Here is a 69,824-nt window from a genome sequence, read left to right as displayed (position 1 = left end):
ATATGGGGCTGGCGCCCTACTCCTTTGAGCCACAGACACCACCCTCCCCCCCATTTTTTTAAGAGACAGAGTCTCACTGTGTTACCCTCGGTAGAGTGCCATGGTGTCTCTGCTCACAGCAACCTCCAGCTCCTGGGCTTAGGCGATTCTCTTGCCTCAGCCTCCTGAGTAGCTGGGACTACAGGCGCCCGCCACAACGCCTGGCTATTTTTTGTTGCAGTTTGGCCAGGGCCAGGTTTGAACCCGCCACCCTTGGTAAATGAGGCCAGCGTCCTACTCACTGAGCCACAGGCGTCACCATGTCCAGCCGGCAGCCTTAATAAGGGATTTGTTCTGTGAAGTTTGGATTCATTTGAGGGGCCACACATGGGAATCTGGAGTGCCACGTGTGGCCCTGAAGCTGCAGGTTCTTCACCTTTTAGCCACGATCACACAGCAAGTAAGTGGAAATGTCTGGATTTGAACTTAGCTGTCTCTGGCTCCAGAGTCTGGGCTCTTTATCATGGCATAATAGTGTCCTGATGGTAGCTGCTTAGGGTATGCATGCAGAGGGGTGCATTGATGGATTCCAAATCCAGAGACTGCAAAGTCCTGACAGCAAACAAGTAGGCCTGTAAGTGCAGGATGTAAGAACATGAAGCTACCATTCTCCCACCCCCAGTTGTGTGTTTGGCAAGGTTGAGGTTGCTTGGCAAACAACCAGTAACTCTGCCACTGATTCTGTCATGATTTCTTGGGGGTAATCATGTTTGCAAGATGAAAAACTAAACTTGGAAAAGGAAAATCTGGCCTCAGGAGAAAATGAAAATAGAGAAATGAAGAACATTAGGAATAATCTGCAGGTCAGTATAAAGAGGGTAGAATTCCAATGGACAGACCTAACATATGGAGGTTATAAGGAGGCAAGTTGTAGCTCTACCTCATGAAAAATACCAATAATGATAATGACCTTAGTAGCTCAAATTTATTAGGCACCTAACCAAGCAATTTAATGTAGCAAATGACTTAATTCTCATAATCACACCAGGAAGTAGGTACTATTATTATTGCCATTTTATCAGTGAGGCACAGGACGCTAGTAGACAGCAGAGCTGATATTCAACAGAGCAACTTGGATCAGAGTCCATGCTCTCAATTGCCACGCTACTCTATTGCCCAGAAGGGGTTGCTCGTGGAGGTGGTAATAAGTTTGCTGTTTCTGGAGGCATGAAAGTAGACCATTCAGGGTGTGAGAAATGCTCAAATGTCATTGTTCCTGGGTAGGATAGAGCCTGGTGGACTAAAATTAAGTTTGTCTGGAGATTTATGGAGATAGAAATTGCCCACAAGAAACAGTGACTGGGAAGGAATCTCACCTGCCCTCCTAATCCATCCCCTTGAGAATAAGGGCTCACTGAGACTGATCAAATGAGTAAGAGGCCTGTGGGAGGTGGTGTGGCATGGGGGTTAAGGAAATGCACTCAGCCCGGCAAGGTGGCTCATACCTATACTTTAGGAGGCTGAGGCAGGAGGATTGCTTGAGGCCAGGAGCTCAAGACCAGCCTGGAGAACATAACAAGACCACATCTGCAAAAAATTAAAATATATTTTAAAAAGAAAAGAAAGACTCAAAACAGGGCTTGTTGTGGCAAGGAAATAACAAACCACATGGGAATAATTTACATCAAAGAGGTAGAGCTCCCCCAGGATGGAATGGAAGGCGAGAGCTGGGGCCTTTGTGTGATTTGGAAGTTCGGGGATATGGTGGCAGATGGAGGAAATGAGTGGCCAGGTTGAAGAGGGAGGTCTGAGTGGGGTGGGGCAGGAACAAAGAGAGCGACAGGGAGCTGGTCTGGCTGCTTGAAGAGGCCCCTCCAGGGTCGGGCCCTTTGCTTCTGCAGGAGCAGTTTTCTGCTGAAAGCTGGGCCTCCCCAGCCCCAGCAGACAGCATGTCACACCCGGGGCCTGCACCCTGCCACAGTGCTGCCCACTCATCCCAAACCAAGCTCCCAGCCCTGCCCTTGTCAACGTCACTGATGACCTCACATGCTCATCTGACGTGTCCTCTTAGCCATGTTTGGCACAACTGACCTTGCCCTCTGCCCAGCCCTCACTGGGGTCTGTGCTCACCCCTCCCTGTTTTCCTGCCTTTGCAATGGTCAGGGTGCTCCTCCATCCAGCATCTGAGAATTGAGCCCCCTCAAAGCTCTGCCCTAGCCCTACGCTTCAAATACTGTCGGCATATTGACAACTCACAAATACGTATGTTCACTCTTTGTGAACTTTCAATCTGGTTTCCTCAGCCATCTACTTGATGTCTACACATGATGTCACACAGCACACATCCCAAACAAAGCTCTGGACCAACCAACATCAGAACACGCTCCTCCCCCAGGCTTCCCCATCTCAGAGGAGGCCACCACCGTGCACTTGCAGCCCCAACCTGGGAGCCACCTTCACCCTTCCTCCCTCACTCCCACGGCAAGTCCTGACATTTCTACCTTCCAGTAGCTACGGACTCACCCCCATCTCTCTATCTCCACCACTGCCCTAAGTCGCCACCAGCTCTAACCACTTCCACTCCTAACTAGTCTCCTGTCTCCTGCCCCCTTAAATATGTGTGCCTCGTATCATTTCCAAACACAGACCAGACCTGGCACCTTGCTGTCCAACCCTCCCTGGTTTCCCATTGTTCTTGGAATAATGCCCAAGAGACTACTTGGCCTTTGTGATCTGCCATCTGTCTCTTCAGCAACACCTGAAAGCCCTTGTCCCCACCCTCAATGACAAACTGTGCTTCTTTCTGTTCCTCAGTGTGCTAATGCCTTCCTGTTTTTATGCATAACATCATCTTCTCCAACAACCCCTCGGCAGTGCCTTGGACTCACCCCTCTCTATATGTACTGTCTGGCCTCAATGGCTGACTTCTCTCTCTCTGTTTTATTTTAACCTGACCTTTTATGGTGGGAAGATGGACTTCTTTTTTTTTTGAGATACAGCCTCAAGCTGTCGCCCTGGGTGAGTGTCGTGGCATCACAGCTCACAGCAACCTCCAACTCCTGGGCTCAAGCGATTCTCCTGCCTCTGCCTCCCAAGTAGCTGGGACTATAGGCACCCACCACAATGCTCGGCTATTTTTTGGTTGCAGCCGTCATTGTTGTTTGGTGGGCCTGGGCTGGATTCGAACCCGCCAACTCATGTGTATGTGGCTGGCGCCTTAGCCGCTTGAGCCACAGGCACCGAGTCAGAAGATGGACTTCTGACTTCAACAGCCCCCATCAGGTTTTGCCCCTCCGGCTTGACACCACAACCTCCTTTTTAGTCTTCTTGTCCCCAGGTATGACCTGCCTCCAGTCCCAGAGTGCTGCCTGAGCCCTAAGACCAACCCCAGCCACTGGTAGCCTAGTCTCTGACTAATCTCTGACCCCACCAGAGACACTCTGCCTTCCCAGACATCTCTAAATGCCTGTGGGTCTTGGCTTCTATTCCTGGTCAGTGTCTTACCCATAATTGCTACTTAATAAATATTTGTGGAATCAATGGATCTTCCACATTCACAGACATCATGGGTCCAAAGGCCATGCTGCTCACACCGTTGCCAGATGGCACCTGCCTGGGAGGAGAGCAAGGAGTCCCAGGTCCTGAACTAGGTGCAGAGCACATGCCCTTGGGCCAATCATAATCCTCTCCAGGGCTCAACTGGCCCTCTGATAAGATGGAAATGATCAGAGCAGCTAGCCTCTTTCTCCCAAAGCACTGTAGCCCCATTCAGGGTCTTTCGTTTCAATCTCCCCCATCCAGCCTTCCCAGCAGTCACACGAGGCAGATCCTCAATGCAGCAGCCTAAGCTGTCCTTTTAAAGCACCAATCTGATAATGGCACCCCTCTACACAAAGCCTTCCTTCCCATAGCTCCTGATGTCACGGTAAAGCCAAAGTCCAGTCGGTGGTCACAGGATCTGGCTGCATGCCTCACTGACCATGTGTCCCTCACTCTCCTCGGACACTCCACTCCAACCATGCTGGCTGCCTTGAGGTTTTCAACCATGCCAGGCACATTCCCATGGGGACCTTGGCTCTGGCTGTTCCTTCGGCACAGACGTAGGCTTGGTTAACTACCTTGGCTCTTTCAAGCCTGTGCTCAAATCTCACCTTGTCAATGAGGCCCATCCCAACACCCTATAAAATACTACAATTGCCCCCCTCCCCTGTTTCTCCAGCAATAACTTCCCTTTTTTTTTCATAGCACTTAACTAGTCTTTATCCAAAGATATAATTTGCTGATTTGTGTCCTGACACCAGAATGTAAATTGCATATGGATAGGGATACCTGTCTGCTTTGTTCATCCACATATCCTGAGCACCGAGAACAGTGCCTGGCACAAAGTAGATGCTCAAGAGATAATTGCTGGATGAATGAGTGAGGGAGTGAATGAGAGTACACAGGACTGGGGTCCAGAGGGCGCCCTCCCTGCATAGAGCCCCCTGTCCAGCCCCTTGTTTATGGCCCAAGTTTACTGGCGTCCAAAGAGGCCCCACACAGAGGGGATGGGCCAGGCCACGTGGGCTGGTGGACAGATTGGGCGTGTGCTACCTGGCTGCTCCTTGGGGTGTCTCATCAGAGAGGTAGGGACCAAACAGGAGAATGGGGAAGGGGAGCTTCCAGGAGACTCCCCCAACCTGGCTTACCCAGGGTGAACTGGTAGGAACTCACACCTCCAAGCCTGAAACGCCCAGACCAAGAGAGGACAGGCATCTCAGGTAGTCGCTTAGACTAACTGCCCCCACTGGGTGAGACTCCCAAGATGGTCCAGAGAGGGAGGATGATTTTCCCTCTGACTCTGTTGAGCAGCTCCAAATCTGTATATACATATAGGATCCCAGATTCAGATTTAACAAGTTTTTGGAAAAAATATGTCACTGAACCATTTAATATTCACTGCACACTTTCCCTATGTGAGGCCTGTGTGTATTAATTCATTTGATCTTCCAACAACTCATGAGATGGATTCTATTCCTCATTTCACAGGTGAAGAAATTAAAGCACAGAGGAGTTAACTAACTTGCTTAAATCACACAGGAAGGCCGAGGGTGGTGGCTCATACCTGTAATCCTAGCACTCTAGGAGGATTGTTTTAGGTCAGGAGTTTGAGACCAGCCTGAGCAAGACCCCTGTCTGTACTAAAAGTAGGAAAATTAGCTGAGCATTGTGGCAGGTGCCTGTAGTTCCAGCTTCATGGGAGGCTGAGCCAGGAGGAACCCTGAACCCAGAAGTTCGAGGTTGCTGTGAGCTAGGCTGATGCCACTGCACTCCAGCCTGAGGCAACAGAGTAGACTTTGGTTTTGTTTTGTTTTTGCTTGTTTGTTTGTTTGAAACAGAGTCTCACTCTGTCACCCTGGATAGAGGGCTCTGGTTAGAGTGCTGTCACAGCTACATTGCCATCATAGTTACATGTTACAAGGGTAACAGCAGTGGGACCATAGTATCTTCTCAGCAGTTGGGACACTCTGTATAAAGGAAAATGGGTTGGTACACAGTTGCCTTAAAATTTTTTTCCAGCAACTTACTATGAAAAAAAAAAATGTTGGGCGGTGCCTATGGCTCAGTCGGTAAGGCGCCAGCCCCATGTACCGAGGGTGGCGGGTTCAAACCCGGCCCCGGCCAAACTGCAACCAACAATAGCCGGGCGTTGTGGCGGGCTCCTGTAGTCCCAGCTACTTGGGAGGCTGAGGCAAGAGAATCGCTTAAGCCCAGGAGTTGGAGGTTGCTGTGAGCTGTGTGAGGCCACGGCACTCTACCGAGGGCCATAAAGTGAGACTCTGTCTCTACAAAAAAAAAAAAAATGTTTTTAAGAGACAGTCTCACTTTATCGCCCTCACTAGAGTGCTGTGGCGTCACAGCTCACAGCAACCTCCAGCCCCTGGGCTTAGTCAATTCTCATGCCTCAGCTTCCCAAGTAGCTGGGACTACAGGTGTCCACCACAATGCCTGGCTATTTTTTTGTTGCAGTTTGGCTGGGGCCAGGTTTGAACCGCCACCCTTGGTAAATGGACCTAGTGCCCTACTCATTGAGCCACAGGCGCTGCTCAGTATGAAAAATTTTAAACATACAGAAAATTTGATCACTCATATATTCACCACTTAGATTCAACTATTGTTAATTTTCTCTCTCTTTTCTAAACAATTTGGAAATAAATTGCAAACATTGTGCCATGTCTCCTCCAAGTACTGTAGCCTTCATTTCCCCAAAACAAATTCTCCTAGCAAATTAGAATCCCATTGTCACACCTAAGAACAGCATTAATAATTCCCAAATATCATCTGATATTCAAATTTCTCCAGCTTCTAATAAGTATCTTTTATACACGTTTTTTCTTTTGGCCAGGCCTGGGTTTGAACCCTCTACCTCTGGCATATGGGGCCGATGCCTTACTCCTTTGAGCCACAGGCACCACCTATACATGTTTGTCAAGACTTACAAATTGCATTTGGTTTATTGTTTCTTTGACTTTGAAGTGTGTAGGTGTATCTTACAGGCTATCCCTGGATTTGTCTGATGATTTCTTCATGGTGTTTATTATTTAACTTCAGCCTTCCAAGTCGCTGAGACAACAGGCATGTACCACTATACCTGGTTAATTTTTCTATTTTTAGTAGAGACAGGGTCTTGCTCAGGCTGGTCTCAAACTCCTAAGCTCAAGCAGTCCACTCTTGTCGGCCTCCCAGAGTGCTAGGATTATAGGCGTTGAACCACCACACCCGGCCAGGATAAATAATTCTAATTGAGCCTGGTTGGTTGTCACGTGCCCCTTCAAATTGGTTCCTGGGTCCTTCTGACAAATCAGGGGAGTCTTTGAGACTTTCCTGGCTTTTGTTTTTTTTTGAGTCAGAGTCTCAGTATGTTGCCCTCAGTAGAGTGCCGTGGCGTTACAACTCAGAGCAACCTCAAACTCTTGGGCTTAAGCGATTCTCTTGCCCCAGCCTCCCAAGTAGCGGACAGTTACTTTGTTGTTGTTGTTGTTGTTGTTGTTGTCATTGTTGTTTAGCAGGCCTGGGCTGGGTTCGAACCCACCAGCCCCAGTGTATGTGGCTGGCACCCTAATCATGGAATTACGGACGTTAAGCCCCTGGCTTTCTTCTGGAAAGAAAAAAACAAAGATCTCAAACTCACCTGTATTTTCCCTTTAGAGCCCTGGAACCAGCCATTTGGGGGATGTGACCCCAGGCAGCCTGCCTCCAGCTCCTTTGACTTTATTACTAATGTCCTAATGCAGGGGCCAAATCCAGCTCTGGCGACTTTGCTGTGTGACCTTGGGCCAGTTCCCTTTCTTTCTCTGAGTCAGGTTTTCTCAGTATGAACAATGGGGAAGCTAGATTTCTCCTACTCCATCTCCCCACAAGGGTATGGCAGCCAAGCCCTCCTGTTTCTTGCCACTCTGCTTCCCTCCCCTTGCAGGCAAGAGTGGGAAGGACAGGCCTTCTCCACTGGGCCATGAGGCCTGTGTGACAGCTCTGGTACTGGTTCCCTTACCCCATGAGGAAAGATGGAGGAAGTCATCCCGAGAAAATCAATCTTTTTTTTTTTTTTTTGTGATTTTTGGCCGGGGCTGGGTTTGAACCCAGCACCTCTGGCATATGGGACCGGCGCCCTACTCCTTGAGCCACAGGTGCCACCAAGAAAATCAATCTTGAGACCCACCTTCCTAGAATCAGTCCCCACCTTCCTGTGGGCAAGAGCAAGATGATCTTGGGATTATACTCAGCCTTGCCCTACAGTTGCTTCATAGAAAAAGGCTTTGTTATTTATTTATTTATCAGATGGGGTCTCATTCTGCTGCCCAGGCTACAGTGCAGTGACACAATCATAGCTTATTATAGCCTTGAACTCCTGGCTCAAGCAATCCTCCCACTTCAGCCTCCTAAGTACCTTCGACTACAGCTGTGCCACCACAGTCACTGTGCCACCACAGTCACCTAATTTTTTAAAATTATTTTTTTGTGGAGATGGGGGTGTTGTTATGTTACCTAGACTGGTCTCAAACTCCTGGCCTCAAGCAATTCACTTTTCCCAACCTCCCAGTGTACTGGGATTACAGGCATGAACAACTGTACCCCTCTAGGGAAAAGGCTTTGGATTGGTATTTTATCAGAATCAGTTTAAAATCTATTGTATTTAATGCAGTTTTTAATTTTAAATTAGTTTTCCCTTGTATTGAAGTTATGAATCATAGTTTAAAGAATCAAATACCTGTACAAGGATTGCTGTGAAAAACAGCATATTCTCATCCTTCTCCCATACCACTTTGAAAAGTTTGCAGCTGATTCTTTTGGTACCTTCATATTTCTGAATAGCTCTCTAGTATTGTCACTTCTTGGTTTTTCCACTTCAGACATTATCAGTCGGCTTTTCATAGTGGAAGGTGAACATTTGGCTTTCTTTCCCCCTGCTCCCTGGGTTTCTTTTCCCGTCTTCTCGTCCTCCCATGGGTCTCCATCATGCCTGTGGTTAGGTCAGTATGCACTGTTGATCATCTTACAACAATATCAATGCTATTTGTAGGCTCGGCGCCTGTGGCTCAAGCGACTAAGGAGCCAGCCACATACACCTGAGCTGGCAGGTTCGAATCCAACCTGGCCGCCAAAACAACAATGACGGCTGCAACCAAAAAATAGCCGAGCATTGTGGCAGGCGCCTGTAGTCCCAGCTACTTGGGAGGTGGAGGCAGGAGAATCACTTGAGCCCAGGAGTTGGAGGTTGCTGTGAGCTGTGAGGCCACGGCACTCTACCCAGGGCGACAGCTTGAGGCTCTGTCTCAAAAAAAAAAAAAAGGGGTGGCGCCTGTGGCTCAAAGAAGTAGGGTGCTGGCCCCATATGCTGGAGGTAGTGGGTTCAAACCCAGCCCCAGCCAGAAACTGAAAAAAAAATGCTATTTGTAGCCAATCTGCATAGCATATTAGGTTTGCTATTTATTTTCTATATAACTTTTGTTTTTCCAAGGGTTAGTAATGGTCCTGGCTTTTTATTTGCTTAATTTTCTGTCAAATTATTATAATTCAACCTCATATTCTCTAAAATTGCCTGTTGGTACATTCAGATTTATCAGATAGTTATAATGTCAATTTCATCCTACTGAAAACAATGACTTCAAGAGTGTTTGGCCCTGATCCCATCTGAACCTGGTTCATTTCTGGGATTTTTTTTTTTTTTTGGAGACAGAGTCTCACTCTGTCACCCTCAGTAGAGTGCCATGGCATCAACCTAAGCTCACAGCAACTTCAAATTCCTGGGCTTGAGCAATCCTCTTGCCTTAGCCTCCTGAGTAGCTGGGACTATAGGTGCCCACTTCAATACCTGGCTGGTTTTTCTATTTTTAGTAGAGATGGAGCCTCACTCTTGCTCAGACTCATCTCCCAACTGCAGAGCTTGAGCAATACACCTTGGCCTCCCAGAGTGCTGGGATTATGGGATTTCTCTTTACTAGCATCCTGGGGCTTCCCATGCCTTATAATGAGTTAAATTTTAGTTTCCTGTATTCAGTATGTTCCTTTTTTCTTAGTGAACACCTTCATTTTGACAGACCATACTTTCTTGAAGCTTCCTGAGAAAGGGCACTATGAAAAAAAATTGTTTTGAGATACTGAATGCCTAAAGATATCTTGGTGGGTTCGGCGCCCGTAGCACAGGGTGGCAGGTTTGAACCCGGCCCAGGCCAGCTAAACAACAATGACAACTGCAACCAAAAAATAGCCAGGCTTTGTGGCGGGCACCTGTAGTCCCAGCTACTTGGGAGGCTGAGGCAAGAGAACCGTTTACGTCCAAGAGTTTGAGGTTGCTGTGAGCTATGATGCCACAGTACTCTACTGAGGGCGGCATAGAGAGACTCTGTCTCAAAAATAAATAAATAAATAAATAATATCTTGGTGATATGCTTATATTTATTTGATAATTTAGCTCAGTAAAAATTCTAGGGTGGAAATCATTTTTCCATAGACTTTTGAAGGCATTCTTCCATTATCTCCTGGTTTCTAGTGTTACTGCTTTTTTTTTCCTTTTTTCTTTTCTTTTCTTTTTTGAGACAGAGTCTCACTTTGTCACCCTCAGTAGAATACTATGGTGTCATAGCTCACAGCAACGTCCAGCTCTTGGGCTCAAGTGATTCTTTTGCCTCAGCCTCCCAAGTAGCTGAGACTACAGGCACCTGCCACAATGCCTGGCTAGTTTTTCTATATTTAGTAGAGACGGGGATCTTGCTCTTGCTCAGGCTGGTCTCAAACTGCTGAGCTCAAGCAATCCACCTGCCTCCACCTCCCAGAGTGCTAGGTTGCAGGTGGGAGCCACCACACCCGGCTCTGGCATTACTGTTAAGAAGTCTAAAGTGATTCTGATTCCTGATATTTTGTGTCTGTCTTGCTTTTTCCTTTCTGAACATCTGCAGAATCTTCTCTTTGTCTTTATTGCTCTGAAACTACAACGATGTGCCTTGCTGTGAAATTATTTTCATACCATGTCCTGGGCCTTTTTGGTTTGGAAACTTATGTCTTTGAGTTCTGGAAATTGTGTTGAATTATTTCACTGATGATTTCTTCCCCTCCATTTTCTCTGTTCTCTATTTCTGGAACTCTCATATTTGTGTCTGTTGGGGCTCTTGGACTGGTATTTAATTCTCTTATTCCCTGTGATTTTTTTTTTTTATTCATCTTTGTAGTCTACTTTCTGGAAGATTAAAAGAAAAACACTTTATCTCCTGTCGACTGATTGTTTAATACCTGCCCTTGCAATTTCAGCCTCTAAGAGCTGACTTTTCTTCTCTTACAGCACTTGTACCTGTCTAACATTCTCTTATTTGCTGGGTGCAGGCAGTGTTATTCTTTTTTTTTTTTTTGTAGAGACAGAGTCTCACTATACCGCCCTCGGGTAGAGTGCCGTGGCGTCACACGGCTCACAGCAACCTCCAACTCTTGGGCTTACGCGATTCTCTTGCCTCAGCCTCCCAAGCAGCTGGGACTACAGGCACCCGCCACAGTGCCCGCCACAACGCCCGGCTATTTCTTTGTTGCAGTTTGGCCGGGGCTGGGTTTGAACCCGCCACCCTCGGTATATGGGGCCGGCGCCTTACCGACTGAGCCACAGGCGCCGCCCAAGGCAGTGTTATTCTTTATCTCCCTGAGATTCATGATTGTTTGTTTCCTCTGTGGTGTCTTTTTCCATTTGGGTATTTGTTTTGTTTCACTCTTTTTTATGTTAAAGGCTTTAGATAGATGTCCCATAATTCTTTTTTTCCTTTTTTTTTTTAGAGACAGAGTCTTATTTTGTCACCCTCGGTAGAGTGCTGTAGCATCACAGCTCACAGCAACCTCCAGCTTTCAGGCTTAGGTGATTCTCTTGCCTCAGCCTCCTGAGTAGCTGGGACTACAGGCACCCGCCACAACGCCTGGCTATTTTTTGTTTGCAGTTCGAACCTGCTACCCTCGGCCACAGGCACTGCGCCCCCGCTTTTTTTTTTGGAGACAGAGTCTTACTCTATCACGTTCCATAGAGTGCTGTGGCATCATAGCTCACAGCAACCTCAAACTCTTGGGCTCAAGTGATCCTCTTGACTCAGCCTCGCAAGTAGCTGGGACTATGGGTACCTGCCACAACACCTGGCTATATTTAGAGATGGGGTTTCACTCTTGCTCAGGCTGGTCAGGAATTCCTGATCTCAGGCAAATCACCCACCATGTGTGCTAGGATTACAGGCAGGAGCCACCATGCCCAAAGTCCCATGATTCTTGATTATCTAGAAAACTGAGTAGAAGCTGTGACCCGTGAGTAGGGCTTATCCATCAAGGGTTATCTGGCTGCGTTGTTTCATCTGGAAACCCTTGATGTCAGAATACTGAGGTCTTTCCTCCTGGGATGATCACTGTTCCATAGAGAAGTGTTCTCCAGTCTGTTGCCTAGAGGGAGAAGGCCCGGCTAGGGAGAGGGGCCTGGGATCCTCAACTTCAGGTCGGGCTCACGTTCTTCTCTTGGAGAATATACATCCAGTTGTCTCTGGGGAGAGGGAAGATATGGGGGTCCAACTGCTTCATAAATAGATTTCCTAACAAATCTCTTTCCAGCCCACATTTACTCACCACCCAGATACCTGACACACAAATTCCTGAGTCACATAACTAGGTGGCGTCTCAGCTTTTCCAGCTGCATGTTTAGGATTTATCTCTTTTGGGTCTGCTAAGGAACTTATTGCTAATCTGCCTGCTTCCAGCTCTTAAAATTTGTTGTTTTCACTTCTCTTCTCTTCTCTTTGTTTTTATAGATTTACATTTTATTATTTATTTATTTGTTGAGACAAAGTTTCACTCTGTTGCTCTGGGTAGAATGCTATGGCATCATGGCTCACAGTAACTCAAACTCTTGGGCTCAAGAGGTCCTCTTGCCTCAGCAACCTGAGGAGCGGGGACTACAGGTGCCTGCCACAATGCTTGGCTGTTTTTTTTTTTTTTTCTATTTTTAGAAAAAAATAGAGAAAGAGTCTTGCTTAGGCTGGTCTCAAACTCCTGAGCTCAAGCAATCCACCTGCCTTGGCCTCAAAATCTTTTTTTTGTTTTGTTTTTCTGAGACAGAGTTTAACTTTGTCACCCTTGGTAGAGTGCGATGGCGTCATAGCTCACAGCAACCTCAAACTCTTGGGCTCAAGGAATTCTCTTGCCTCAGCCTCCCAAGTAGCTGGAACTATAGGCGCTGACCACAATGCTCAGCTATTTTTAGAGACAGGGTCTTGCTCTGGTTCTGGCTGGTTTTGAACCTGTGAGCTCAGGTAATCTACCCGCCTCAGCCTCCCATAGTGCTAGGATTACAGGTGTGAGCCACTGAGCCTGGCCCTCAAAATCTTTTTTTTTTTTTATCTAACATGTTATGTTATTTTTTATTTATGTAAGAATTTCTATCAGTGTTTGAACATTAATATTTAGAGAATTTGTACATTTTCACCTTCCAAGATTTAAAATGAGAACCTTTCTACAACACGTATATAGTCTCCCAGAAAGGGAGATTTTAAATCTTTTAAAAAATTGATATTGAGGCTGGGCATGGTGGCTTATGCCTGTAATCCTAGCACTCTGGGGGGCCGAGGTGGGTGGATTGCTTGAGCTCATAGGTTAGAGACCAGCCTGAGCCAGAGTGAGACCTCATCTCTAAAAATACTCTGGTGGGCCGAGGTGGGTGGATTGCTTGAGCTCACAGGTTAGAGACCAGCCTGAGCCAGAGTGAGACCTCATCTCTAAAAATATCCAGGCGTTGTGGCAGCCTCCTGTAGTCCCAGCTACTTGGGAGGCTGAGGCAAGAGAATTGCTTGAGCCCAGAGTTTGAGATTACTGTGAGCTATGATACCATAACACTCTACTGAGGGCGACAAAGCGAGACTCTGTCTCAATAAAATAATAAAATAAAATAAAAATTATCTGAGCATGGTGGCAGGTGCCTGTATTGATAGCTACTTGGGAGGCTGAAGAGGGAGGATCACTTGTGCTCAGGTATGAGGGTTACACTAAGCTATTATCACACCATTGTACTCCACTGGGGCAAGAGTGAGACTCTATCTTCTAAAAAAATATTGAGGTATAATTCATGTACCATAACATTCACCCTTTTAAAATTGTAATATTCAGCAGTTTTCTGTACATACACAAAATTTTGCAACCATCACCACTATTTAAACCACAGAATATTTTCATCCACCAAAAGGAAACTCTATACCCATTAGCAACCACTCTCCATCCCCTCCTCTCCCAGCTCCTGGCAAACACTAATCTACCTTCTCTGTCTGATAGAGAAGGATTTGCCTATTTTGCACTTTATTTATTTTTGAGACAGAGTCTCACTTTGTTTTCCTTGGTAGAGTGCCGTAGCATCACAGCTCACAGCAACCTCCAACTCTTGGGCTCAAGTGATTCTCTTGCCTCAGCCGCCTGAGTAGCTGGGACTACAGGTGCCTGCCAACAATGCCCGGCTAGTATTTCCATTTTTAGTAGAGACGGGGGTCTTACCCTTGCTCAGGCTGCTCTCCCAACTCCTGAGCTCAAGCAATCTGCCTGCCTCAGCCTCCCAGAGTGCTAGGATTACAGGCATGAGCCACCTTGCCTGGCCTCATATACGGAATTCTATAATATATGACCTGTGTGTCTAGCTAATTTCACTTAGCCAAATGTTTTAATGTTTATCCATGTCATGTGTACCTCATTTGTTTTCATTAAAAAGTCTTTAAGAAGGGAGGTGCCTGTGGGTAGGGCGCCAGCCCCATATACTGAGGGTGGCGGGTTCAAACCCAGCCCCAGCCAAACTGCAATAAAAAAAAAAAATAGTCAGGTGTTCTGGCAGGTGCCTATAGTCCCAGCTAGCGAAGGACTGAGGCAAGAGAATCGCCTAAGCCCAGGAGTTGGAGGTTGCTGTGAGCTGTGACGCCACAGCACCCCACCAAGGGTGATGAAGTGAGACTCTGTCTCTAAAAAAAAAAAAAAAAGTCTTTTTTTTTTTTAAACAACTTTTTATTTATTTATTTATTTATTTGCAGTTTTTGGCTGGGGCTGGGTTTGAACCTGTCACCTCCGGCATATGGGGCTGGCACCCTACTCCTTTGAGCCACAGGGACGCCCCCCAAAAAAAAGTCTTTAAAGAAAAAAACGGTTTTATTGAGCTATTCACTCCTTTTTGAGGCAGAGTAACAATCCACTATATGTACATTCCATATTTTGTTTACTCATTCCTCAGTTGATAGGTATTTGTGTTGTTTTTATTTTTTGGATATTATAAATAAAGGTGCTGTGGACATTCATTTGTGTGCAAGTTTTTGTGTGGATGTATGATTTCATTTGTCTACAGTATCCAGAAAATATCTTTTTTTTTTTCTTTTTTTAGAGACAGAGTCTCACTTTATCGCCCTTGGTAGAGTGCGGTGACGTCATAGCTCACAGCAAACGCCAACTCTTGGGCTTAGGTGATTCTCTTGCCTCAGCCTCCAGAGTAGCTGGGACTACAGGTACCTGCCACAACGCCCAGCTATTTTTTGTTTGCAATTTGGCTGGGGCTGGGTTCAAACCTGCCACCCTCGGTATATGGGGCTGGCGCCCTACCCACTGAACCACAGGTGCTGCCCCAGAAAATGTCGTTTTTTGTTTTTTTTTTTTAGAGACAGAGTCTCACTTTATGGCCCTCGGTAGAGTGCCGTGGCATCACACAGCTCACAGCAACCTCCAACTCCTGGGCTTAAGCGATTCTCTTGCCTCAGCCTCTCAAGTAGCTGGGACTACAGGCACCCGCCACAACACCCAGCTATTTTTTGATTGCAGTTCAGCCGGGGCTGGGTTTGAACCTGCCACCCTCCGTATATGGGGCCGGCGCCTTACCAACTGAGCCACAGGCGCCGCCCTCCAGAAAATGTCTTAATAGTAAGCAGTTGAACATCTTCTATGGTGCCAGCTCTGTGTTAAATGCTTATTTGTTTGTTTATTGATTTACTTATTTTTTAGAGACAGGTCTCACTTTGTTACCCAAGCTGGAATACAGTGGTGTGATCATAGCTCTCTGCAGCCTTGAACACTTCAAGTGATGCACCTCTTGCCTCCTGAAGTGGAACGATTACAGGCATGAGCCACTGCACCCAGCCCCTAAATGCTTATTGAATCCCAAAGCTTTGTGGGGTCAGTACTACTATTCTTACTTTATAAAGGAGAAACCAAATTCAGAATGATTAGGGAACTTGGTCAGGTCACACACCTAAGATGCTTCAGACTTGGGATTTGAACTCAGGTCTGATTGGATAGAAAGCCACATCCGTTCTTTTCTCTCCTTCCAAAATACATATACTATCTCCCTTATTTCTTTTTTGTTGTAGTTGTTACTTGTATTTTTTCCTGTTTAAAACTGTTAATAGATTTAGGGGATACAAGTTGAATCCCATTACTTATATACATTATATAGTGGTAGAGTCTGGGCTTTTGGTGGAACATTACCTGAGTAGTGTACCTGTTATCCCTAGTTACTTGTCATCCCTCACTCCTGCTGAACCTCCCCTCTTGTGAGTCTCCACCTGTGTGTTCTTATGTAGCCATTAGTCTAGCTTCTACTTATAATCCCTTGACTCATTAAATCTGAGGACAACAAAGTCTGTTTATTAGTGAAAACTTTGGTTTTTTTTTTTTAAAGTGTGAAATGAAGTTTATTGAGGAAGAAAAAGATAGGTTTACAGAAAAAGATACATTTGCCACAGACAATGAATAGTTCTCTTGTAACAAAAAGAATTTTTAGGCCACCTGAGATGCTCCAACCTCAGGTAAGCTGCCAGCAGATTGCAGCCACATTCACATTTTAACCCAGCCTTATGAGAAATAAAAGATTTGTTATTTTAAAAAAAGAAAAAATCGCTTCTTGGCCTTTTGACTAAGATCAAGTGTAAAAAAAGAAAAAAAGAATTTTTACCCCACTTATTTTACTGAGGTCTCACTCTGTTGCCCAGGCTGGAGTGTTGTGGCATCATCATAGTTCACTGCAACCTCAAACTCCTGGACTCAAGCAATCCTCCTGTCTCAGCCTCCCAAGTAGCTGGGACCTGCAGTCATGTGATAATATGACCAGCTAATTTTTGTGCTTTTTGTAGAAATGGGGGTCTCAATATGTTTCTCAGGCTGATCTCGAACCTCTGGCCTCAAGCAATCCTCCTGCCTTGGCCTCTCAAAGTGCTAGAAATACCCGTGTGATCCACTGCTCCAATGTAAAGTTCAAAATACACAAAATACGTGAAGTTAATAAAACAAATATGGCACATACAGGGAATTGGTAATTCTTTACACTCACATTTCTGACCCCAAATGTGTGGGTTATTTTCCAAACTAACAACTATTAATTCTCCAACTTTCTGGATACTGCTGAGCATCCTACAATTCAATTTGATTCCTTTCTGTATACCTGGGGTTAGTGTCAGACCCCAGAGGTTCAGGGCTCAGTCTCACAAGGCTACACCCATCTCTGATGCCAATTGCAAGTCCCAGGACTTCGGATCAAGTTGGGTACAAATCAGGGATTCCCACTCTCCCTTCTCATATTTGATATATTGGTAGAATGGGTCCCAGAACTCAGGGAAACACTTTATTTACTTTTTCTATTTATTGTTAAGGATAGAGATGAACAGCCAGGTGAAGAGGTGCCTAGGGCAAGGTATGGGAGAAGGGTCTGAGCACAGGAGCTTCTGTGTCTGTGAAGTTGGGATCTGTCACCATCCTGACACATAGATGTGCTCATTTACCTGAAAACTAATCCCTGTCATTGGGGGATTCATGCAGGCTCCATTACACAGACACGATTGATTAAATCATTGGTTATTGGCAATTGAACTCAATCTCCAGCCCTTCTCCCATCCCTAGAAGTTGGGGTGGGGTATGTTGGGGTGAAGGTCTGAAAGTCCCAACCCTCTTGTCACACAGAGGGTTCCACTGGCAACAGGCCCCATCCTGAAGCGATCTGGACACTTAGTACCAGTATCTCATTAACATACAAACTGATGTTCTTCTCACTCCAGATAGTCTATGGGTCTTAATAGTCAGGAACTAGGGGAAGAGATCAAATCTATTTCTTTTCTTGTTTTTTTTTAAGAAAAAGAAAAGAAATAGATTTCTTTTCAACTTATCACACTTGGTAGAGTGCTATGGCATCACAGCTCACAGCAACCTTCAACTCCTGGGCTTAGGTGATTCTCTTGTCTCAGCCTCCTGAGTAGCTGGGACTACAAGCCCCTGCCACAAAGCTCAGCTATTTTTTTTTGTTGCAGTTTGGCAGAGGCCAGGTTCGAACCTGACACCCTCAGTATATGGGGCTGGCGCCCTACTCACTGAGCCACAGGCGCCACCCAATCAAATCTATTCCTTATGTCACCATATATAAGCCACAGATATGAAGTAATAAAACCTTGCCAGCACAGTCAAATCTCCCCGCCCCAGCACCTTTTCCTAGACCTTCCTCTGTCCTCCCTGCAGAGGCCCCCATTCTGGTTCAAACCACATAGTTCAAGCATTAGAAGGCAGATGAGTAGAGTCTTTAAAAACATGGCCTCCGCTACCTTCTGGATGTGTGATTCTGGGCAAGTATATAGCCTCTCAAAGCCTCAGTGTTCCTATCTGTAAATGGAGATGATAAAATAAAACACCCTTCAAAGGGTAATTGTAAATATTACATGAAACAAAGCACATCAAATGTAAAATGTGCCATTTAATGGAGGGCTTAGTACGTGGTAGCAAGTTAGTGCCAGAGCCTTAAAACCATGGACTCTCAGAGTCTCACAATGCTAGAGTTAAAAGGAAGCAGAGGGAACCTAGCTCCAACTTCCTGCTCTGTTTTTGAGATGACACAAATAAGGCCAAGCTCAAATACACAGCCGCTACTCATCTATGGAGTAGGGGGGACAAACAAAGGCACTTTCTGCTTCAGTGTGATTTCCTATCTAGGGACTGGACACTTTGCCTGTTTCTTGAAACGTTTAGAGTCTTATGAATCCAAAGGTCTGCCCAGAAACAAGTGATGAGGGCCCTGGGCAGCCAATGGGACTGTGCCGGCCTTTCTACCTGCCTGCCTGGGGAGCTCCCCTTCCTTATCCTGCCCCATGAAAGGCTGCTTTGGCCAAGTGGGGTATTTCCAGCTTTGTGGTTTTCACTTCCACATCTACCAGGTGGGCGGAGTGTCCTCCTGTGGACAAATCAGATTCCTCCCCAGCACCAACTTCAAGAAGTAAGCCAGGGGTTTAGGGTCCCAGTTGCCCAGGCAGCAGCAGCAGCAGCAGCAAGAGCCACAGGGAGGACCAGAGGCCAGAGCCATGGAAGACCAGCGTGACCTCATCTCCAACCACGAGCAAACACCCATACTGAGCCAGCGGCCCAGAGCCCAGGAGAGGTATGTGTAAGCACCAAGAGGGAGCACAGATCCTGGACTGCACAGATTTGTGCAGGTGGCGGAAAGGAGGACTGACTGGGAGTCACAGAAGGGACGGTTCAGGTGCTGACTCTAACATGACTTTCTGGGTGATTTTGAGCTAGGCTCTGGCCCACTCTGGGCTTCAGTTCCCACTCCTGTAAAGACAGTTCGGTTCCTTCAGAGCAGGGGTTTGTAACCTTTGCATCAGGCCTTCTCCTTCTGAAAATCAGAAGAGAGGCCTGGATTCTCTTTCTAGGGTTTTATGAAATAACAGAAGCTGCACAGATATCCCCCTGTCCCTTAAGCCGAGCCATGAACCCTAGGGTTTGAACCCTTGGACCAGATTTTGAAAATATCCTAGATCCCAGTGGAGAACCAGTTTCTAACAGAGAGCAGTAGAAGCAGCTCTTCACAAAGGACTTCCCTCCTAGTGACCAAGTCCGGGTATAGGTGTTTCTATCAAGCAGGTGTCTATAGAGTAGATGGAAAATGTCTGCCATCGTGGAGGAGGTTGAGAGATGTTGAGGGGTGGGCAAGAAAGGAGGGACCGGTTCTGGCTAAGTTTCTGGAAGGGGCCCTGAGTTGATATGGGCCGTGTTCCTGTCCGTGCCCCTTTTCCTTGTAGCAAGAGGCCAGCACAACCATCCAGATCCAGAAGACCCTGGACCCCTTCTCCCAGTCCCAAATGCCTCACTTATGTGTTTCCCCCATAAAGGGGCTGGAATACAGCTTCTGTAAGATCTTCTCTAAGAAATACAGCTTACTCCTCCCAGTCTTTGAAAAGTAATTTGCGATCTGTAGGGACTTACAGCTATAGGTGACTCAGCTGTTGCCAGGCAGAAAGGGGTTTGGGAGAGACCCTCAGACACGTTATGAGGACCTGTGTTCTATGAAAGAGGTGACCAGATACAGGCTGTTAGAGCAGCAGCCTATGAAAATCCTGGGGGATCCCATGGCAAGGAGGGCAGACTCCCTTGTGAGGATTGGATTCTGGTCCAGGTTCTGCTACTGAGGGTGTGACCTTGGACAAATCACTGCCTCTCTCTGAGCCTCAGTAATAACAATAGCCATACTAGTTCCCATCCACTGTGTACCTGTTACTAGTCCTCAGTCGCTGTTAGTTGTTACTATGATTATTTGCCAGATACACAACTAAAGGTTAAACTCAATCTTAATCCTTACAGTCATCAAATGTCTCAGGTACTTTTATTATCTCTTTTTATAGAACAGAAAGTTGAGGCCCGTATTGGTAAGTGACTTACCCAAGTTACCACAGCTAGTGAGTACTGGGAGCAGAATTTGAACTCAGGACTAGTGTGATTTCAAAGTGAGAGCTCAGTACTCCACCTGGTTCCTTTTAAAGGTACAATTTGTGGAGAGTGGAGGAGGGATCCCTCTGAGCTCAGGCCACCCAGTGAATTGGAGACTCTGGTGGGCTAAGTGTTCGGAGAGGGTGTCCTCTTGTCAGATCCACGTCTCATTTTCATTTAATTCAGTTACTAATTCTGAAACTGGCCTAGCCCTGTGTGCTCAGACCATTCCAGACTGGAGCCTGTTTTGGAGCCTTTTGTGAACACTTCTGCCTAGCAACATCTGGGTCATAAGTCCTGCTAATTCTGGTTGGCTCCTGACTTTGACCAATTTTTTTTCTTCTTTTTTTAATATTCTAGACAGAGACAATGCAAAGGAGGAAATAAAGAAAGGGGTGACAGGAATTGGCACTGTACCAAAACTAGGAGGAAGACATTCAAGGTGCATGAACAGGAAGAAGCCAAGATGCTAAAGTTAACTATTAACTCCCCTGAGAATAGTACCAAAGGTTTTTCTTGTTTGTTTGTTTTTGAGACAGTCTCACTATGTCACCCTCAGTAGAGTACTGTAGTGTCCCAGCTCACAGCAACCTCAAACCCTTGGGCTTAAGCAATTTTCTTGCCTCAACCTCCCAAGTAGCTGGGACTATAGGCACCTGCCACAACACCCAGCTATTTTCTTGTTGTTGTAGTCGTCATTGTTGTTTGGCAGGCCTGGGCTGGGTTCAAAACTGCCAGTCCTGGTGTATGTGGCTGGCGCCCTAGCCGCTGAGTTACAGGCCCTGAGCATTTTTTTTTTTTTTTTAGAGTGCTAACAGTGCTAGGTATGGAGCCAAGAGCTCTACCTTCATTATCTTATCTAACATAATAGCTTTTGAAGTAGATGCTCTTACTTGTTTTACTCACACACAGGGTTAAGCTACTTGCCTGTGGTCCCATAGCTAAGGGAGTGCAGAGCCAGGATCCCAGCCCAGTTCAGTGGTTTCACCTTCAATATGAATTTCTAGATGCTTAGGTCTTCTGAGAAGCTGCGGTGCAGAGGGAAAGGGGTTTCCCCATGACCACATGGTGGGATGTAGAGCTGGGACTGGAATTGAGTATGGGTTGCAGAAGGCCTGAGCAGGCAGAGGTGAGACTGGATTGCTTGAACCCAGGTGAGATGGAAGACAGGGACTTTTCACCACCTTTACAGGCTTGGCTACCTGCTCCTTGGAAAATCCAAGAAGTAAAACTTGTTTTCCTTTCCTGTTTAGTCTCTTCCCTTTTCCCATAAATGTTTTTTTTTTTTCTTTTTTCTTTTTTCTTCCAGAATAACTCTCGCTTGGGCTGGACCTTAGCAGGAAAAGCACAGAGAGTGGGCAAGCAGGAAGCCAATGAAACTAAGCCATGTCTGTGATGTCATGTGTTACTAGGCAGAAGGGTCTCCTGGAGTTTTCCTAAGCTCTCCTGGTTGCTGGAGTAAGCAGGGTGCAGTAATCATTTAGACAATTTCCAATAGAGTCTATCTTAGTCTGTGTTATGCTGCTCTATAGAACAGAATGCCACAGACTGGGTAATTTATGAAAAACAGAAATTTAATTCTCATAGTTCTGGAGTCTATCAAGTCCATGATTAAGGCTCTGGAACCTGATGAGGGCTTTTTTGCTGTGTTCACACATGGTGGGAGATGGAAGGGCAAGAGAGAACCAACTCTTCCATCAACTCCCCTTCATGAGGAAGGAGCTCTCATGGCCCCACCACCTCTCAATAGCACCATCGTGGCAACACCTGAATTTTGGAGGGATACATTCGAACCATAACAGGGTCCTAATAACCCCTCTACTTAGGTAGGTGGAGGGAGAACAGGTCAGGAACTCTCAGGAATCTGGGGCAGGATCCTTACACTCCCATACTGTGTCATGCACATGTGACACCAAACTGCATCCCAGGCCCTCAGCTACAAGGGCTCTCTGAAGTCTGAGGGCCTGGCCACTCCTTACTGTGTAGACGGCAAGTGAGCATGAGAAATTCACACAGGTTCAGGCATCGATACTCCTGTGAAAATCCCCACACTGGGTGGCTGTTCCCATAGAGAACTTCTATAGTCACAGTGAGATCTTGCTCCAAAGAAGAAAACCACCAAATCCTAGAATCACTGAGGGGAGGGGTACCCATGTCAGAGGTGAGGGAATAGAAGCTCGGAGGTGAGGGAATAGAAGCGCAGAGACTGGCAGGGACTTGCTCAAAGACACATGGAGAGTCTGGAACAAAGGAGGTGCCCTGGAGGGAATGGTGCCTGGCCCAGCCTGATATGGTCCAGTGGTCCCCCAGCCTCACCCCCAAAATGTCGAGGCCCACTTCTCCTTTTTAGGTGGGCCACATGCTCTGTTGTCCTGGTCCTACTTCCTTCCTCTTTCTCCTTAAATCTGATTGTACTGAGGGGCTGGGCAAAAATCCCCTTCCCCTTACATGGTAACTACATATAAGTTTTTTGGGTCAATTAAAAAACAAAACAAGGCTAGTACATTGGCTCACACCTGTAGTCCTAGCACTCTGGGAGACCAAGGAAGGCAGGAGGATCACTGAGGCCAGGAGTTCAAGACCAGCCTGAGCAAGAGCAAGGAACCCCCCCCCCAAAAAAAAGAGCAAGACCCCATCTCTATTAAAAATAGAAAAATTAGCCAAGCATAGTGGCATGTGTCTGTGGTCCCCACTACTTAGGAGGCTAAGGTGGGAGGATTGCTTGAACCCAGGAATTTGAGGTTGGACTCAGCTATGATGAGGCCACTGTACCCCAGCCTGGGTGACAGAGCAAGACTCTGTCTCAAAACAAAAACAAAAAATTCCAAAACAACAAAACAAAACTCCTCCCCCTTGAGGTCAACCCTGGTCCCAGGTTCCTACAGCAAAGGGAACTGGGAAAGACCCTCCATCTCAATCCCTCATTGCATAGGCGGGGCACACCAAGGCCCAGGGAGGACAAGGAGCTTGTCTCTTGACTCTTCCCTGTATAACCAAGGCCAGGGTTTCTATTTGGGAGGACTTTAGGCACATCAGTGGTTGGAATAGGGGATGAGGGAATGATGTCAAGCTGCATTTCCATAGCCAGCTGATTATTTGTGCTTAAAGTGTGTTTGTAGGGGTGACCTTGAGGGCTGAAGGAGATGGCGGTACACTCTGCTACTCTCAGCCAGCCCTTGGGGCAGCCACATCTGGGGATCCTCCTCTAACCTTTCCTCCATTCCCCACCAGGCAGTGCAGCCGTGGAGCCCTGTACACAGGCCTTTCTGTCCTGGTGGCTCTGCTTCTGGCTGGCCAGGCCACCACTGCCTACTTCCTGTACCAGCAGCAGGGCCGGCTGGACAAGCTGACAGTCACCTCGCAGAATCTGCAGCTGGAAAGCCTGCGCATGAAGCTCCCCAAGTGTGCGTGCTCCACCTCTGCCCTGACATCCCTGTCCTCAGTGTCCCTCACCTGAGAGAACCTATTCCTGTACCCACCTTGGCCCACTGACCCTTCCCTCTAGTCTGGAATCCCGGTCCCCAATCTGGGACTAGGATCTCAGCTCCTGGACCTGGGACCCTTCTCCCTGGGCACCAGGACCATACTCAGGCTGTGCTCACTGTCCCCACAGCTCCTAAGCCTATGAGCAAGATGCGTATGGCCACCCCTTTGATGATGCAGGCGCTGCCCATGGAAGGCCTGGCCCAGGGGGTAAGGACAGCCTGGGTGGTGGGAGGGGAAACATCCTCTAGCCTGCTTGGAGGACAAATGCCAAGGGGAGGGAAGAATAGCTGACCCAGGAAGAGGCAGCTGGGGACGGGTCCTGACTGTGGGGGCAGAGGGGAGCCGTAGGGCCCACTTCAGTCAGGAGAGGGCACTGCAGGGAGTGAAGAGCCTCTTGGGGCCAGCCCTGGGATGAAGGCTCAGCCCTCTACAGTTTACAATGTGCTTCTCATTTCCCATAGCATCTTACCAGTTCCTGCCTATCCCCGAAGCCCTTGATATCACATATCGACAATGTGTCGGTTCACAAAACTATTTGCTGTTGACGAAACCCTGGGCATGAAAGCTTATGCCAGTTTGAGCAGTGAGGACGTTGAGGCAGAAAGGTTAAGGGACTTGCTCGAGCTCTCATGTTTGGAGTTGCCAGAGACAAGTCCATTGAGTGCCTGGGACTTCAAACACTTACCCAGACGCCAGCTGAGGGCTCCCACTCCACCCACCCTCTTCCAACGCCAGTGGTGGGTAAACTTCTATTCTTCCTCCCACAGTCCATCCAGAATGCTACCAAATATGGCAACATGACGCAGGACCACGTGATGCACCTGCTCCTGGTAAGTGCAGGAGAGCCAGCAAGTGGCCCTGCACACCCACAGGGCCCTGGCAAGGCGAGCTCCTAGGCCTCCACCATGCCTGGTTCACTGTGACTTTCAACATGTGCTCTCTGGATTACTGAAGCAATGCAAAGGTGGCCCTTAGATGTTGTATATAGTTCAGCCTCCCTCCATTTTTGGGATGGAGAAACTGAGTCCAAAAGCATGGAAGTGCCTTACGCAAGACACCCCGTTTTCCTTCCTAAATTTCTACTGAATGTTTACTCTGTGCTAGGCACTGTGCAGGGCGCAGAACCCATACTCCTGAAGCCACAGAGATCTCAGTGTGGGAGACAAACAAGTGACTAGGTGACAAAGAAGGTGCAGGGAACTTTGTGAGGAAAGAGGCAGAGGACCCAATCTAGCTTGGAACAGTCAAGGCAGTCTTCTTGGAGGAGTGAGGCTTGAAAGATGAGTAGGTATCTGCAAGGAACAGAAGACTTGGGGTTACTAGTAGAGCTAGCCTGGAACTTGGACTCCTGTAACTATACAGCTGAGCCACCCTTATTCCTCCCTTACCCTTCCCTCATGGTGGAGGTCCAGGGTCCAGGGTCCAGCGTCCAGGCTTGGTGCAGCTCGGGTCCACTTCTCAGAATGAAAGAACAGGGGAATGAATGTAGGCTATACATTTCACCTTGCCTGCCAGGGACCTCTTTTTAACCATCCTTCCTGCCCTGCCACCCTGCAGAAGGCTGACCCCCTGAAGGTGTACCCCCAGATGAAGGGGAGCTTCCCAGAGAACCTGAAACACCTCAAGAGCACCATGGAGAGTCTGGACTGGAAGGTCAGCAGGCTTCCCTGCACTGGAACCCACTCTCTCCTTCAACAATTTGGGCATGGCTGGGAGGAGGTGGGCTGAGGAAGCCATTTTCAGGGCGGGGACTTGGTGGTGGCTACAGAGCCTGATCTCTCACCTCGGTCCCTGATAGGTCTTTGAGAGCTGGATGCACCAGTGGCTCTTGTTTGAAATGAGCAAGAACTCTGTGGAGGAAAAGCCCACTGAGGCTCCACCAAAAGGTACAGGGAGTGGGAGCTTTGGGGCTTCTGGGAGCTCCCTCAGCGCTCTCCTGGAGCTGCAGAGACTGGGGCCTTCTGCACTCCCTGACCCAGCACTGTGGGAACCTCCCCTCCTCCCTCCACTCTCACTTCTGTCCTGCCTTCCTGTTCCTTCTTGGTCTGGCTGCCTCCCAGGCCCCATCTTTTCTGTGGTCTGCTCTTTATGCCTAAGGGCCACCCTTCCTGAGTGGAGCATGGCACAAGGAGGTCTGGAACAAACAGCCTGAAACGCACCAGGCAGGCATCCTTGTGATTGCCTTTCCCAGCACTACCCTCCACAACTCCAGGCAGTAGGGGCAGAGGTCACACAGCAGTGAGTGCCAGGCGAGAGAGAATGAAGAATGTGTACCAGGATTTTTGAGCCCTAAACTGCATGCTCCCCCCTTTTTTACATGCTGCTGTGGTCTAACGTAAAGTGCTGTTTTCATTCTAGTGCTGTCTCTAACTTGCTGTGCCACTCTAGACAAGTCTTTCCTCAGTGTCCTCTGAAGTGGAAGGTCAATGGGTCCAGAGTCCCATTGCCCTGGGCCTTGATTTCTCCCCAAGATTCAGAGAAGTCACCTCACATTGCTATTTCCATCAGCTCCCATCTCAAGCTTAAATCCCCTCTACAGCACTCTAATAAATGGTAACCCCATTCCTACTTGGGAAGTTCCAGTAACTGGAAACTTAGACTTACCAACGTGTCAAGGTGTCTAGGGTTTTCCTCCAGAAATCAGAATCGTAGGTAAAATTCAAGCTTAAAATGGCTTTGAGTATCAAAATAAATTATCAAGTTCTGGAGTGAATCAGACACATTGCCGTTCACTTCCTCTTTGGAAGGACCTTGTTGGGTTTAGCCTCAGGTTTCCCTGCTGTGCAATGGAGAGAGGGAGTAGAGCTACTTGAGCTGAAGGCATTAGAACCACAGCAGTGGTGTGGGGGTCTCTGACTCTGCTGAGACTGCGGTCTAGAGCCTATTTGATCATTGTGTCTCCATCATGCCTGTCGCTTCAGTATTGACCAAGTGCCAGGAAGAGGTCAGCCGCGTCCCTGCCATCCACCCAGGCACATTCCGTCCCAAGTGCGATGAGAACGGCAACTATATGCCGCTCCAGTGCCATGGGAGCATTGGCTACTGCTGGTGTGTCTTCCCCAACGGCACCGAGGTCCCCCACACCAGGAGCCGTGGGCAGCATAACTGCAGTGGTAAGCAGTGGCCCCTGTGCCGGTGAGAGTTGAAGGACCAGCTAGGAAGGTTGAGAGGAAAGAGGTTCCCCCAGAGCAGCTCCCAGGGGGCAGCCAGTCAGTCATGCATCCAGCCCTTTATCCATCCATCCCCCCATACATTCCTCTTTTGTCCATCTATCATCTCTCCTCTCACACCCACGCTGGTCTATTTCCTTTGTTCTTTTATCCATCTTTCATCTACGATCTTCATTTATCCATGCACCCTCCTCCTGCATCCAGGAGTCCTACAAATCCACTCGTCTCCTTTCATCACCTGCCTTGGCCTCGCTCACCCAAGCTCCCAACCACACCACTGCACTGCAGCTTGCAGGGGCCCTTTTTCTTCAGCTTGTTTTCCCAGGCAGTAAGCTTGGGGTTGGTTTGGGGGAAAACTGCCCTCAGACATCTTGGGCGGAGCAGGCTGCTCTGCGAGGAATGAAAGGATTTGCTGCTCCTTTGCAGAGCCTCAGGATTTGGAGGACCCGTCTTCTGGGCTGGGCTTTACCAAGCAGGAGCCAGGCATAGGTAAGGGCCCTGCAGAGAGAGGGGGGTCTGGTCACCAGCAGCCCATACCCAGTGGGGCTAGCTCCCTCATGGGCAGAAGAGGGAAAATGACCCTGGGCCATTCTCTGATATCCGGGCGATGACCATTTCATAGATGAGGAACAAGGTTATGCATGTGGAGGGGTTACACAAATCCACGATGGTCAACAGGGCAGTGGAGGGTCCAGTCCTAGACTGCTCTGTGCACCCAGGATGCTAGGAAGGGGAGGGACAATAACGGGTGAGCCCAGCCTCAACTTGCTGCTTCTCTCTCCACAGTCATCATGTGAGAACGGGGGTAGCCTGCAGCACCCAGCCAGCCCGGCATGGCCACCGCTTTCCTACCACTCTGCTCCCCAAACCCAGCCCCTCTCCTACCTCCTACCCTGCACCCCATTCCACGAGACTCTGATGCCTGGCTCTTCAGTCTTCTTTGGACATGACAAATCAAGTCAGAACAGCACAGCACCTGTCAACTGGGAGGCAATCCCTGACGTGGACCAAAAACTAGGTGGAGCCCCATTTCTGATATCACAGCAGCCTCCCACATGGGGCTCTGAGATCCAGGCCCTTGAATGAGGTGGAAAGGCACAGGGAGGACAACCCTATCCGCAGCCCCAATTTGGATACATTTGCTGCTCATCTCTCCCCTCCGGCCTCGGCTTTTCCAAGCCTACTTAGCTGGGGGATGAGCCATCCTTTCCCCTCTCCCCAGCAAGAACTCAGCGTCTATCCACGACCCTCCTCTCTGCTAATCCTAGTGCCTTCTGCTCAGCCAAGCTTGTCATCGCCCTCAGGGCCACCACTCATGTAAGAATAAAAGGTAGTAAGTAGAACACTCTAGCTCCTGGCTCTTCTGTTGGTATCTGGTTGTTTATCCTCATCCACTTATGGGTGGGAGAAGGCAGCCCAAAGAGCCCAGAGATGCTGTGAGGCTGCAGTCTTTAGAGACAGGAACATCTGGGTGCATGTTTTTTTTTTGTTTGTTTTGAGACAGAGTCTCACTTTGTCACCTTTGGTAGAGTGCTGTGGCATCACAGCTCACAGCAATTCTCAATTCTTGGGCTCAAGCGATTCTCTTGCCTCAGCCTCCTGAATAGCTGGGACTATAGGCACCCGCCACAATGCCCAGCTATTTTTAGAGATGGGGTCTTCTCTTGTTCAGGCTGGTCTTGAACCTGTGACCTCAGGTAATCTATCCGCCTAAGCCTTCCAGAGTGCTGGGATTACAGGCGTAAGCTACCACACCTGGCCAGGGTGCATGTTTAACACACACAAATACTCTTTACTTGCAAAAAGAAACAGGCCCTTGCCTAGGCTTTTTAAAGCACACGCTTCTCTTGGTCAAGCTTTCACTTTTCCATGTCCCCAATTTCATTTCTATACTAAGAACAGTGTGAGTGCAATGACAGATGGCAACTGATGCAGCGCCCCGGTCAGGGAATGGACAGGAAGTGGGGGACTGTGGAGAACTGGGTGCTCATGTGTGCCTGAGGAGCCAGCTGCTCTCCAGCTCTCACTGGCTGCTGCCATGATGAAGCGCAGGCCCCCTATTCTCAGATCTGTTGAGCTTTGAAGAGGAGCCAGAAAGTAAAAACTTCAGTAAAGTTGTTCCGTTTTTAAGTTTAAAGACTTGGCATGGTTCAATGAGGACAGCATTCTCCAGCCTGTTCTAAATCAACAGGCTACTGGGGGAGGGCCAGGTGCCTAAGTCCCTGGGCCAAGGATGCAGCTGGGTGCCACTGAGTCACCAAGACCTCCAGCCCAGCGTTCTGCACTGCCTGTGGCTGTCTCTAACAAGAGGCTAAAAGTGTTGGAGAAATCTCTAGGACCTCTGGTACTCCACACTACTCTGGGCCCAAGAAGTGGGCCTTTGTATTTCCAGGTTGGAACAGCAAGAGACATCCTTTGCTACCCGCCCCCATCCACACCCATGCCATTGCCAGGTCCTGTGGACATCACCTGACATGTCTTTCCAGGTCATCCACTTCTTGCCTTTGCTCCCATCATTACCTGGACATGAGGACAACTCACTCCTCCCTGGCTTTCCTGCTCCTGCAGCTTCCTTCCCCTATATTCCTCAAGAATCTGCCACCCAAAGTAGTTATTCCAAAAGGTGGCTCCTAATGTCCCCTTTGGCTATTTATTAGGGATTTGGTGGACCAACCATGACCCTTTTTTTAGCTCAGCGGCCACTTCTTCCACGATGCCTTCCCCAGCAATGCAGCCCCCTGGGTGCTTCCTTGAGTCTTTTTCTGGCAAACTGCCCATCCCACCTGCCATAGTATCCCAGAGCCTTGAAACGCCGTCAAGGAGGAAGGCTGGGTGTCGGCCACATTGTCCCTTCCAAATGTAAGCCATCAATGCGTTTGCCTAGGAACATTGGAAACCAGCACTTTTCCTGCAAGTCTTTATTTTTTGAGTTCTTAAAAAACAAAACAAAACCCAGCCAAACAAAACAAATGAAAAACAACAACACAACTGAAAAAATTGACAGGAGGAGGACAAAGCCTCAGGATGAGCTGAGACCATGTGGCATGAGACGAGCTGCAGGCTGGGCCTAGCTGGGTCTGCAGAGACTTTCTTGGGTGGAAAGTCCTAAGGCCTTGGACATCAATTTGAGTTTGTTGGGGGAGAGGCAGGTTATATAAAAAATATATATATATACTGTACACATCTATATGAAGCATCCTATGTTGGGGGCGGGCAGGGCAAGGTCATGGGAGCTGGGCCACATCTTCCTGGGACCAGTCTCTCTAAAGGCTCACTGGCTTGGCCAGCATGGGGACCTTGCAGCCACCCATCATCTTCTACGGAAGGAGAAGTTAAAAATTCAGTTCCAACCCATGGTGGGCAAAAGTAGTCCGAGGTCAGAGGCATAGGGTGGTCACCACTCGGCTCAGAGATCCCTGAGGGAAGGAAAACACATCCAGATGTGAGATCTTTTGAACTTTTTCTCCATCTAGAAAAGTAAAACCTGGCTCTTCCAAAGCAGGGGAGGGGAATTAACCTACCACAGTGGACATTTTTTAGCACCTGGCACGTTCTGGGACTTGGGCTGAGTGCTTTAGTGTTTAGGGTCACAAAGACCTCACCACTAGCCTATGAGGCAGGTTCTGTGTGAGCCCTCATTTACAGAAGCCTAGGTGACATGGGTCAACACAGTCAGGTAGAGCAGTTAACTCTGTCACCACCATCTGGGAGGGCCTTTCCTCTACAGGGAGACAGTTCTATTATGATGGCTTATTCTAAGCAAGCCATCTTCCCTCCAAGATGAAATGCCCCCAAGTTACAAGACAGGCATAAGGGACAGACCAAGCCATACCCAATTTCACCTACAAATATGCTCCATTCCCAAGCCCTGCCTCGGGCATGCACAGCGCTTTCACCAAGGGCACTTGGTGTTGGCCACTGCCATCATAGTGCTGGATCCTTCTGACGTACTGCCAGCTTTAGGCATCACTACACTGGCCCCACAGAAGTGAAACCCCCTTCCTACCTATGAGGTCTGGCTGGCTCTCGAGGACCACAGTGGGTGTCAGAGCTACCCTCCCGCCTAGTGCTCAGGGATGGTCAGGAAGCATACCTGCGCCTTGTGCCCGTGACCCTCACACACTCTGCTCTGCTGTCTTCTTCTGTGAGGAGAAAAGTGTGAGAGGCTCTGGGACCTGCAGCTTCTTCCCACCCACTGCTGTCCCTACCTCCTGAGGATTGGTGGCTCTTCTGGAACAGACACTGGGTCTGCAGAGACCTCAGAGGGCAAGGGTAGTGCTGTACGTGGCCTCCAGGAAGGAGCACAGGCCTTTGCAGTAACAGATATTTGGCTTTCCTCAACATAGCTAAGGCCTTGCTGTGTCTAAGATGCTGGCCCTGGGGCTTTATAGCCCTTGCTCAGGGCATCAGGCTTTGACACCCATGATATAATGGTGTAAAAGGGCTTCTTCAGGGGGGAGACCTGCAAGCTGAGATACCACGCACAGCCCAGGTAATGTTTTCCCTCACCTGGAAACCTGCAAAAGCCTCCCTATCCCTGGGAGTGTCTTCTTCCTTCATCCCCCCTCCCCAACATCCTTCTACTTCAGAGACAAGACCCTTCCATGGCTTCCATGTGTTTAGGAGGGGACATGCCCTCCTAGCCTCTTTCTTAGTATGTCACGACCTACAACGTTCCCCACAAGACCCAGAGAATGGAAGGGGAGCAGACGCCAGGTCTGGTATGTGGCAAGGGCTAACATTCACCCTGGGGATTCAAGATGGGTCCCCTTTCTAGCCTGAGATACCCTCAGGAACTCTACCTTTTTCTTCTTTTTCTTCTGAAATGGTAATTCAGGGTCTTTGGTTGAGTTCTTTTTTGCTTTCTTCTTCTTTTCCTTTTTTTCCTTGTCCTTTTTTTCTGAGGGAAGAAAGTAAGTTTCCTGAGCTATAGATGGTGAACAAGAGCATTGGGGTCAGCGTTGGGAGGCAAACAGGGTCCGGGCTCCAGCTCTGCTCATGCCTTGGGGAGCCATCAGCAATGGTGCCCACTCACTAAGCCTAGCATGCATGCCCCTTGGTGGCCAGCCTCATGACTTCTGTCCCAGCCATGGACCATCTGGACTAGCATCATTTTTTCTTTTTAAAACAGGATCCCATCTGTTGCCTGGGCTATAGTGCAATGGTATGATAATAGCTTACTGCAGCCTTGATCTCCTAAGCTCAAGTGATCCTCCCACGTCAGCCTCCCCATTGGCTGATACTACAAGCATATGCCACCATGCCTAGACAATTTTTAATTTTTTTTGGTATATATATTATTCGTATCTATCAAAGTTCGAGGCTGATTTCAAACTCTTGGCATTCTGCCTCTGCCTCCCAAAGTGCTGGGATTACAGGTATGAGCCACTGTGCCTGACCTGGACTACTCATTTTTCTTTATATTAATTCGCTTTTAAAAATGCCCACACGTTTATTTTAAAAGGACACAACCTGGCCCTACTGTAAAAGGAAATCCAGTACACAAGCACCAAAGGGCTGCATGTCCTGCTCTAGGTGCCTGGCTCGCACTCTGATGAGCTGCTTCCATAGGTAACCACGCAGTCTCCTTCATCTCTTCACCACCACCAGGGTAGTGCTCAAGAGTGCTGCTTACATTTGCATCTGGCTCCACCTAGTAAAACTCTGTGACCCTAAGTACCTCTCCTCTGAGCCATGGGTTTCCTCCATAGAAAATAAGAATGAAATATCCCTTACTGGACAGGGCTAGCATGAGAATTAAACGAGGGCCTGCTACGTGCACAGTGCAGCCCAGAGCTCATTAAGGGCCACTAATACTACTGAGGGAAAAGTGGAATCTAGAGAGAAGGGGCGGGGCATGGGACAAAGATTCAGGCATTCTTGTTCCTGGCCCTTTCTGTTCCCAGGGAGCTGGCTGGAGATGCAGGATCCTCCAAGATCTGTTGACTTGGGCTGGTGGAAAGAGGACACGATTCCCTGTCCTTGCTCAGGATACAGCCTGAGCATGGGCCTTCCAAAAGCCTGAAGCTGAAAATGTGACTGCTGGATACTGTTGAGTGAGTGCCCTGGGCTCTGGGAGCAGCCACACGCTAGAGCCATGCTGATAGCACTGGCTCAGATGCTCTGGAACCCAGTTCTGGCTTTGCCACTACAAATGACTGCTTAGCCTCTTCCTTTGGTGAGAGGAATACCAGGTGCTGGCTGAGGAGTCCTCCCACCCCAGTGGGGTACCAGGCAGTACTTGGCATGAGCCTGGGGAAGTGAAGTTACTTACTTTTGTCAGATTTTTTCTTCTCTTTCTTCATCTTTGGGTTGCTTTGATCTCTACCCTCCACCTTCACCACCCCCTTTCGAAGCTCCCCTTCTGGCTTGTCCTTGGCCCCCTGGGAGCCAGGAGACCCCTTCTTCTCCTTGACATCACCACTTGCTTTGTCTCTCTTTGCTTTCCCCTTGGAAGTCATGGAGGCCTTTTCTGGGGACACAGTGTCCTGCCCACCTTCCCCAGAGGCCAGCTGTTTCTTCTTTTTGCTCTTGGGAGCCTTGGGAGCCGGCTGATCTCCTGACAGCTTCCGCTTGTGGCTCTTCTTGCCGCTCTCCTTGGTGGCATCCATGGCCTTCTTCTTTTCCTGCTCCAGCAGCTCTGCAAGGACCTTCGCCACCGAGGCCTGCACTTGGGCATCGCTCAGAGGCCAGTGCTCTCCCCGGAGACGCTGGGCAATGTCACTCTGCAATGCCAATGTTGAGGCTTGGGGGTTCCCGGCCCCCTTCTTGGGCTTCCGGGGCTTCTGAGGAGTGGTGCCTGAAGCAGCCTCTTTTCTGCCTATAGAGAGAGGACTTGAAGTCATGGATCTGGGCAAGTTGGGGACAGATATGTGACGGCATGTGACAGTTTAGAGCTGCCTTCCTACCAGCTGCACACCCTGATCTCACTTCTAACTTAGAGCCTTTTCCTTTTTTGTCGCCTCACTAAAAACTCCCCTCAAATGAGGATAGGAAACAAATTGACTCTACAATGAATGAGAAGGCCTGAAATCTATCAATGAGATGAAAGGTCACACAGCAGAAGATGGAGTCTGGAGCTGGAAGGAAGGGAACCTGGGTTCTACCGATTTGCTATGTGATTCTGACCAGGACCCAGCTCCTCCCATAATCTGTTTTCCTCTCTGTAACTGATGGGCTGGATAAACAGTGAGGCCCCCTATTATCATTGCAGATTTATAATAAAAGTGAAGGGTATGCAGACCCTCAACTCATGCCCACTCACATACAGCCCTTCCTGGTCAGGGGTCCAGGCAGGTTGGGGTAGCTGGGTGTGGTGCATATGCATAGGCTGCTGACTAAGCAGGTTTACTGTCTGCCAGGGCAGCTTCTGGTGTAGCCTTTGTTTAGAATTTTCCACGCCTCTGCTTGCCTTTGATAATTGTGTGCTGACTACATATGTAAAAAAAAACCTCCCACAGCCCCCTCTAAAATGTCTCCTTGTTGCACCCGCCTCTCACAGAGAGAATGCTGGGGAAGAAAGTGAGCAACGACTCCTCTTCTGACCCAGCATGGGGTAAGCTGCAGCTAAAAGCCCAAGATTGCATCCCACTGTCATCCCTGGTGACCCGGGCAGGTCTCTGCCCCATTCATAGGTGCAAAGCTTCTATACATTGGGCTCTGGAAGGTGGCCCAGTGGTTTGGTCCTGGAGGTGTTCACCTTGAAGAGGGGCCCAGTTTATACACCACGTCACATAGGCTGGGGACTGCTCCCCGCAATGTGCAGTGAGCCTGACAGTGCCCCTCAGCACAGTGTAGGTGCTCCAGCAGCTTTTGGCTCCAGAACTGTGGTGGGTAGGGGAAATGGACAGGGCAGGCTAAGTAGAAGGGGGTCCCAGGTTGGATGGAGGCCCAGTTCTGTCCTTTAGTGAGAGCCTACTCCACAAGCCAAGATGCCGATTCCTCTAAGGAAGGAGTTATCCTACCAGGTGCATCAACATCCTCCATGTCTGGATGAATGCTGACCTCCAGGCTGTGCCAGACCTTGGAAGCCAGACACCTGGGCATGGGGCTCCATTTGTACTTTGATGAGCACCTCCAGGCCCAACGCATGGCCACAAGGTCTTACTAAGAGAAGCCTTCCCGATGGCAGATAGGACATTAGTGGAACTGTTGCCAGGGGACGGAAGATGGGTCCACTGCCTTGTCCCTCTCTGTCCTGCTGTGTTCCTCCTGTAGCCCTCAACTCACCTGTTTTAGGGGACATGGTGCCTGCTGTTTGTTGGGGCTCTGTCTCCTGCTTGACATCTGTGTTACCTTTGGTGGCTGGAGTAGATGAAACTGAGGGGTTGGAGTCCGGCCTGGGAGTTGCCTTTGAGGCCTGGGAATTGGCTAGGGTTAGTCCAGGGGTCACATAACCTGAGAGGAGAGACTGAAGAAGCCCAGTGTGAAAGAGGCTGCAACCCCACCCCACCCAGCTCCCAAGGCACAGCTTCCAGGAAACCAGCCCAGGGACCATGAAGGTGGGTCCTGCTCCTTCAGGCACCAAGGCACAGAGGGGGATTTCTTGAAGTATTTGAATTAATACACTTTTTAGACAGGCACATTTAAAAAGGAAATTTCTGGCCAGGTGCAGAAATCCCAGCACCCCTGTAATCCCAGCACTCTGGGAAGTCGAGGCAGGTAGATTGCCTGAGCTCATGAGTTCGAAACCAGCCTGAGCCAGAGTAAGACTTCATCTCTAAAAATAGCCGGGCATTGTGGCAGGGTGCCTGTAGTCCCAGCTACTTGGGAGACTAAAACAAAAGAATCGCTTGAGCCCAAGAGTTCGAGGTTGCTGTGAGCTAAGATGCCATGGTTATTCTACCAAGAGTGACCAAGTGAGACTCTGTCTCAAAAAAAAAAAAAAATAAATAAATAAATAAATAAAAATAAAAAAGGAAATCTCTTATTAATGCAAACAGAAAATCACTAGCATTTTGCCACACATAGACAAACCTTAAAAGAAATCTGTTAAAGAATGTTTTTATCTGAGTATTACCTAGAATCAAGGTCATTCTATTTATAGACCCTGAGGTGAAGTACTGAACAGAGCCTCAGAGGAAGAAATAGTCTGGCTGGCTATGCCACACCTGGTGCCCTGCAGACATGACTTTGCCCTAGACTCCTGGAAAGAGGAAGCGTTCAGCCCCAAAACTTGTGAGGTTGCCAGCCCTCTCCCTGAAGTTACCTGGGAAGGTGCCACCACCTCATCCTCGCTTGATTCTGTGGTCTCTTCCACCAAGGTCTCCCTGATGGAGGTGGCTGGACCTACTGAAGAAGCATAGATATCCTGTTGGCAGTTCCACGTGGCCCCTGCCTGCCAGGCAGGGCAGAGCCCTTCAGCTGGGTGCTGTGATGTCCTGGTCTCTTTGTAGGTTTCTCACCCTCCTGCCTAAAGCTTCCTATTGCTTCTCTTCAATTTCATGGTATTCACAAGATCATTTCTAGGTGAGACACCTGAATGCCAAAAGCTTAATATCTAATTCTAGGGGTCCCATTTGTATTTCCTTGCTTTCTCCTGTGGGGGAAGCACGGTCCTAAAGTTTTGGGGAATCAGTCAAAGAATCCTGATGTAAAAAGCTGAGGGTCAAACAGCAAAGTCAGGTCTCCGAAATCATTTAGACTGACTTCCTCATGGAATTGTACAACTAGGGGAACTGAGGCCCAGCATAGGGGGACTTGCTAAGGTCGCAAAACAAGTTGGGATATAGGATCAAGGCCTAGGGCCCTCGTAGGCTGTGTTTCATCCCTTACCAGGCACCCTCACCTGGCCGGTGGGCTGATTTGGTCATCTGGGGCCCTTCAGCATCTTCCTCACTCCCTGAAGAGCTGTTGCTGCTGTCCTCGCTGTCATCTGAGCTCCCAGGGGCTTTGGCCTTGGGGTATCCCAAGGGAGTGGCTGTGGCCTGCTGTCCCTCAGGAAGCTTAGGTTTTTTGAGATTGTTGGTCACTCCAGCCTGGACAGGGGTGCTCTGGGGACCTGTCACAGGGACTGTTCCCACAGCACTGTCAACCTAATTTGGTAAAAGGAGAGTGTGGAAGGAAAATTAGGGTAAGAAACATCTGGTCCTTCCTGAACACTTAAAACAAGGGTAGGCGCTATGTTGGTACATCACGTGTTTGCTCCTTCTCACAACTCTCTAAGATGGGTACTATAAATTCCTCCACACAGATCAGGCTGCTGGGGCTCAGGGAGGTAAACACAAGGGCTAAGGTCACAGGCAGGTAGGTGCTGGTGCCAGGATTCAGGGCCATGCCTGTGCCCTCTCTTCTTTACTTTGTGGCAGGGCTGAAAGATGAGGCCTCTGGGAATAGGGCTGGGTGAGCCAGCTTTCCCCAGCTCCTCAAGGCACCCCACAGGCTTTCTGCGTGAGGACCTTTAGGGTAGCCTGGGTCAGTGGGAAGGAAGGTGGGTTGCTCTTTGTCACTTATGAGCAGTGAAAGGCAGCCATGAGACCCACAGGTCCTTGGCATGCGATTTGTGCCACACCCTGGTCCAGATCCTGTCTGGCTGGGATGGGAGCAGAGCCAGGCAAGAGGAGACATAGCTGTGAGTCTGGGGCAGAGAACTATGGGCTAGTCAAGGAGTAATTTCACCATCTGGGCAGCAAAATGTGGGGCAGTCTTCAGGTTATAAGCAAATCACATTGTTCTCAAAGAGTACAAAGATAGCCCCTAACCCAGAGGAGGGAAGCAGCTCAGGCCCCAGTTGTGGCCACATTACTCAATTTGTGCCTTCATTGGGGACAAGTCTCCAGCCCGGGGGTCCTCCTGGTGCCACTCCTACTTTCATGCCCACCAGCAGCCAGGGAGAGGACTTAAGAAAGAAACTGGCTGTGACCCCTTGCAGAGAGCCTCCGGGCCTCCCACATCCCTCCACGTGTGGCATAACTCTCCTGCGGAGACCTGGGCTCTTCTTGATGCTCCATCCAGCTGTCCCTGCCTTCTTCTATCAGTTCCCCTCACTCCCAGGTGTACCCCCAAAGGATCCCGGCTCTGTGCTCCCCTGCCTGGAGGGTGCCCAGCCCATCCTGTAACTGCTGCTTCCCCTGTTTCACTGTCACCTTCTCGGGGAGGCCTTCCCACCCACCTTTCTAAAGAGGTCACTCCACTATTCTCTAGTTTATACTGTTTCTTTCAAAGCACTTACCAGCTGGTGAATATTTATATTTTGGTTTCCTTGTTTAGTGGCTGCCTGCCTGCTGGTCTGGGCACTCTCTGAGGGCAGGGCCCCTCCCTGTCTTGTTCCTAACACTTCCCCAGTGCCTGGTACGGTCAGATGCTCAGCACCACCTGATGGCTAACTGGCTTAACGGATGACCATGGCCCAGCTACCTACCCAGCATGCAAGTTCCCAGCTCTTCTTGGGCTGGAGCTTGTGGTGAGCCCACTGAGCAGGTGGTATACCACCTCTCTGGGCTGGGGCACCCCCCCCTAGCAAATCCTCCCCCCAGCTCACACCAGTACTCTTCTGCCCCTTCAGAAAAAGGAGGTGGGGTACACAGTGGGCTTCTCCCTTTCCATGGGATAGGAAATCAAACTGATATGGCGCAGAGAGTAAGGCCCTGAGAGTTACAAGACCTGGGTTCTGGCCTTACCCATTCCTGCTCAAGTTGTAACCTCCTGGGTGGGGGCTGTGTGCTCAGTTTTACAGTTTGAACAATGGGCCATTAATCTTTCCCTGCCCAGCTTTTAGATTCAGGCATAGAACTTATAAAAATGCGCTGAAAATGGTGAAGGCTGAGAAGAATGTTAAAGTCACTAGTACAGACAGTATAAACAATACAAAGGGCAATTTTTGGGCCAGGCGCGGTGGCTCTCTGGGAGCCTCCCAGCCTCAGCACTCTGTGAGGCTTGAGGCGGCTGGATTGCCTGAGCTCAGGAGTTTGAGACCAGCCTAAGCCAGAGTGAGACACTGTCTCTAAAAATAGCCAGGTGCTGTGTAGGTGCCTGTAGTCCCAGCTACTCATGAGGCTGAGGCAAGAGAGAATTGTTTAAGCCTGAGAGTTTGAGGTTGCTGTGAGCTATGACACTACAGCACTCTACTGAGGGTGACAAACTGAGACTCTGTTTCAAAAAACAAATAAATAAACAAACAAAAACAAAGGGCAATTTTTTTTTTTTTTTTTGTAGAGACAGAGTCTCATTTTATGGCCCTCGGTAGAGTGCCGTGGCCTCACACAGCTCACAGCAACCTCCAACTCCTGGGCTTAAGCGATTCTCTTGCCTCAGCCTCCCGAGTAGCTGGGACTACAGGTGCCCACCACAACGCCCAGCTATTAAAGGGCAATTTTTGTTCATGACATTTCAAAAGCAGAAGGAAAATAAAATCAAAAAGCCCATGTTGGAGAATCTGATAAGGGACTCAGAGTGCAGGGCTGGCTCTACTTGGAAGTTGAATTCTCAGATTAATCTTCCTGAGAACTCAAAGGGGAACTGGGAAGCCAGCATCCAGGCTATAGCCAGAGGCCAGGAAAGCCTCTGGTGGTGGGGGTAATAATTATTGTAGTCCAACCCATCAGCACCAGCAAGAAAAGTGGCAGAAGACTGGGGCCACCTGTTGGCCTACAGGGCCCTCCCTTGCCCACCGGGTGGTACCTGAGCAATTGATCCCTCCTGTTTCTTGCTGCTGCGGGCTCCAGCAACACTGGTTTTGGGGACTGTCTTTGGATGAGCAGTGGGCACAGTCATGTTGGTTCTAATGGCTGAAATGGAATGGGATGGGGGGGCGTGAGGGCACAGAAGCCCCACAGCCTTCCTAGCAGTGGCAACAACCTAATTTGCTAGCCCTTTTTGGGGACCTGGCACTGTGCTTACAGAGATAGAAGCTTGTTTACTCCCCTCCCCAAGCCTCCTAGGTAGGAGATGTCACTATGTCACAGGACTAAGGAGCTCAAATGGCTGCTGTGACAGCAGGCAGGCTTTCTCTTCTCCTTTCTAAGCTGGCCAGGCTGCTACTCCTGAGCAACAGGCTAGAACGCTGGTGCCAAATGACTCTCTTTGCAGTTAAAATAGTCTCTCCTGAGAGTCCCCCCGGTTATCTGCAGAGGCTGTTATACACGTGTTCACTGGAACACTGTAACTGCCAAAAACCCCCAGAAACAAAACCCTCTGCTTCCTCCAACATGGCACTAGCTAAATAAACTGTAGTATGTCTACGCAAAGGACTTCTTTGTAGCCAGAGGAATCTCACTGTGAACATGTAATAATAAAAAACCTTAGTGTCACACTATATCTAGCAACGGTTACTGAGTATCACATACAGGATGATTCCACTTTAAAAATACACCCGTATATCCTAGGTTTTTGTAAAGTTACTACTTGTCATATGTTAACAGTAATTATTTGGGGCAATGGGATTACAGGTGGTATTTTTTCTTTTGTGCTAATCTGTATTTTTAAGTTATCCTACCAAGATCAGGCATTACTTCCTCATAAAAGAGTTATAGCAACAATAGTAATATTAACCACAATGAAACCATAGATCTGTTCCTGTCTCCCACTGATAGATGAAATACCTCTCTCCAATGTCTCTGCTTAGGTTGCCTAACCCCTTTACATACCACCAGGGACGGGAAGCTCACTATTACCCTGACTACCTGCTCCACATTCAGTCAGCTGTTACAGAGCTCCTTCTTAGACTATGTAGAAACCTGGTCCCTGCAGCTTCTAGCCACTGGGTTCCTCACTTACAGCTGGCACAGAAAAGCCCTGGGAATTAGTCCTCGAGAACTGTAGGTCTGAGCCAGGCCTGAATCAGAATGGCCAATGCAGGGCCTGGAGACCCGGCCCCAGTCCCTTCTGACTAAGACCATGCCATGTTACTTGGCCAGTGTCCTTTCCCTTTTGGGTCGAGATTCGAGGCAGTGAGGGTGGCCCCACCCACCAAGCCTGGCAGGTGCAGCAGGAGAGTCAGCATTGCATAGGGGCCGTGCTCACCAGAAGTTGAGCACTGCGTAGCAGGGATCATATCCTCATCCTCGCTCTCGGATGAGGAACTCTTGGCTGTGCTTTCCAAGGCCCGGGCCTTCCTCGGGGTGTTCGCAGCCTGGGCTTGTGCGGGGGTAGCAGCTTGGCCAGCTGGACTACGATTAGGGTCGACAAAAATCAGAGGGGTTTTAATCACCTTGAAAAACAAAAACAAAACACATCCCCCCAGTGATTAAAGGTTTGGCCAGGGAAAGGGGAAGATGGGGTAGGGAAGGGTTTTACAAGGTAAGGGGTTCACAGAGCTTGGGGGCAGCTGGGCACAGTTAGAAGACATTACAGCTGCCCAGGGCTCTTTCAGCCCATGTACTTGCTAAGACCGAACACAATACCGCACAGCTCAGGGCAGCCCACCTGACCCTCACAGTGAAGCATCAGCTCTAATACACAGGTGGGAAAACCATAAGCCCAGAGAGAGGAAGGGAGCTGTCCAAGGACATGAAGTCCACAGGAAGCAGAGCCAGGGCCAGACTGTCCAATTTCACCTTCTTTACTCTGGCTGACTGCAGGGACATCCACCTGTTGAGGATATTCCAAGGTTGCTTGGCCAGAATATTCGCCCAGGGAAGGGTTTATAGTCTATTTGCCCCCACCCCAGAGACCCTGATGTAGCCCTCCTGAGAAGTGGCCCAGAACGTAACTCCCAGCTACGCTGACCCAGTTACTTCACCAAATAAACTGCACATGGGAAATCCAGGATAGGTGGGTAGGGAAGAAACCATGTTTAAGACTTAAGGGACTAATAATCCAAAGTAGTGTGTCTTTATTTGAACACACCAAATATAAAAAATACTATTCATTAGGCAATTGAAGAACAGGGATACTGACTGGGTAGTTAATTTTTCAGGTAGGATAATGTACTGTGGTTATGTTTTTAAAAAAAGTCCTTGTCATTTAGAGCTGCACACTGCAATCCTGGTGGATGAGATGACACATCTGAGACTGAGGGGTGTTGGGAAATGGAGTGAAGGGTTTGCGTGAAACGAGACTGCTCAGGAGTTTATAAGTGTTGAGGCTGGGGATGGTATGTGGGGTTCTTTCCATTATTCTATCTTTGGGTATGTTTTAAATTTTCCAATTAAACAGTAAAAGAAAAAGGAAAAGGACAGCAGCGACAGTTCCCTGGTATTCTATAGGCCAGTCTGGCTGGGAATGGCAGCTCCCTTGAACATGCCCACCACACAGCAGGGGTCTCCAGGTCAGTTTTCTTCTGAAAATTCCCAGCTACTGAGTATGTGTAAGCGGGAGCCAAGGAGCTGGGTAAGTCCACCTTCCACTCTCCAAATGTCTGAACTGCTTTGAGTTCTACACTCTGTGGACAGTGAGAGACTTGGGGAAGGAGAAAGAGGGGGCTGCCCAAGGTCAAGGGAGGGGACAGTCAGGTCTAGGCAGAACCCAGTCTCTGTCTGCTGCACCACCCTGTCCATCTCCTGAGCCCCACTTAGCACGTCCTCTCCCCAGGGTGCTGTGGAGAGAGCAGTAAATGAAAAGTGAAGCAGAAAGGTACCCTCTGGAGGGAGGAACCTCTGCTGGGCTCAGGCCTCTCCCACCCCTGCCAAACGGCTTCCCCCACGGCTGCTCTGATCTGCCACTTCTAGAGCCTTTCTTCCCACGTTATAAAAAAAAGAAGGATGGAAAGTGGGAGAAGGCTTACAGTTGAGGGAGGGGGGATCTATATATATGTGAGAAGACAGAGGAACAGATTGTCGGGGACGAAGAGAGGCACTGAACCCACTGAGGCAAACAATAGCGTCTCGGGATGTTAAAAGCAACTCAGCAGTGAACGCCTCCTCCTAGCTCCACCTGCCCACGGCCCCCCACCCTGGCCTCTGGGCTGTGGGAGGGAGGTGGTGCCAGGGGTCTGGCTGCAGAGGGCAGGTTGGAACACAAGGGGAACTACAGCTCTGTAGTGCAGTGGTAGGAGTGCACGGATAAAGTCTATAGAGTTCAAAAGGCAGGCCATGCTGACCGTGGATGTGGGGGAGGACTTGCTTCTGACCTCACCTCTGCCACATCAGCACTGTGTGGTCAAGCCCCCGAGCAATCCCAGCCTGGGCTCACTCACTGGAAGGGTTCTTTACACTCTGGAAGCTGCAAAGCACAGCATGCACAGGGGTGTAACTGGGTCAGAAAAAGCTTGTTGGAAGTGAAGAAGTGAAACCACCACTCCCTGTAGGTGGTGGGCAGCAGGGATCCAGAGGAAACCCAGGACTCTGCCTATAGCCTGATGCCTGCATAGCCAAACCTGGGGGCTTTCAGGACAGCGCTCACTGCCTCCTGTCAAAGGTGGGCTCATCACAACTGTGCCCCTGTTCCAGCAAGTCAGGGACAGAGTGGGGGTAAGGAGCTGAGCAAATGGGTAAGGAGCCCCATTTGCTGACCCCAGCAAGCCACGGAGGCACCACTCTTCCCAAAACCTTTCTCAGGACTGCCTGAGGGTTGTTCAATGGGTTCCATTTGCTCCTCAGGGGACCGAGAAATTTCACTCTTTGGGGATCTGGCCTGGAGCCTCAAGGTTTGGAAGCCCCCAGAGAGTCTCACCCTAGGAGTTGAGAAAGTTGATGCACAGAGACGGCATGTGACCTTGCTCAGGGTGACCAGCAGACCAGTGCCAGAACTAGATTAGAAGTTAGTTCTCCAGGCACTAGATACGAGCTTCTTCCAGGATACCCTAATTTAGTTTCTTATGAGTTTTTCTCTTTGATTCAACTTAAAACTTTGAGGATACAGCCTATATCTTTATTTTTTTGGCAAAGTAATAGAAAAAATGGCATTTAAAAGAAATTAATTTTAATCGACAAGTAAAAATTGTAAATATTTATGGTATACAACACATTTTTTTGGGCTGTTTTTGGCTGGGTCTGGGTTTGAACCTGCCACCTCTGGCATATGGTGCTGACACCCTACTCCTTTGAGCCACAGGCGCTGCCCCGGTATACAACACATTTTGATGTATGTATACACTGTACAGTTAATATGTACAAAATCAATTTCTTTTTAGTTTGGTACCCACCCCAGGATCCAGTACAGACTCTACCCTGCAGTTAATGCTCTGCACAACTGGGCTGTGACACAGTGAGTAGGCTGAGGCATGGAACCAACAGCTCCATCCTGCCTCTCAGCCTGGGGCTCTGCCCATCATCCTGGCATCCATCTCTTTCCCCTACTGATGGGCTAATAATAAAAACAGCGAAACTTGTCAATAGAGAAATGCTCAATAAATGCATAATAATGATAATAAACATAATTAGCGAGCTGGGGATTAAGGAGCTAAAAATCCCCCAGTTAGGAGGCTGCAGCTTCCCCAGGCTGTGCCTGTCTTCCCTGAATTCTCCAGGGGGAATGTATAAACTGCTGATTTTTTTTTCCTTTTGCTTTTTAAATAGGGACTGTAGAATCTTGAGGACTAACGTACCAATTAAATGGTTCAGTTTAAGCATGATGTTCATTTTAATTATGTTAGTCTGCCCCCGCAGAGAAAGGCAAAGCAGCCCCCCTCTCCCAGCTGTTTAGATCCCTCAGAAAGGGAAGCAGCCTCATAAAGGTGCCAGAGGGCAGTGCCCAAGCCCTACAAAAGGGAGTGCTGGGGCAGTACCAGGTAGCAAGGCAGAGGGTAGACGTCCGGGGCTCAAATACCAGGTCTGCCCACTTGTTACCAGCCATGTGATTAGGACAGGTTGCATGATTTTTCTGAGCCAGAAAATGGGAATTAAAAAAAAGGATTTCCCAGGCCGGGTGCGGTGGTTCATGCCTGTAATCCTAGCATTCTGGGAGGTTGAGGCAGGTGGATTGCCTGAGCTCACAGGTTTGAGACCAAACTAAGCAAGAGTGAGACCCCATCTCTAAAAATAGCCGGGCGCTGGGGCATGCGCCTATAGTCCCAGCTTCTTGGGAGGCTGAAGAAGAGGATCACTTGAGCCCAAGAGTTTGAGATTGTTTGAGTTATGACGCCATCTCACCCTCTTATCGAGGGTGACAAAGTGAGACTCTGTCTCAAAAAAAAAAGAAAAAGAAAGGCATTTCCCACATAGGTTTATTGCGGAGATTAAACAAAATAACACAAACAATAGGGCTTAGCAATGTATCTGGTATGCAGTTGTTAGTTGTTGGCCAGGCACAGTGGCTTATACCTGTAATCTTAGCACTCTGGGAGGCCAAGGCAGGTGGACTGTTTGAGCTAAGGAGTTTGAGACCAGCCTGAGCAAGAGCAAAACCCTGTCTCTACCAAAAAAAAAAAAAAAAAAAAGTAGAAAAACTAGCCAGGCATTCTAGTGGGCACCTGTATTCCCAGCTACACAGGAGGCTGAGGCAAGAGGATTGATTGCTTAAGCCCAAGAGACTGAGGTTGCTGTGAGCTAGGCAGATGCCACCACACCACTCTAGCCTGGGCAACAGAGTAAGAGTGTCTCAAAAAAAAAAAAAAAAAGTTAGCTGTCATTGTTCATCATTATTTTTGTAATCTGTACTACTGAGAAGAGAAAAGCAGTGAGCACCCCACCACCAGAGGTGTGTGAGCAGCATCCCACCTTACTGATAGATTGATAAGAACAGGGTATATGACCAGGCACAGTGGCTCACACATGTACTCTCAGCACTTTGGGAGGCCAAAGGGTGGGAGGATTGCTTGAGGCCAGGAGTTTGAGACCAGCCTGGGCAATATAGTTGAGACCCTATCTTTATAAAAAATTAGAAAAATTAGCCAGGCATGTTGACGTGCACCTGTAGTCAGTTACTGAGGTGGCTGAGGCAGGAGGATCACTTGTGCTCAAGAGTTTGAGGTAGCAGGGAGCTGTGATCATGCCAGTGCACTCCAGCCTGGGTGACAGAGCAAGACTTTGCCTCTCTGGGGGAAAAAAAAAAAAGAACATGGCATGTGATATGTAAAGGAGATGGTTAAAAAGAACATTCCACTGGTGTCAGAGTTGTAAGATTTCAGCATCTCTGAGGCCCTGGGTGGGGACCAGTGCTCTGAGTGCCTGGCAGAAGCTTCTGGGATCTTGGGGCTAGAGGAAAAGAAAGGGCAGTGCCATTTCCTGGAAGGGCCTGGGTTCACATGAACCTTGGACCACATCGGCATGGCTGACTTGGGCCTCTGGAATTGGGGGAATAAGGTGGACTTGGTCTCACCCTTGGGGATTAGTCTGAACAGGACTGTGACTGTAAGCTCTCACTCAGCCCAGCCAGAAAAATGGGACCCAGCACAGCTTGTGAATGTGTGCCACAGGTGCTTAAGTCATGGTCGCAGGTGAGGTCCATGGGTCACGCAGAGAAAGATCCTAGCCCCGAATAGGAATTGGAGATATATAGGGAGCCACTGGGCCAGCGTCTGCATGGTCTTCAAGCTCTTACGAAGCATGAAAACTCTTAGGGCCTTGATTCCTGAACTGCCACATGGGACAACACTACCTGCCCTCCTGCTAGTAGTAGACATTCCTTTCCTATTAGTCAGGGGCTAGGCCAAGTACTACATGTACTGGCACAAGGGCACAAAGGCACCACTACTGTCCCTGCTTTATAGCTGAAACATTGACCCTCAGCCGGGGGAAGCATTTGCCCAGGATCAGGGAGCTGGTGGGTAGCAGAGCTGGGTTTTGTCCCGATATCACCTGGCTTTGCTGCCGGCCTCACAGGGTCTGCCTGTTCAGATGAATGTCACAATAGAGGAAAGAGTTCTAGAAACTATGAAGTGCTATTTAAATATGGTGATAGCTTCCCTGTGGAAAAGATCCTCCTTCCACAGAGGCCTGCAGGACCAGTCCCAATGCACCATTGTTCATTTTAAACACACAGTGTCTTAAAAGAGAAGGCATGGCCTACCTGGCTTGGCGGCAGCTCTTCGTCACTGCTCTCTGAGGACCCCTCTGCATTCTTGTCTGGGGGTGCTGGGGCCAGGGTCTTGCTTCCAGCAGTTTTCAAGTTACCATTCTTTTGAGGGGACAAGACCTAAATTGCACATGGTTGGGGAGAGAGACATTAGCTGACAGGGAAACACAGCCAGCAGGCAAATACCCTCGTGCACTCTGGCTCTCCCAGGAAGGCAGCATGGCCCCTTCCTGACCATGCACAGAAACGCTGCTCACCCAGCATGCCAGCCACTGGAAGTGGCCACTGGCAGCAAACCCCTCCCCTGCCAATCCTCCTTCCAGAACTGATTCTGAACTTGAAAGGGACATATGACTTAGATGTAGCTAAGACCTGAGGGCTATAATGCTGTTGGCCCACAGTCTAAACAAGAGGTAACAGCAGCTTGGGACAAGGTTGTAGCCATGAGCCAGTAGTCCCAGCACAGCTCACACCTGGTTTTAATACCTACAGCTACAAGTGGGAGCTGTCTAGAAGCCAGCCCCCACCAGATGGGGCATGATGAGTGGAGCCAGGCACTGCAGCTGGAGACTAGGAGAGTCCCTACTGGGGGAGAGGCTCTACCTTTCACTCAGCCCGGCCAGAAAAGTGGCACATAGGCTGCCTCAACTTCCAATTCCTTAAGAAGCTAGAAGATCCCAATTTGAACAGCATGGCATTTACCAATTTTTAAATGGGGAAAGAAAAATGCACACTGCTAGTTGCCTCAACAGTAATGCCTGTGTCTTCCTTGCTAATAGAAGCCTGAGTCTTTCCTGGTGGCCCTCACCACACACCTGGAGGGGGCGGGTGGCAGCACATCTAGCCTGAGGTTTGGATGAAGAAACTTGAAGGGAAGACTATTCCTAGCCCTTTAGGAGACACCACAACCTTGCTGTGACAGTGAGGCTAGTGGAGCACAGAAATGGAGGACATCTGGTCAAAGGAACCACTTTTACAGTAGTTGGACCCTGCGACTTTGTGTGCTCGGAACTAATCAGTCTCCTTCTTATTTAAGCTCCTTCAAATTGGGTTTCTCTTGGGACACTGACTGATAGAGCAATTCATTGAAAACTTAAAAACAGGCTGGGCGCGGTGGCTCACTCCTGTAATGCTAGCACTCCGGGAGGCTGAGGTAGGTGGATTATCTGAGCTCATGGGTTCCAAATGAGCCTGAGCAAGAGTGAGACTGTGTCTAAAAATAGCCAGGTGTTGTGGCAGGCACCTGTAGTTCCAGCTACTTGGGAGGCTGAGGCAAGAGAATCACTTGAGCCCAAGAGTTTGAGGTTGCTATGAGCTATGATGCCACTGTACTCTACCAAAGGTGACAAAGTGAGACTCTGTCTCAAAAAAAACAAAACAAAACAAAAAAACCTTCCCAGGCCAAAACATGGGTGGGTCTCGTGTCTTAGCCTGGCATTTAGCCCCCTCCCCCCCATAAATGTCACCAGTAACAAGGCCTGGGAAGGGACTGCAGCCTGCAGGACAGCTGCCTTTGCTGACCACGTGCCTTCATGCCCTGCCCCTTTGCCACACATGGCTTTCCTCAGCTGGAGGGCCCGTCTCCACTTCTGGGTCTGGTGAATGCCTGGTTTTCCTTCAAGTTCAGTTCAATCATTCTCCTCTCTGGCCTCTCAGAGACCTGTTCTCCCAGCTCCATCAAAAAGAGCACCACCATAATATTCTTTGATAATACGGTAATTTGTCTCACCCTATAAACAGTAAGTTCTTTGAGAGCAGAGCCAATGTTTTTCATCACCAATAGTTGATTTGATGTACCAAAGGCAGGGGTTAGTGTTAGAAGCATTTAACAGGGTTTTCCGTGGTTGAGTATTATATTTTTAGTTGTTTTTGAGACAAGGTCTTGCTCTGTCACCCAGGCTAGAGTGGAGTGGTGTCATCATAGCTCACTTCAACCTCAAATTCCTGGGTTCAAGAGATCCTCCTGCCTCAGCCTCCCAGAGTGCTAGGTTTACAGGTGTAAGCCACTATCCCTAGCCATGGTGCTTGTATTAATCATGAAGAAAAAAGAAATTTAAGCGGGGATGAAGATTGTCATGACACAGGGACTTCTGGCTTTCCTTAACAAAAGGAAGATCTGACCACACAGATGATACATTTCCACTGTCACAACAGCTAATAGAATTGTCACTCTACATGGGAAGGGGTCTCCAGGTTGTCCCAGTTACCACCTCTCCTACTGTCTCTCCTGATACCAACGCACCATGTCAGTTGCCATCTATCACCTCCACCAGGCCTATGTCAATCATCTCCATCACACGCTTGAGCCCTATAGGCACCAGAGCTTGTCTGCCACCTCTGCAGACAGAAAACTGTCCAGATTTCCCAGCTCTCTCCAAGCCTTCCCTGGGAGGTGCACTTGCCTATGTGAAGTCTTTCTTAGGCCCAGGTGACGGATGTGACTTCCTTCACTTCCCCAGGGCCTCAGAGTTCCTGCCCTATACTCAAAGCCTCCTCATGACTCTCTGATTGGGACTCTTTTGATTCATGGCTTCATGTGCGTTGACAGCAATTGCTGACCTATCTTTCCAGGGGGCCGGTGTGTCTGCTCACGCCATGGAGGCCTTGATATAGGAGCAAGCAGAACAACTTTTATTGGGGAGGCCCTCGCTTGGTGGTTTTTACAGCAGGTTTTTTTTAGAGACAGAGTTTTACTTTATCGCCCTTGGTAGAGTGCTGTGGTGTCACAGCTCACAGCAGCCTCCAACTACTGGGCTTAGGTGATTCTCTTGCCTCAGCCTCCCGAGTAGCTGGGACTATAGGTGCCCGCCACAACTCAGATAGCTCAGCTATCTTTTTGTTGCAGTTTGGCCAGGGCTGGGTTTGAACCTGCCACCCTTGGTATATGGGCCAGCGCCCTACTCACTAAGCCACAGGCGCCGGCCTTTACGGCAGCTTTTATCTAAGGAAATGTGCAGGACAATGGCTGAGATAAGGGATCCTGAAGGCAGAGCTTTAAGCTGGTCTTCCTTCCTTACCTGGCCCTGAACGCCACCAAGTTCTGACTGAGGAGTGGGTAGTGGTGGCTTGGAGGCCTAGTGGGTCTCACCTGGGCTGGGGTCACGGCCGCTGGGGCCTCGCCCTCACTGTCTGACTCCTCACTGCTGCTCCCCGAGTCTTCCTTCCACTTTCCCATCTGGGCCTGGGTGGTTGCAGGCCCTGTCTTCCCAGAGGGCGTGGGGATAGCGCCTTTCCTAGGAGACTCGTTGGCAAGTGCTGACACAGCTCTGACTTGGGTGGTCTTCCCCAAAGGCTTTGCCTGGAGTTAGAAATATAATAGGGGAGATAGCCCAGAGGGCTGGATGTGTGAGGAGACATGAGACTGAGGGGGTGAATGTGGCCATGCTCTATGCAGGGCCTGTGGCCCCCAGCATAGGGCTGCTCTCTCAGCCTCACCTGAGCTGGCACCTCCTCCTCACTGTCTGACTCCTCCTCACTGCTCTCTGAGTCCTCCTCCCCTGGCCCCATCTGGGCCTGTGCTGCTGTAGCCCCTGCTTTCCCCACACTTTGCATAGATGCCTGGCCCCTCACTGATGTGGCACTGTTCTGGAGGGTTCTTGCTGGTGTCTTTGCCTGAATTTCGAGGAGATAACAATATTAGAAAAGGAAGTAGACAACATGAGTCCTTTTAGGTTAAGAGACTCACCACCTCACCATGGTGTGACTATGGGAGATCATCCCAGCCCTTGTCCAGGCTGGGGTCAGTGGCTGGTCCTCCTCTCCACCCCAAGCCCCAGACCACATCTCCCACGGCTTCTGGCCTCACGTGCCTTGGCTTTGGACCCCTGTTTGGATTGAGCAGCTGTGGTGACACCTTTTCCAGAAGCTGAGGTTGCCCCTTTGGCTGAAGACACTCTGGTGGAAGCTGGGTTAGCTTTGGCCAGAGGGGTTTTCACTGAGGCCTTTACCTGGAAGGAGAAAAGGGAATTATGGAGGGAGAAGGTGAGATATAACAGAGCAGTTACCCAAGAACATTAAGTCTGGAGTCAGATGTTTGAGTTTGGATTCTGACACCTCCATTTAAGAGCTGTGTGAACCTGAACAAACCGTTTGATCTCACGAGAATTTTTTCCTCCTTTGTAAAATGTAGATAATAAAGAGGGCTACCTATAGGGTTATTGTGAGGATTAAATAGGAGATTCAGAGTTTAACATAGTGCATAGCACACAATAAACAATCAAATAAACTTATTATTTATTTTATTTTATTTTATTTTATTTTTGAGACAGAGTCTCATTATGTCACCCTTGATAGAGTGCCGTGACATCACAGCTCACAGCAATCTCAAACCCCTGGGCTCAACTGATTCTCTTGCCTCAGCCTCCCAAGTAGCTGGGACTATAGGTGCACACCACAATGCCCGGCTATTTTTTGTTGCAGTTATCATCGTTGTTTAGCTGTCCCAGGTTGGGTTCAAACCCGCCAACTGTGGTATATGTGGCTGGTGCCGTAACCGCTGTGCTATGGGCACTGAGCCAGATAAACTTATTATTGTATGACTTTTCTTAGCATTAGCTAAGCACAAGACTACCCATAACCAAGGTGTTTTCTAGGGCCCCTTTCAACTGGTGTCCATGTCATTAAATTCTGGCTACTGAATGTAAGTTGAGTGTCCTAAATGGTAGGAAACATGTCTCTTCCTCCTCCTGGCTGACTGGAATGCTGAGCTAATAGCTAGAACTTAAGTAGCCATCTTAATCTATGAGGTGAAGCCAGGTACTAAGGGTGGCAGAACAAGACAGAAAACTATTGTTGTTCGAGGTTTTCTTCAGCTTAACTGAATCTTTTTTTTTTTGTAGAGACAGAGTCTCACTTTATGGCCCTTGGTAGGGTGCCGTGGCCTCACACAGCTCACAGCAACCTCCAGCTCCTGGGCTTAAGCGATTCTCTTGCCTCAGCCTCCCGAGTAGCTGGGACTACAGGCGCCCGCCACAACGCCCGGCTATTTTTTGGTTGCAGTTTGGCCGGGGCCGGGTTTCAACCCGCCACCCTCGGTATATGGGGCCGGCGCCTTACCAACTGAGCCATAGGCGCCACCCAGCTTAACTGAATCTTAACTGATAATCCAGAGAACCCTGAAATGCCTGTCTAAGTCTTCACCAAATCCATACCTAGAGATGACAGCAAGCCCTATTAATGTGAGAGGAACCTGGCAGCATGTCAAGGCCCCTGCCTCATTGAGATGTCATATGGTCAATGCCAGAAGATGCCCCTCCTCCTAGCATGCCTCATGCGCATGAGACCAGGTGAAACCAAGAGTCAGGACTTCAAGAAGAAAAATTTCCTAAGGCGTAAATTGTGTGACTAAGGCCGAGGTGTTCATCAGCACAGCACTTCAGTCATCTAGAGGGGAGTTATGTCTCTGTTTACAGAGATACAAGAGAACAAAGCAAAAGATACAAAGATCAACTTGACCTAACAAGTCTCAATACATAAAAAAGGACAGAAATCATACAAAGTATGTTCTCCAACCACAATGTGATTAAATCAGAAGTTAACTACAAAACAAAACTTAGGTAATCCCAGATATTTGGAAATTAACTCACTTCTAAATAACCCACGGTTCACACCCCCTCAAGGTACAGGTAGGAGACTCAGATGGGAAGAAAAATATTTATGTGAGCTGTACAATGAAACTCTGTAAGGCACTGTGTTTGGAATGTGTCTGCAGCTTGGAAAAGGGGAGAGGAGGCTACTGGACTGAGACTCTAAAAGGGGCCCCCACGTAGCTTAAAACCTCAGCAGAGGAATCCTAGGAATTTGGGTCCCACAAGTCAACAGCGAGATGAGAACAACAAAAAATCGACAGAAATGTGTGCTCTGGTACAGGGAATAGAAAAATGACTAATTCCTGAGTGGTTATTGGGGAAAAAAAGAGGGACAATTAAAAATAATAAACAGTGGGTGGGTGAGTATAGGGAGTGAGCTGTGCTATCTTTACTTCCCTGGGAGACCTGACTGTAGATTTTGCTCCACATTAGCCTGTCCACCCACGGGTGACAGAGGAGAGGGGTGGCTGTATGCAGGCTCCTTGCTGGGTATGGCAGGTGAGATCTCACCCGAACCTGTGAGGGCTGATTTCTACTCTACAGAAGAGTAAGAAGAGGCTTCACGTGCCAGGACATGGAGCCAGGACTTGAACCCAGGCTGTCTGGCTCCAAATCCCTGCCATCTACCAACCACACTAGAGCCTGATCCTACCAGAATGTGCTGTCTGGTGGCACATCACCCAAGCCAGGTGCTCTCTCCTCCCCTGGCCTTGCATGGGCTGCTTTCTCTGCCTGTAACACTTTCCCAGGCCACCTCTTTTAGCTCATGGTTCAGATGCCACTGTCTCCTGCAAAAGCCCTAGAAATGCTCACCTTTCACACTCTACAGCCCAGGCGCACTCTCAACCATAACCACATCACCCCATGCTGGAAACCTACACACCCCTCCATGTCCCCATCAAGGCAAAACCTCCCCGAGGGCCAGGGACATAGGAGTCTCAGACCAGGGCAGCAGCTGGCAGAGTAGACATGGAGCAAAGAGGGGGCAATGAGGTTCTGCACATCAGGGGCAAGAGTGGCCCCAGACAAGCCATTCCTCAACCCTGTGCAGGCATAGCTGTTGGGGCTGGGCAGGTGCCTCCCAGGCTTCACCTGTGCTAGAGTTGGGGCTGTATCCTCACTGTCTGAATCCTCCTCACTGCTCTCAGAGTCTTCCTGCGTCTCAGTTTTGACCCGGGTGACCACAGGTTCCATCTTTCCAGGGAGGACTGAAGGCCCCGTGGGGGGCACAGAGGCAGCTTTCACTTGGAGGCCTTTCCCCACAGACTTTGCCTACGATGACAAGTGGAAGAGAAGTTTGTCACAGGAGCCCAAAGGACCACTTGGGGGCAGCCCAGCAAACACAGGCCTCACCTGTCCTACTGCTGCCACACGGGCTGTCTCCTCTTCTTCACTCTCTGACTCCTCGCTGCTGGAAGAGTCCTCCTCCGGTCTCTGGGCACTCTTGGCCGTAGCTGGAGAAGATCCTGCTCCTTTCTTGGGGGCTTGAGAACCCACAGGGGTGACCTTGGCAGATGTGAGGGTACCAGGAGTGCCACCTTTCCTTGGGGAGGCCTTGGTCTGAGTTTTTAGAGCTGGTTTTGCCTGAGGGGACAACAGAGATAGGTTGGAGAAGGCTCCTAGATTCAGAGCCCCCCATGTTCATCCATTCCAGGGTGGAGCCCCACTGCTGTTCTTTCTCACTAGCTAGAACACACATTCCAAAGAAAGAGCAGCTCAGTGTCCCGAGGGATGATGGTGGGTGTGGTGGGTCAGGCTGTGTAGCGGCCTTCTGCCCCAGCCTCACCTGAGCTGGAGGCATGGCTGCTGGTGCCTCATCCTCACTCTCAGACGACTCTTCACTGCTCTCTGAGTCTTCCTTAGAGCTTTCAGCCTTGACCGGGGTGGCCACAGGCCCTGCCTTCTGAGGGGTTACTGGAACAGTCCCTTTTCCCAAGGGCCCCCTGGCAGGACCCGAAGCAGATTTGGCCTGGGGGGTTTTCCCCAACGGCTTTGCCTGGGAGTGACAAAGGACAGGATCAGGAGAGGGAGCCCAAAGAGTAGGTATGCGCAGATACAAGAGACTGGAAAGGCTCACAGAGTCTCAGTGCAGAAGGAGGGCAGGTGGGTGTGGGCCCCTGAGGCTGCACACTGACAGGGAAAGAAGGGCCTGACAAGTCAGACGGGCCTCACCTGGGTCAGAGACGCGGCCATGGGCGCCTCCTCCTCACTATCCGACTCCTCACTGCTGCTTGTTGGGTCCTCCTTCTTCCCCACCTGGGCCAAGGGGGCTGTGGTCCCTGCCTTCCCAGGGGATACTGGGATGGCACCTTTCCCAGAGGGCCCCACGCCCATGATGGAGGCAGGTCTCACTTGGGGGTTTTTCCCCAAGGGCTTTGCCTGGGAGTGACAAAGAGTAAGATCAGGGGAGGGAGCCTCAAGGGAGAATGTGTGCGAAGACACAGGTGGGAGGCAAGCAGAGCTACACTGGGCACTAGGTACAGAGAAGGAAAACCCATAAAGGCCTGTCAAGGCAGGGCGTGGGTCATGCAGGGTGTCCTCCAGCTCACCTGGACTGGGCTCGCAGCTGCTGGGGCCTCCCCCTCACTGTCCGACTCCTCACTGCTGCTCCCTGAGTCTTCCTCCTGCTTCTCCACCTGGGCCGGGACAGCTGCAGGCCCTGTCTTTCCAGGTAGGGTGGGGGCAGCCCCTTTCCTAGGGGACTCCTTGGCAGGGGCTGAGGCAGCTCTGACCTGGGGAGGCTTCTCTGAGAGCCTTGCCTACAATGAGAAACAACAGAACCCAGAGGGTGGATGTGTGAGGAGACCAGATACAGAGGACCAGCCTGAGTGAATGGCATGACACAGACGAGTGGCAGAGGACCTCGAGGCTTGCCTGAGGTCTCCCTCCCTGGGCCTCACCTGAAGCGGGGCCTTGGCAACTGGTGTCTCCTCCTCACTGTCCGAATCCTCATCGCTACTGCTTTCTGAGTCCTTCTTTGGCTTCCCTGCCTTGGCCTGAGTGGCTATAGGCCTTGCCTTCCCAGAGGGTGCTAGGGTGGGCCCTTTCCCTGGGGTCCCCTTGGCAGGGGCTGAAGCAGCTCTAACCTGAAGAATTTTCTCAGAGGCCTTTACCTAATAAAAGAGAAAGGGCAATTTGTTTACCAGCTTCTGAAAACCCTCTGGTGATGTCTTCAGGATAGAGCCCAGAGGCCTTAATGGGCTCATGACAACCTTCTTCGCTCTGACCCTCACCCTGACTGATGCTCCAGCCACACTGGCCTCCTCCTGGTTACTCAAAAATTGATCAGCTTCACACTCTCATGCCTGTAGCCTCATTCCCATTCATCCTGACCCCTGAGGAGAAGGATTGGGGGATACCACTTTCCCCGATGCCCAATGGCTGCCTCAAAACTTAGCATAGTTAAAGCCTGTGTGCCGCTGGGCTCCCACCAGCTGGAGAGCTCTGTGGGCACAGGTGCCAGCCTGTAGGAGCACACCTGACTGGGCGACAGCAGTGCAGAGGCCCTAAAGGAAGAGGCAGTCTGAACGCTCTGAGGGAGGCATGTGGAAAACAGGAGGACCCCTGGGAAGGGGATCCTCAGCCTCATGGACAAGGTCTCTACCCAGCCTCTTCACTAACTCCTCTTTGCTGCTCTCAGGCTCTGCACTGCCTTGGACCTTTCCAAAAGGAGGTCCCAAAGGCCTTGGTCACTCAGCCCTAGGTAAACTGCCCAGAAAACAACAGCTCTGATCTTCTAACAACCTTTCTGTGTAGAAGGCGCAGGCTGCTGAGAGAGGCTTTGCTTGGCTTGCTGCTTTTTAAATTGTTGAGTCAACAATTTAAAAAGTAGAATCACATCTATGTTCCTAAAAGATGGATGCCATTACAGCCCTTCGTAGTCTTTGGGCACAGCAAAGCTGGCTGAGCCGAGGGTGTGCACGCTCTCTTCCATTCCCACTCTCATCTCAGGGCCTACCTGTCTGGGTGTCCCTGTGAGGGCTTCCTCTTCACTTTCAGACTCCTCCTCGCTACTCTCTGACTCCTCTTCTGGCTTCTTGGCTGTCCTAGCTGCAGTAGGGGCACCTTCTCTGACCTGGGCTGTCACATCCCCCACCTTCCCAGGGGTTGGGGCTGCCCCTCTTGCTGGAGGCTTCTTGGTAGGGACAGTCAAGGCTTTGACCTGGGCTGGTTTTACCGAGGGTTTCACCTGGAACAGAGGATGGAATTAGGAAATGAATAGTAACTGAACCATTTCCTCTTGGACATATAAGGTGCTTCAGTTTATAAAGCCTTTTCCTAACCTCATTTGATTTTCAAACCATTCCCGGAGAAAGATATTTATCTTATTTCCAGAAAAGAGGTTTAAAGAGGTTAAATCACTCAAGATCAATAAGAAGGGACAGAGTCATGATTGTAGCCCATGGCTATCTGGCTTTCGGGGCAGAACTCTCAACAATTAAGGTCCTCTCCCACCTGACACCCACAGGGTTCAGCCTGGGGGTTGGGAGGGCAGTCTTGCTCAATCAAGAGAGCTCATCCTTGTCTGCCCCTGAAACTCAAGTATCTGATCATAGTAGCCACCTCAAGGGCTAGGAGTCTAGGATTTGAATGCCAGCTGTGCCATCAACTTCTTTGGGCACATTCCTTCCATCTGTGAGCTCTTTCCTAAACTCTCTACATGGCCCAGGGTTTCTGGGGGCATCTGTGTCCTCACTTCTGATGGAGCTCTGCAAAGCTTCTGGCTCACCAGGGCTGTGTTCAGGGTTGGGTTCCCAGGGCCAAGAGCATCTGTATGTCTAGCAGTATCTAGGGCCTAAAGGTGAGGATACAAGGTGGGGAGCAGCCCACGGCCAGGTGTGGGGGATTTGGGGGTGAGTTCTCAACCTTCACAGGGTTACTGGATGAGGTCAGACAGAGAGGTGAGAAGTGCCCCAGGCGCCAGATCAGTCCACCCCTCACACCTGCTGATTCTCCAAAATAACTTGGACATCTTGTTCTCAGCCCTCAGCATCTTCTGCCAGTACCACTCCGATAGCCCCTTACATGGTCTCCATACAGGCTGTAGCCAACAATCTTTTTGTAACTTTATTTAGGTCATCTTGTCTATGCCTGAAGCTGTACAATGCCTTCTTGTAGCCCATAGAATAAAACCCATCCTTTTTATGAAGGTCCTTAAGGTCAGGTGGCGGATCCAACTCCACCTACCTATGACCTCATCTTGTCTTGTGTCACTTTCCCCTCAATCATGAAATTACAGACTAGTGTTCATTAAAGGAACCAAACTTTTCCTTGCCTCCATCTCTGCACACACTGTTCCTTCTGTTTATACCTACACCTCAGCATCAGGTTCATGACTGTCCCTCATGGCTCTCTGTGCTTCCCTTCAGAGCAGCCATCACCTTAAATATCTGAGGGAGCCTCCCTTTCTCCATGGCAGCAGGGACCCTGCCCATCTTGCTCACCGCTGGACTCCCAGGCCTGGTGCTTAGTAGGTACAAGATAAGGAATGACCTGTGGGGACCTCTCCCAGGTCAAAGTTCAGAGAAGAGATGAGGCCACAGTCCTCTCCAGCTCTGCTCAAGCGCCTGAGCTTGGTAATCACTAGCAGGCCTACAATCCTCTCAGCAGCCTCAGCTCTGACCATAGCTCATGATAGCCACACTACTGCCCCTGGGCCTTGTATGTCTTCTTGATGGGTATGTATGACTTAAACACCCCTTCCCGGTGCTGCTCACTGTGCTTCAAGGCCCTGCTTAGGGCCCCCTCTCCCAGACAGCTTTGCCTCACAGGATGGTGTCCCTCTCCCACACGCTGGCTCCTTCTCATGCTCCCGGCGTGGTGGGCAGCACCAAATTCTTTTCCCTATCTCTCCTAGCTGCAGCCTTTCTAGCTCCTGGTCACCCTGACACCACTAGAGAACTGATCTGGGCTCACTGTCATCTGAAACCCTGGGCAGGCTCCTGGAAGGGTGAAAGGCTTAGAGCGGGCAACTCCTGGGATGGGTGGCAATTACCTCCATGTCCGTCTCATCGCTTGAACTGGAGGTGTCCTCGCTGGAGCTGTCGGCCTGGCCTGCTGACACCATCCCTGAGGGATGGACATGGAGGGAACTGAGGGACACCTTTTCCAAATTCACCTGCCCCTTCCCAGAACCTCCCCCCATGCCAGAAGCCAATCAAAGTCAAGTGCTGAGCGTTCATCCCTCATGTACAGAGCTATAGGTCCACTCTCTCTGGGAGCCCCGCTTCTAAGATGGGTACCATTATTTTCCCTTTTTTCCTGCACATCTCTGAGGCCCGGGTAAGGGCTATTATGGGACCTAACAAACATGTGGCATGTGACAGTTTGCAGAATCTCTATCCATTACCATATCCACTGAGGTAGGCAAGGCAAATACCGTGCATAGAAATGGAGACCTTTCAGTTTAGTTCTAAGACAACACAGGGGTCACTATAACCCACCAAAGTAATAAACTAGAAATGCTCCAACAACTACCCAGGCTGCCAAGCCTTAGGTGGTATCCCTGTAGCTGACCCTCTCTCGTCTAGGCCTGAGGTGCAGGACTCTGTTAGGGAGAGAAACTTTTGAATTCCAGAATGTCCCAGAACTTGACAAAGCAGTGACTGGGCCTGTCTTGTCAGCCCAAACTCTGGGGGCTTCACCCCTAGAGGCAGGGGGTTCTCACCAGGCTTGGCAGCAGCTCTAATGGCTGGAACACTGCCCTCCTCCTCAGTTTCTGAGACCAAGGTAGTATTTGCTGAGGGTTCAGTTGACTTCTTAGGTGACTTTCCAGAGAGGAGGTGGGCCACTGTCTTCACAGAGGCAGGGTTTGGCATAGAGTTCCCCGTCTTGCCAGCTGCCTCGGTCTTTGCCTGCAGAGAACAAGAGTGACAGATACATCTGGTACTGCCTGGTGAATTAAAGCACAGACCACCTGCACCTGAACCCAATGCTACTACTTTCTGGCTATGGGAGTTTGGGCAAATTTCCTCCCTAGTTTCTATTTCCCTAGAAACAGCACTTCCCCTCACAGAGATGCTGAGAATGGAATTGGGACAAAATGGATACTTGCTAAGTGGTGAACAGCAATTTTGGGGGGGATGTTATCATTACTTCTATACGTTGTTGCTAATGTTGCAGGCAATTTTAGACACAGTTTCCTGCCTGTCTATAACAGTGTTTTATGTGTTAGCAGAAGATGACATTCCACTAAGTAGTTTTTGGTTTAGAATGTGTTTTTAGTTTCAGAACCACAGGTGTCTTGTTCACTGTGGTGTTTCCACTGAGTACATAGTGGCTGGAACATAGCAGGTGTCAGTAATGTTCTCTTGAATGAATGTACATACAAAGGGGGAAAGACACCGTCCTTCCCAGGTGCACAGTGTGCCTCGCCTCCTGCATTATTAGAAAGGGAAACTGGGGGTGGCACCTGTGGCTCAGTGAGTAGGGCACTGGCCCCATATACTGAGGGTGGCAGGTTCAAACCCCGCCCCAGCCAAACTGTAACAAAAAATAGCTGGGCAGTGTGGCGGGCACCTGTAGTCCCAGCTACTCGGGAGGCTGAGGCAAGAGAATCACCTAAGCCCAAGAGCTGGAGGTTGCTCTGAGCTCTGATGCCACAGCACTCTACCGAGGGTGATATGTGAGACTCTGTCTCTACAAAAAAAAAAAAAAAGGGAAACTGAGGCTCAGAGAGGTGAAGGGGTTCACCAAGATCCCACAGCTGGTGAAACAGGTTGGGCATTTACTCACAACACTATCCTTCTCTCACACAGGCAACTGCCCCCTACAGGGCACTTCAACCCTCATAGGCAACAGCTTGGAAGGTCTCACTCACCTTGGCTTTTTCTTTCACGCTTGATGGCAAATCCGTGCCCATGACAGAGGAGTTGGTACATGCTAGTTTTGGGGCTGCAAGACACAAACACCAACTATATGAGCCAGATGAGGAGTTCTCATCTAAGAATCGCAAACAGGTTTCATCTCACCTAACAACTTGGTTGGTATTGGCCGCCTGGTGCTGGCATGAGGATCTGAGGCTGAGCCCAGACTGTGGGAATGAGTTCTATGATGCATTAACCATGTCCACCAGGAGCAGAAAATGCATCTGTACCTCCAAGGGATTCCCCACTCCTCTGTGGCATGAGAAGCTGAGGCCCCAAAGGGAGAATGACTGGCTAATGTTCCTGCTCTGTACTACCACGAAGGCACTGCACAACTCCAGTTGTTGGTACCATTCAGAGGCTACCGCATTGTAGCCTGAAAGGCCTCAGCAAGAAGAAATAGCGGTCAAGCAGCTAGCACTAGGTCCACAGTAAAAGCTGCTCGCAACTCAATGTTTTCTCAGTGAAGAAGCAGCTGAACCATGAAACTCAGGCCCAGTTTGATACTGAGATTTATAGATTCTTGGTGCTTTTACACCAGGGTATTATCTCTAAAATCTCAGATTTCTTGTTAAAAACAAAGTTGCTGAGATGAATGACATGATCTAATTCTTTTCTTAGCACTTACCTCCATTTCTTTTTATAATTTTGAAAATTCTGAATATATTCATAAGTAGAGAGGAAGTATATTGAACCACCCAGCTCCAACCATTATCAACTTGTGGCCAATCCTATTTCATCTATTGTCTCGTCCACCCTTCCCATCATAAATTATTTGGAAGAAAATGCCAGACATCCTATCATGTTGCCCATAAATACTTCAGCATATTTCTCTCAGTGAAGACTCTTTAAAAAGTATAATTACATACTTGGGAAGCTGAAGTGAGTGGACGCTTGAGGCTAGGAGTTTGAGGTCAGCCTGAACAAAGAGACTCCATTTCAAAAACTGCCCCAGGCAAAAGTATAATTTCAATTCTTTATCATAGCTTAAAACTTTGACCAATATTGAAGAGTCTATCAGTAGGAAATTTATCACTTTGTTTTACATAGTATGTATGTCTGTACATACATGTGTAAGGATGCATATCTGTATGACTGTAAATGCAAAGGAGAAAGTTTTAAGGGCTACCTACTGGGAGATGCGTTTAGAGAAGGAAGCAGGGTAGGAGAATAGAAAATCTTCAATTTTTCCTCTATTTCTTTTTTACAGTTCAAAGTGAATTTGTCTTGCATTTATAATTTAAGCAAGATAAAAAATATATATATCTAGTATGATCTCAAATATCTTTAAAAGTAGCTTCAGGGCTCGGCACCTATAGCTCAGTGGCTAGGGCGCCAGCCACATACATCTGAGTTGGCAGGTTTGAATCCAGCATGGGCCTAACAAACAACGACAATTACAACAAAAAAGTAGCCAGGCATTGTGGTGGGCGCCTGTAGTCCCAGCTACTTGGAAGCAAGAGAATCGCTTAAGCCCAAGAGCTAGAGGTTGCTGTGAGCTGTTGACACCACAGCACTCTACCAAGGGCAACAGAGTAAGACTCTGTCTCAAAAAAAAAAAAAAGTAGCTTCAGGAAGCTGTGAGTGGTGGCATGTGTCTGTCGTCCCGGCTACTCAGGAGGCTAGGGCAGGAGGATTTCTTAAGCCCAGGAATTAAAGGCTATAATCACCCCTGTGAATAGCCACTGCATTCCAGCCCAGGCAACATAGTAAGACCTATCTTTTTTTTTTTTTGAGACAGAGTCTCACTCTGTCACCCTTGGTAGAGTGCCATGGCATCATAGCTCACACCAACCTCAAACTCTTGGGCTCAAGTAATCCTTTTGCTTCAGTCTCCCAGGTAGCTGGGACTATAGCCGCCCGCCATAACACCTGGCTATTTTTAGAGACAGGGTCTCAGTCTTGCTCAGACTGGTCTTGAACCCCTGAGCTCAGGCAATCCATCCACCTCGGCCTCCCAAAATGCTAGGATTACAGGCGTGAGCCCCCGCGCCTGGTCTTGTAAGACCTATCTCTTAAACAACAACAACAATAATAACAATAAAATAATAAGTGGAACAATCATTTGCCAAACTGTAGAAACTGTCTTTCATGTAAGCAAAATATATATATATATATAATGCAGGGCAGCACCTGTGGCTCAAAGGGGTAGAGCGCTGGCCCCATATGCTGGAGGTGGTGGGTTCAAACCCAGCCCGGGCCAAAAACTGCACACACACACAAAAAAAGATATATATATATATATATATATATATATAGCATAAAAAAAAAGATACGATGCATGGGAGACACAGCAATTCCTCTAAAGAGTTACCACTGCTTCTGTGTAAAGCTCAAGAAGTCCGTGGCTTGGCACCTGTAGCACAGTGGTTATGGCACCAGCCACATGCACCAAGGCTGGCGGGTTTGAATCCAGCCCCGGCCTGCTATACAATAATGACACAACAACTGCAACAACAACACCAAAAATAGCTAGGTGTTGTGGTGGGGGGCGGGTGGGGGGAGGCGTGGAGTGGAGGGAGCCTACAGTTCCAGCTACTTGGGAGGCTGAGGCAAGAGAATTGTTTAAGCCCAAGAGTTTGATGTTGTTGAAAGCTGTGATGCCACAGCACTCTACGGAGGGTGGCATAATGAGACTCTGTCTCATTAAAAAAAAAAAAAAAGGCTGGACACTGTGGTGGGCACCTGTAGTCCCAGCTAGGTGGAAGCTGAGGCAAGAGAATCATTTGAAACCAAGAGTTTGAGGTTGCTGTGAGATGAGATGCCACGGCACTCTTCCAAGGTTGACTAAGTTAGACTCTGTCTCAAAAAAATAAAAAAAAAAAAGAGTGCCCAGTACAGCCCAGTACTAATGTGCACACATCATGGTAGAGTGCCATGGCATCATAGCTCACACTAATAACAGGTAGATCAGCAACTCTTGAAGCAGCCCATAGGCCCCACAGAAGAGGTATCTGCCAGCTGCCTTCTGAAGTACTACTCCCTGGTAGTACTTCTGAAAATGTGGTCATCTTTCCACTTTTGTCAGAATCGCTGGGAGCTTATAGAAATGCAGCTCCTAGGCCCTAGTGCAAGCACACCAATTAAGACTGTGAGGACCCATCTGGTTTTTTTGGTTTAGCCTTGCATACTCAGAGCCTGAGGACACACTGTCTGGCACAGAGGAAGGGCTCAAATACCCTCCCAAGGTTCTGGTCTTCCCGGGGCTCACTACATGAGAAGCTAGAGGTAGACTCTACCCTGTGGTGATGCAATATTCCATAGCCTGTTCTCAGAGGTACAGGGCCCTGGGCTGAGTCTCCATGAGCACCAATGATGGGGCCCAAGTTCCCCAGCAGTGATCAGCATGCAAGGCTCTTACTGGCTTTGGCAGTTTCAGCTTCTGCCTCCTCCTCCTCTTCAGAGCTCTCCGAGCTGCTAATGGGGTCCGACACACGGTTCTTGGCTTGCAGTGCCGCATCGGCCTCTGCCTTCTGCTTCTTGCCAAGTTCTGAGGTTCTGCAGGACAAGGGTGACTGTCTATACCAACTGGGTGACAGAACAACTGCAGGAGATTTGAATAGACAGAACTTCCCACATCTGCCCAGCCCCCAAAGGAAATGTGCATAGCATTTAAATGTGGACACAATTTTGTATTCTCCATTTTCATTCATTTCATAAAGAGAACCAGGAATGCTCGATACCGCTATACAATAGCAGCAGCTGACAGCCTGTAAGGGATAGGTGCCAACCCATGTAGGCAACTCACAGAACCCTCCAGGACCTTCTTCTTCTAGAACTTGCTGTATGCGCTATGTCCTCTTCCTGGAAGACTCTGCCAGAGTCCTCATCCTTCAAGTCTCAACTCTGATGTGGCCTCCTCAGAAAGGCCCTTGCTGATTGCCCCTCCCCCAATGTCTCTACGCTGCCACCCAGTTTCATTCTCCTCAGAGCTCTTTCCTCTAGCTTCTGTTATTTACTTCCTGCCTGACTCCTCACCAAAACAGAAAGGCCTGGGGAAGGAGGGAGATGGCAGCTCACTGCAAAATCTTCAGTGCCTAGCACAAGTTTCAAAATGAACGACTAAGTGACTTGCCCAGGGTCAAAGTATGTTTGGGGCACTGGTAGGATAAACACCCAGATGGCTAAGTTCTCTGAACTTTCAAGTCTTACCATCTTTGACCCCACCATCCCATCCCCAGGGTTTTCCAGCTGAGATGGACAATGCCCTGCTGTTTGGGAGATAATACTTGGCGTCCCTTATTCCCAGGAAGGCCACTTGTCAGAAATCTTCTGTTAAAAATGGTTTTTATTTATTACATGTATCAGTTATTTAGCCTCTCTCCATCCAACAGAGTGTAAGTTTGATAAGAACAGGGATTTTTCTCTAGTTTGTTCCCAGCTCTAGCAAGAATAGTACCCGGCTTGTAATAAGTGCTCAATAACTACTGGGGAGGAGGAGGGGTTCCAATAGAGAGCTGGATTTATCACTTTATATAGACTGCTGTGTCTAATCCTCACAACACAACAAGGTAATCACTATTGTTTTCTTCATTTTACAGATGAAGACACAGCTTCAGGGAGGCTAGGAAACTTGCTCAAGGTCAGCTAGTTGTGGGGAACCACTAGGCTAGGCTACCCATGGTGGGCATGAGGTCCTTGTCCCACTCTGTAACCCTAACCCAAAAAAAGGCAGTGGCAGGGAAGGGTGTGTTGAACAGCTCACTGAAGCAGTTTTCTGCGGAAGGAAGTATGAATAACACCCACACATCTGGGCAAGTCAGAGGGTGATGAAGTACAGGCTCTGACATAACTTTAGCAGCAGAGGAGAGTCAAAATCTGAGGGCTGGCAGGGTTTTCAATGAACTTAGCTCTTCATTAGAGGGTTTCTACACTATTACTGTCTTTGCTTACACCTCTGATAATAGGGAGCTCACCACTCCCATTGTAGCCTACCTCATTTTTTTTTTTTTTTGAGACAGAGTCTTACTATGTTGCCCTCGGTAGAGTGCTATGGCATCACAGCTTACAGCAACCTCAAACTCTTGGGCTCAAGTGATTCTCTTGCCTCAGCCTCCCAAGTAGCTGGGACTACAGGGGCCCGCCACAACGTCCGGCTAACCTGCCTCATTTTTAGATAGCTCTGATGATCAAATGCTTATATCCACAAGCTGAAACCTGTCTTCCTAAAGCAGGCACACATGGGGCACACTTCTATCTCCCAGGCCCTCAGAGAACATGCTATTCTCTTAATCCTCAAAGATGTGCCAACAGTGGTCTCTCACCCCTCCCACCTGCCTCTTTTGCATCCAGGACATCTCAGTATTCTCTGTCATTCTTCAAGGGACATATCTGTGAGTCTTTTACTCCTCTATTTGGCTGTGGTCAGGCTAGTGTATCAAGAGAACAATTATCCCCTTCTTTAGTCTTAAGCCATTTCTCTGTTGATACATACTTACATTATTCCTCCTTCTTTGAAAAGTATTTTAGTGTTTTACATTCAATATGTCTTTGAAATCTTTCCCTCCAAATTGGATTCACTTCCAGCTCTATATACAGACCCACCTTCCACCCAGGTGTACAAGCTAGACACAGGAGTCAATTAGATACTACTTCACCCACCTACCCACAGATCCTGATTTTGTCTCCTATTATTTTTGGAATCTACGGTCTACCTCTTATTGTTCCTGTCTCAAGCCCCATCAGCTCTTGTCTGGATGATGATGTCTGAAGACCTGACCAGTCTTGCCATGGTGCAGAGTGATCTCCTCTCTCTGTTTCACCCTTTCATGGCTCCTACTGCTCTTAGGGGGTAAAGACATAATTACTCACCACAGATGACCAGCCACTGCATGGGATGGGCCCTGCCAACTGCCCAGCCTAATCTGTACTGTCCCTTCAGCACAGGTCTCAGCACTAGCAATTCCCACTGCCAAGTAATTCTGTCTGCCTCCCTACACTTAATGCCTACTTCACTCTCCCCACTTCTTACAGCTGTCAAGTCAAAGATCACATTTATATGGTTAGGCACCAGGTACCTTTCTTTCATAATCCTTACCATCATTATAATTTTACATTCAATTGTTTTACTCTTTGACTCATGCCTAACTGCTTGACTATGTCAGCCGCAGGAAAGAAGGAACCACATCTGTCTCATTTTTGACAATATTTCCAAACTTAGAACAAGCATTCGCATTTAGCAGGTACTCAAGAAAAGTTTGTTGATCAAATGAATAACAAGTTTGTGAGAAGCTTTTCTTCTTAAGAGATCACAATTTTCAATATTCCCTTATACTACCAGAGGCCCACACAGAAATACGCATATATGTGATGTGATAGCCTTTCCTGGAGGCAACACGATGCCCACACTGGGCAAGGAGACAGATCTTAGACTAGACTAGTACCCTAGCTTAGTCCAAGCTGACTGCTTGGGGTATGCCTATTGTGCCCCTTCAGCCCCACCAGACTTACTGCTGCCAGTATGTATAGATGTCCAGAAGGGTTACAGGCTGAGCCAGGAAAATTTTCTGTAGAGAAATAAAGAGAGTCACAATTAACCACCCCAGTAAGGATCTTCCCTGGGCCTGACTGTCCCCAATCTCATGACTTGCACAGACAGGTATCTTTCTGCTCTAGGAAGTATGTCTGCTTAGTCCTGCCAGTTCCATCCAAAACCTTCTAGAGACAAGAAGGACAAGCAAATCCCAGATAAAATCTTTTCATGTTGGTGAGTGGCACTTTTGAGAGACTGGACTTGGAACATTCCAAGCAAGCATTTATTCAGTTCCCTAGCACTTTCCACACTAGAGGCCATGAGACATGGCTTTTCCCACCCTGACCTTTAAAAAGGCTTTCAGGGCAGCGCCTGTGGCTCAAGGAGTAGGGCGCCGGTCCCATATGCCAGAGGTGGCAGGTTCAAACCTAGCCCCGGCCAAAAACCAAAAAAACCAAAAAAAAAAAAAAAAAAAAAATGTAAAAAGGCTTTCAAAGGCTGAGTTGTCAATCTTCCCCACACATGAACCACAGCCTAGACACCAAGGCATCCAGTAGTCTACTGGGAAGAGATTGGGTCCAAATGGTGCCAGCCCCTTGGTAGAATTAGAGGGAAACAGGTAGAATCCAGGCCATTCAAGCAGAGACCAGAGGGCCCACTGTCTCTACTATTAACTGCTGACTAATCTCTTCACCTCTTCAAACTTCAGGTTCCTCCTTTGTAACACTGGGATAACAGCAATACCCACCTTGTAGGTTGCTATCAGGTCTAAACAAGACAATCTATGTCAGTACATAGCACAGTGAGTCAGCAGCATTTAGACTTCAAGAATTAGTTTCACTCTGCTCCACTCCATGCACAGTGGCTTCTTCACCGTCCTCAAATGTGTCAGGCCACCCCGCCTCCAAAAGGGCCTTGCGATTCTTGCTGTTGGGAATGTTCTCTCCTCTACTAACTACACAGTTCACCCTTCATTTCCTTCAGATCTCTGCCCAAATGTCACCTTCTCAGTGAGGCTTCCTTGACCACACTATTTATAACTGAACCCTGACATTCCTTACCCCCACTTGCCTGCCTTATTCTTATAGGTAACACCTACCATCACCAGATGCACTGTATTATTAACTTATCTTTTATTTTTGTCATCTGTCTGCTCCCGCTAGAATATTTGCAGATACTTTTGCCTGGGCATATGCCCCAAGGAAGAGGAGTACTATCACTTGCTCCCCTATCTATTAATGATATAATTGGAGTAGGAAGCAACTGAGATTCAGAGAGGGTTGGAAAAAGCATAGGTAACATCTCTGGGTGTATCACCCTTCAGTTCCTTCTGACCCCTGGGCAACCTGGCACAGATGGGGAATCTGCAGCCTCAAGGATTTGTTCTGTAAAATTTGGATTCAGTCAAAAGGCTGTACTCGTGGATCCAAAAGGCCACACATGGCCCCAGGGTGCAGTTTCCTCACCTCTAGCCAGAGAGGTATTTACTACTCAGGGTACTGCCTTACCAGCTTAAAACCCTCCAGTGGTTTACCACTCCTCTTCAGATAAAGACCAAAGTGCCCATCAGCACCCTCCAAACAGCCCCTGCCTCTATTTCTCCTGGGCATCTACAGCCTTTGTACTTCACCCTTCAGCCACAGCGGACTTTGAGGCCAGCCATGTACACAAACTCCCTCCCACCACAGGGCATTTGCACCTCAGCCTAGAATACCCATCACTGTTCTTTCAGATCTTTAATCAACTGCCACATCATTTATGAAGCAATTCTTGATATCCCTGACAAAGATTATCTTCCATCTCTATACCTCTCTCTTTCTTTTTTTTTAATAGAGTCTACTTTGTCGCCCTTGGTAGAGTCCTGTGGCATCAAGCAACATCAACTCTTGGGCTCATGCGATCCTCTTGCTTCAATTTCTCATTTTTAGTAGAGACGGGGTCTCGCTTTAGCTCAGGCTGGTCTCAAATTCCTGAGCTCAAGCAATCCATCCATCCTGGCCTCCCAGAGTGCTGGGATTACGGGTGTGAGAAACTACCCCCGGCCCATCCCTGTACCTCCTACTCTTAAATAACACTTTAGAGGTAGTGTTAAGTATATAGTCACTTTTATTCTTTGATTTGTTTCCCCGACTGCAAGCTCCAGGAGGGCTGAGAGACAGTGTTCACAATTTGATGGCCAGCACTCTGAGCACCAAATTAACAGTAGTGGAATGAATGAAGAAAAGACTGTACCACGAGTTTGAGCCCAAACCTGCCCTGTCTCAGTACAGAGATTGCTAAGGGCCTGGGTTCTAGTTCAACGAAGGGGCCGCGGCACCCTTCTCTAGACATTCCCCCACGGGACCGGTCGCAATCCACCCCTGGGACTCAAAGCAACCTCCTCGCCCTAGGGGGACCGCGCAGAGCCACGTGGTTGGAGATTTATAAAACTTGAAACAGCCGCTAACAGCAAGGGGGTGGAGTAAGGGGCGCGGGAATTACAAAACTCGGTGTTAGCACAAGTCCCGTCCCGCCCACTGCACAGATGAGGAAACTGAGGCCCGTGGGACTAGAAGTCACAGGCGTAGAGGCAAAGGCTGGGGCTCCTCCAGCAGTTCTGGCCCGTGTCTTCAAGCAATGCGAGACCCGGCTCCCAGCGCCCGTCAGGTCGCCTGCGAAGGGGGCGCGGGTCGCTGATCTCTATCTACATCTTGCACGCGGCCCTTGCACACGGCCCTCGAACGCCTACCTGGCCGCTCTGCTCCTTCACTTCCCGCGCCGCACGCACATAGCCCGCCTTCAGCAGATGGTGGTAGATCAGGGGAAGCAGCTCCCGCCGCTTCCTGGCCTCTGCCATGCCAGCGAACCCAGGCCGGTGAGCTCACCTGCACGCCCCCCGTCAGTCCCCGCCCGCCACTTCCCTCGCGCCCTTAGACCTCGCGAGTCCCACTTCCGGCTCCTCGTTCGCCCCGGCCGCGCAGCGCGCCGGGAAATGTAGTCTCATTTCCTGGTGCAGTGACTCTCACATCGGAGGCTAAAGGGGAGGAGACTGGAGAGTGTCAAGACCTCCCATTGGCGCGGAGAAGGCGGGATCATCCCTGGACCCGCCCCCAGAGCCAGGCGTGAGGGAAGTGACTTGGTCTTTTAAATCCTTCAGTCTTCTCCTTGAAGAGATTGGTCTTCCACGTTAGTTCTCCCTCTGACG

The 69,824-nt window shown here is 49.0% G+C and overlaps 2 protein-coding genes across 7 annotated transcripts; one reads left to right on the top strand and one right to left on the bottom strand.

Moving 5' to 3' along the window:
- Positions 1 to 18,600: 18,600 nt before the first annotated feature.
- CD74 (CD74 molecule) lies at positions 18,601 to 28,235 on the top strand. 3 transcript variants are annotated; one of them, XM_053567452.1, is made up of 9 exons: positions 18,601 to 18,898; positions 23,461 to 23,633; positions 23,843 to 23,922; positions 24,483 to 24,545; positions 25,273 to 25,368; positions 25,514 to 25,601; positions 26,637 to 26,828; positions 27,312 to 27,374; positions 27,672 to 28,235. In XM_053567452.1, the coding sequence occupies exons 1-9, from the start codon at positions 18,822 to 18,824 to the stop codon at positions 27,680 to 27,682; spliced, it is 843 nt and encodes a 280-aa protein (XP_053423427.1). In that variant the 5' UTR covers positions 18,601 to 18,821; the 3' UTR covers positions 27,683 to 28,235. The 3 variants fall into 3 exon arrangements, with proteins under 3 accessions (XP_053423427.1, XP_053423429.1, XP_053423430.1); XM_053567454.1 differs by lacking the exon at positions 27,312 to 27,374 and having other exon boundaries at positions 18,611 to 18,898; XM_053567455.1 differs by lacking the exon at positions 26,637 to 26,828 and having other exon boundaries at positions 18,617 to 18,898.
- A 134-nt stretch (positions 28,236 to 28,369) lies between these two features.
- Positions 28,370 to 69,524, bottom strand: TCOF1 (treacle ribosome biogenesis factor 1). Of its 4 annotated transcripts, XM_053567448.1 has the most exons (26): positions 69,369 to 69,524; positions 66,619 to 66,674; positions 63,530 to 63,666; positions 60,123 to 60,196; positions 58,971 to 59,157; positions 58,299 to 58,372; positions 56,262 to 56,492; positions 55,204 to 55,416; positions 54,853 to 55,062; positions 54,476 to 54,682; positions 54,090 to 54,299; positions 53,657 to 53,887; positions 53,396 to 53,575; positions 50,525 to 50,662; positions 50,151 to 50,327; positions 49,804 to 50,013; positions 46,710 to 46,835; positions 40,845 to 41,031; positions 39,504 to 39,610; positions 36,673 to 36,919; positions 36,094 to 36,176; positions 35,115 to 35,295; positions 33,161 to 33,705; positions 31,688 to 31,785; positions 30,979 to 31,027; positions 28,370 to 30,301 (listed from the first exon to the last, which is right to left on the bottom strand). In XM_053567448.1, the coding sequence occupies exons 1-26, from the start codon at positions 69,474 to 69,476 to the stop codon at positions 30,263 to 30,265; spliced, it is 4,305 nt and encodes a 1,434-aa protein (XP_053423423.1). In that variant the 5' UTR covers positions 69,477 to 69,524; the 3' UTR covers positions 28,370 to 30,262. The 4 variants fall into 4 exon arrangements, with proteins under 4 accessions (XP_053423423.1, XP_053423424.1, XP_053423425.1 ...); XM_053567449.1 differs by lacking the exon at positions 55,204 to 55,416; XM_053567450.1 differs by lacking the exons at positions 66,619 to 66,674; positions 69,369 to 69,524 and adding an exon at positions 63,917 to 64,017.
- Positions 69,525 to 69,824: the final 300 nt, after the last annotated feature.

Source organism: Nycticebus coucang, chromosome 17 (genome assembly GCF_027406575.1).
Source record: "Nycticebus coucang isolate mNycCou1 chromosome 17, mNycCou1.pri, whole genome shotgun sequence".
Lineage (NCBI taxonomy): Eukaryota > Metazoa > Chordata > Mammalia > Primates > Lorisidae > Nycticebus > Nycticebus coucang.
This window is presented reverse-complemented; position numbering and strand designations above follow the sequence as displayed.

Bases quoted from the DNA above. Each gene is read 5' to 3' on its own strand.
- CD74 (XM_053567452.1), top strand. From the start codon at position 18,822: ATGGAAGACCAGCGTGACCTCATCTCCAACCACGAGCAAACACCCATA. The intron at 23,923-24,482 runs GTAAGGACAGCC...TTCCTCCCACAG, and splicing joins TGGAAGGCCTGGCCCAGGGG to TCCATCCAGAATGCTACCAA. The intron at 26,829-27,311 runs GTAAGCAGTGGC...GCTCCTTTGCAG, and splicing joins TGGGCAGCATAACTGCAGTG to AGCCTCAGGATTTGGAGGAC.
- TCOF1 (XM_053567448.1), bottom strand. From the start codon at position 69,476: ATGGCAGAGGCCAGGAAGCGGCGGGAGCTGCTTCCCCTGATCTACCAC. The intron at 31,786-33,160 runs AGTAAGTAACTT...TTCTTCCCTCAG, and splicing joins AGAAGAAAAAATCTGACAAA to AAAAAAAGGACAAGGAAAAA. The intron at 31,028-31,687 runs GTAGAGTTCCTG...TTCTCCTCACAG, and splicing joins AGAAGAAAAAGAAGAAAAAG to AAGAAGACAGCAGAGCAGAG.